Source organism: Muscardinus avellanarius, assembly GCF_963383645.1.
Source record: "Muscardinus avellanarius genome assembly, chromosome: 4".
NCBI classification, from domain to species: Eukaryota; Metazoa; Chordata; class Mammalia; order Rodentia; family Gliridae; genus Muscardinus; species Muscardinus avellanarius.
In genome coordinates this window covers 160,037,327-160,091,562 of record NC_137789.1, presented here as the reverse complement: position 1 = coordinate 160,091,562, position 54,236 = coordinate 160,037,327, and the positions used below count along the sequence as shown (strand labels likewise).

At 49.2% G+C, this 54,236-nt stretch overlaps 1 protein-coding gene across 1 annotated transcript; it reads right to left on the bottom strand.

Moving 5' to 3' along the window:
• Positions 1 to 15,398: 15,398 nt before the first annotated feature.
• On the bottom strand, positions 15,399 to 41,971 carry GLRX3 (glutaredoxin 3; the record flags this gene model as incomplete). The annotated part of the gene is made up of 11 exons (XM_080693627.1): positions 15,399 to 15,449; positions 16,838 to 16,930; positions 17,019 to 17,058; positions 18,508 to 18,560; positions 20,201 to 20,258; positions 22,810 to 22,871; positions 23,101 to 23,273; positions 28,092 to 28,293; positions 28,977 to 29,051; positions 34,631 to 34,739; positions 41,880 to 41,971. The coding sequence occupies 11 exons, from the start codon at positions 41,969 to 41,971 to the stop codon at positions 15,399 to 15,401; spliced, it is 1,008 nt and encodes a 335-aa protein (XP_080549753.1).
• Between the last annotated feature and the right edge of the window lie 12,265 nt (positions 41,972 to 54,236).

Below are 54,236 nucleotides of genomic sequence, written 5' to 3'. Positions count from 1 at the left end.
AGGCATTTCCACTAACTCACCCGGCGCCCCTGGTTTCCACCCGCGTCCATAATGCCGAGTACACTTAAAGGTAATGAAGCCAAATTGCTTTCTCAGTGTTCTGCAACTCTGACTTTTCGCTGAGAACCAGCCATATCATCTTCCTGAGCACCTTTTAGGAAGCCATCGCCACTGTAAATCGAGTGTGCCACAAAACCTCCAGACGGAACGTCCCTGCCCTGTGGCCAGCGCAGGATAAAGAGCGCACAGGTCTCGGGAAACCCGAGACCTGCTGGGGAAGAACACGCAGCCGTCTAGTGGCCACAAACCTGGCGGTTTTTCTACAACTCTAATTTGAGCTATACTTGAAATCAATTATCCACATTTTTTGCACAGGTAACTAAAGAGGCTCCCAGCATAATTCCTACTGAACAGCTTGCCTGACTTTTTGTGGGAGAAGGGACACGCCACCATACTTTGGTTTAAAGGACAGTAAGAGAGAAACCGGGCCCAGTAAGACGCTGGGTTCTGGGCAGGGGTCGCTCGCGGGGCACGCCAGCCGGGGCCCAGGTCGCGGGACTCTGGGCCCCGAGCCAAACTGCGAGTAGCACGCCAGACCCCTGGAGAAACCGGGCCCAGTAAGACGCTGGGTTCTGGGCGGGGGTCGCGCGCGGCGCACACCAGCCGGGGCCTGGGTCGCGGGACTCTGGGCCCCGGGCCAAACTGCGCGTAGCACGCCAGACCCCTAGAGAAACCGGGCCCAGTAAGACGCTGGGTTCTGGGCACGGGTCGCGCGCGGGGCACGCCAGATGGGGCCCGGGTCGCGGGACTCTGGGCCCCCGGCCGAACAGTGAGTAGCACGCCAGACCCCTGGAGAAACCGGGCCCAGTAAGACGCTGGGTTCTGGGCAGGGGTCGCTCGCGGGGCATGCCAGCCGGGGCCCAGGTCACGGGACTCTGGGCCCCGGGCCGAACTGCAAGTAGCATGCCAGACCCCTGGAGAAACCGGGCCCAGAACAGAAAAAGATAAAGAAAAATATCGGAGAGGAGGTAAGAAAGCCGTTATGGATGCCAGGACACTGGAGATGCAGACAAAACTTATCTAAATGCACTGGAACTTATGGAAAAATTCGCCGTGAAAGAGGACTGCTATTTCTCTATATTGTTAAGAATCTCAGACATCACCTGTAAGGAGAGAGTTTAGCGGAGACCAAGGAGAAATGCGGTGTTGAAAGAGTTCTCCGCGATGGTGGTGGAGACTTGTATTCAAGAGAAGCAGAAACCGGATCCTACCAACTTTATTTTTTTGGAGAAATTACACCAAATGTCGAATGCTACCATCACGCATGCTTAGGAACACTGGACAACATTCAGAGTGGAAAAAGAGCCTGGGAAGGATTTGAAACGGTGGAGGCAGTGGCAATGCCAGTGGCCAATACTCAGGGGAGGCAGAGATCTGATACATTACACCTGGAACCTTTGAAATAATAACCACAGAGACAGTGATTGGAACCTGCTGAGGGGTTAGGCGGGCGCCGGGGCCAGTGACCGACATCGGAGCTGCTGTGAGGCAAGGCCACTACTGAGGCCTCCGTGTCCGGGATTGAAACCTGCCGAGGGGTTTGACCAATGCTGGGGCCAGCGAGGCCGGCATTGGAGCCTGCCATGAGGCAAGGCTTGTGCTGGGGCCTCCGAGGTCGGGTCCGAAACCTGCTGAGGGGTTAGGCCGGTGTTGGGGCCAGCGAGGCCGGCATCGGAGCCTGCGGTGAGGCAAGGCCGGTGCTGGGGCCTCCGAGGATGGGACCGGAGCCTGCTGAGGGGTTAGGCCGGTGCTGGGACCAGCGAGGCCGGCATCAAAGCCTGCCATGAGGCAAGGCCGGTACTGGGGCCTCCGAGGTCAGGATAAGAGCCTGCTGAGGGGTTAGGCCGGTGCTGGGGCCAGTGAGGCTGGCATCGGAGCCTGCCATGAAGCAAGGCCGGTACTGGGGCTTCCGAGGCCGGGATAAGAGCCTGCCGAGGGTTAGGCCGGTGCTGGGGCCAGCAAAGCCGGCATTAAAGCCTGCCGTGAGGCAAGGCCGGTGATGGGGCCTCCGAGGCAAGGATAAGAGCCTGCCAAGGGGTTAGGCTGGTGCTGGGGCCAGCGAGGCCGGCATCGGAGCCTGCCGTAAGGCAAGGCCGGTGCTGGGGCCTCCGAGGCCAGGATAAGAGCCTGCCGAGGGGTTAGGTCGGTGCTGGGGCCAGCGAGGCCGGCATTGGAGCCTGCCATAAGGCAAGGCCGGTGCTGGGGCCTCCGAGGCCGGCATCGGAGCCTGCCTTGAGGCAAGGCCGGTACTGGGGCATCCGAGGCCGGGATAAGAGCCTGCCAAGGGGTTAGGCTGGTGCTGGGGTCAGCAAGGCCGGCACCGGAGCCTGCCGTGAGGCAAGAGCGGTACTGGGGCCTCCGAGGCCGGGATTGGAGCCTGCCGAGTTGTGAGGCCGATACTGGGGCCAGCGAGGCTGGCATTGGAGCCTGCCGTGAGGCAAGAGCGGTACTGGGGCCTCCGAGGCCAGGATTGGAGCCTGCCGAGTTGTGAGGCCGATGCTGGGGCCAGCGAGGCTGGCATTGGAGCCTGCCGTGAGGCAAGAGCGGTACTGGGGCCTCCGAGGCTGGGATTGGAGCCTGCCGAGTTGTGAGGCCGATGCTGGGGCCAGCGAGGCTGGCATTGGAGCCTGCCGTGAGGCAAGGCCGGTACTGGGGCCTCCAAGGCCAGGATAAGAGCCTGCCGAGGGGTTAGGCCGGTGCTGGGGCCAGCGAGGCCGGCACCAGAGCCTGCCATGAGGCAAGGCCGGTACTGGGGCCTCCGAGGCCGGGATTGGAGCCTGCCGAGGGGTGAGGCCGATGCTGGGGTCAGCGAGGCCGGCATTGGAGCCTGCCGTGAGGCAAGGCCGGTGCTGAGGCCTCCGAGGCCGGGATTGGAGCCTGCCTTGAGGCAAGGCCGGTACTGGGGCCTCCGAGGCCGGGATTGGAGCTTGCCGAGGTGTGAGGCCGATGCTGGGGCCAGTGAGGCCAGCATTAGAGCCTGCCGTGAGGCAAGGCCGGTGCTGAGACCTCCGAGGCCAGGATTGGAGCCTGCCTTGAGGCAAGGCCGGTGCTGAGACCTCCGAGGCCGGGACTGGAGCCTGCCTTGAGGCAAGGCCGGTACTGGGGCCTCCGAGGCCAGGATAAGAGCCTGCCGAGGGGTTAGGCTGGTGCTGGGGCCAGCGAGGCCGGCACCGGAGCCTGCCGTGAGGCAAGGCCGGTACTGGGGCCTCCGAGGCCGGGATTGGAGCCTGCCGAGGGGTGAGGCCAATGCTGGGGTCAGCGAGGCCAGCATTGGAGCCTGCCGTGAGGCAAGGCCGGTGCTAAGGCCTCCGAGGCCGGGATTGGAGCCTGCCTTGAGGCAAGGCCGGTACTGGGGCCTCCGAGGCCAGGATAAGAGCCTGCCGAGGGGTTAGGCCGGTGCTGGGGCTAGCGAGGCCGGCATCGGAGCCTGCCATGAGGCAAGGCCGGTACTGGGACCTCCGAGGCTGTGATAAGAGCCTGCCGAGGGGTTAGGCCGGTGCTGGGGCCAGCGAGGCTGGCATCGGAGCCTGCCGTGAGGCAAGGCCGGTACTGGGGCCTCCGAGGCCAGGATAACAACCTGCCGAAGGGTTAGATCGGTGCTGGGGCCAGCGAGGCCGGCATCGGAGCCTGCCGTGAGGCGAGGCCAGCATCGGTGCCTGCCGTGAGACATGGCCAGTGCTGGGGCCTCCTAACCCGGGAACGGAACCTGCCGAGGGGTTAGGCCGGTGCTGGGGCCAACGAGGCCGGCATTGGAGCCTGCCGTGAGGCTAGGCCGGTGCTGGGGCCTCCGAGGCCGGGATTGGAATCCTGCCAAGGGGTTAGACCGGTGCAGGGGCCAATGGCCAGCATCGGAGCCTGGCGTGAGGCAAGTTCACTCCTGCAGCCTCCAAGGCCGGGACCAAAGCCAGCTTAGGGGTTAGACTGGTGCAGGGCCCAGCGAGACCAGAACTGGGGCCTCCCATGAGGCAAGGCCACAGCTTGAGCCAGCGAGGTCTGGATCAGTCCACTGAGTAGCCAGGCCACTACTGGGACCATCAAGAGTGGGATTGGTACTTGCAACGCAGCATGCACAGAGAAATATCACAGAAAATATAAATCAGACGCTTCTCTTAATCAGCAATAACTAGGAGGAAAAGGGCAACAGGAAGAGGTTGAGCTATATAGAAAGGGCCCTATAGTGAAGCAACTAATGTGACCAATCAGAGGGTATGTATTACTGGAGGATGGAGCCTCTTTAAAACGCAGGAGGTACATAAACAAATGTATCAAAGTAAATCACCAAAGTAGCGTGGGATGGAGGGAGGGGGAGGGAATGGGATGGGGGCTGGAGGAGGGCTAATTGGATGATGTGTGCTTGTATATCCTCTCAAGTCTTGTACTCCAATGTGATTGATATATGACTACAATGCACCAATTTAAAAAATAAATTAATTAAAAAAAATTAAAAAAAAAATAAAGGACATTAAGAAGCCAGACGTGGTGGTGCACACCACAATGCACCAATTTAAAAAATAAATTAATAAAAAAATAAAAAAAATAAAGGAAAGTAAGAAGCCAGACGTGGTGATGTACACCTGTAATCCCAGTACTTGGGAGACTGAGACAGGAAGATCTCAGTTTTGAAGCCAGCCTCAGCAATGTAGCAAGGGTCTCCGCAACTTACTGACACCCTATTTCAAAGTAAAAAATAAATAAAATAGGGTTGAGAGTGTAGCTCAGAGGTAGAATGCTTTTTGGTTCAATCCCTGGTACTACAAAAAAAAAAAAAAAAAAAGACAGCAAGAGTGCCTAGCACCTTTCTCAGGTGATGGGTGTCCCCAGGTGACACTCCTCCACTGTCCCGCTGGGCTGTCCTGCTCCAGTCCTCCCTCCCTTCCCGTCTTCCCTCCTCCCTGTCTTTCTTTGTTGCGGTGCTGAGGATCAACCCCGGAGGCGGTGCTCTACCGCTGATCTCTCCTGCGGCCCCAGGTACGGTTTTCTAAGCTGATCCGCTTGGGGGGACTGTCTGAAGCGACTTCTCTTCACCATTTCTTAGAAGTCCATGGAGCCTACAACTGTCTCCGGAGTTCTTAGAGTCCCGCCAGCTGTCACAGGGATGACACGCAGACCAGCTGGAGTGGGCCCCCGGCCACTCCGCAGCAGGCTGGCCCCGGGAGGAGAGGGCACCGTGGGTGGCCTCCGGCCTGGCTGGCGGCCTGGGAGAGGGCACTGAGAAGTGGAAACGCAGAGGCAGCCGGGCTGCTGGGGGCTTTCAGCGGGGAGAATGGGAGAGGAGGAAGCCAGCCTCCGCCAGGGTGCCCAGGGCCGCGTCCAGGCTCCCAGCTGAATTTCCCCAAACACTGAGGCTTGTGTGGAAATTAACCAAACTTATAACTTTGACAGGCCATTTGAGTTTGGGAACAAGCACCGTTTGCCAAAATGACTCCTGCCTCTTTAATTACAATCCTGTGTTAACTGCCGAGCTAATACCTTCCCCCAAAACAGACAAGCTAATGAGCCCACACCCATCACCCCAGGCCTGCGGCCGTCCAAGAGGTTAGAGTGGGCTCAGGAAGGGCCCCACAGAAAGCCCTCACTGGTGCTGTGGGCACAGCCCCAAACACTGGGCACGTCAGAGCATCCCAGCCAGTGCGCTCCTGCCCGGGACTTGCAAACTCGGATTTTCCAGTGACAGGCTGGACCCTGCGCCCAGTGGGCCCCAGGCCACCTGGGAGGGGAGGGCACTGGTCCCAGTGGGTTGCCGATTTTCTCTCAGCCAGGTTAGCAAGGGCACAGGTAGACCTGGTCTGGGATCCCAACAGGAGCCACACCTGTGTCCCAGGAGGCTGAGGCCTGACCCTGGTCATTCGCACAAGGCGCTGGGGCAGGGAGAGGGGCAGACACAGCACTGCAGCCCAGTAGGCCGGCCGGCGCCACAGGCCAGCCTCTGGTGAGAGAGCTGCGCAGCCCGGCTCCGCCTCAGGGCTGGTCCCAAGCCCACCTTGTTTTCCGTCTCGTCTGAAATGTTCCAGACAGACAAGAACTGGGACACTCAGCATAAATGCCCAGTGTCGCCACCACCGGCCTCCCTACGACACCCTCATCCCTTCTGTGCAAAAGTTCACCCACGAGGGCACGCTGACACAAAGAGGACTGACGCACGGGGAAGCAGAATCCACGGATTCCTGATGGAGCTCGGGGAGGCGCCCCCTAACTTAGGAGGCGCCCCTCAATGCTGCCTCCTGCACACGCTGCGAGCGCTAACTTCCCTCCCCAGCGAGGTGGAAATGGGAGAGCCCACAGCACAGTGGAGATGCCGAGAACCTCTCCAGCCAAGTGACCCGGTCACACCATGAGCGACAAGTCCCACTGGCGGGGCTCCCCTTCACGGGAGCCCGCAATTGGCTTCTTTCCTCCTTCCAGAGACCACCACTCAGTCCCATCCTGAAGAAAACCAGGCATCTCAGCAGAGACATCCACAGGACGCCTGACCTCCGTTTGTCAAACGGCAAGGGTCATCTCCTGGGGTGCTGGCTCTCCAATGGAAGGAGACTTGAGGATAACAGGTCAAAAAATCCTATGTGTGATTTGGCGTGGTGGCGCATGCTTGTAATCCCCGCGCTTGGGAGGCTGAGACAAGAGGATTGCACAGGTTCAAAGACAGCCTCAGCTATTTAGTGAGGCTCTCAGCAACTTAGTGAGACCCTGTTTCCAAATAAAATAGAAAATAGGTCTGGGGGTATAGCCCAGAGGTAGAAAGCCTCTGGGTTCCACCACCAGTACCACACACACACAAAAAAAGTCCTATGTTCATATGTGAAATCAGGGTCACTGATTTTTTTTTTTTTTTGGTGGTACTGGGGTTCCTGGAAGCCCTTCTACCTCCGGGCTACACTCCCAGACCTATTTTTACATTTTATTTGGAAACAGGGTCTCCTAAGCCAGCGCACGCGGCTGGCTTCGAACCTGCGTGATCCTCCTGTCTCTGCCTCCCAAGCGCGGGAATTACAAGCGCGCGCCACCACGCCCAGCTGGGGTCACTGATTTTAACACTCTGTATGGAGAGGGGAGGGAGGGAGCAGGAAGCGCCTGGAGGGAAACACCGCTGGCTCTGTGTGAGTGCATGCTCCATCACTGAGCCCCGTGACGGTGCATAACCACCATGCCCTGATGAAAACAGACTGAGGGCCATCAAACGCAAGGAGAGAGTGGGCCGTGGGGGCGCGCGCCTGTTGTCCCAATACTAGGGAGCCTCACAAGTTCACGGCCAGCCTCAGCAACTTGAGAGGCCCTCTGCAGCTTAGTGAGACCCTGTTTCAAAATAAAAAAAATTAATAAAATAGGGCTGGAGGTGTAGCTTGGAGGTAGAATGCCCCTGGGTTTGAGCCCCAGTACTGCAAAAAATAAAAATAAAAAAAAATAAGGTTCAGAGCTAGAATTCCCTGGGTTTAATACCCAGTAACACACACACACACACACACACACACACACACACACACACACACACATACACACACACACACGCACGCTGAGAAACTGTGAAAGCCAAAGGAGCCTAAGGAGATATGACCACCAGATGCAAAATGGGACCAAAAAAAGGAACATTAGTAAAAACTAAGGCTATTGGTATAAAGTATGGACATGAGGACTTTTGTAACAAAGGTACCATACACATGCAAGGTGCTAAACAGGAGAGACCGGGGTGGGTGTATAAAAACTTTACCTACTAAATTTTGCTATAAATTTTAAACTGTTCTAAAAGAATTACCTACTACATTTTTCTTTAAATTTAAGACTTTAATTCTAAAAATTAAATCCTATTTAAAAACAATTTAAAAACCTAGGCCAAGCCAGGCATGGTGGCGCACGCTTGTGATCCCAGCATTTGGGAGGCTGAGACTGGAGGTTCGTGGTTCATGGACAGCCTCAGCTATTTTGTGAGGTCCTTTGCAACTCAGTGAGACCCGATTTCAAAATGAAGAATAAAAACTAGGGCTGGGGGTGCAGCTCGGAGGTAGAATGCCCCTGGGTTCCATCCCCAGTACTGCAAAAAGAAAAGAAAAACTTGGGCCAGGTGTGGTGAATAACACCTATAATCCCAGTGCTTGGGAGGCTGAGACAGGAGGATCGCGCAGGTTCGAAGCCAGCCTCAGCTACTTAGTGAGGCTCTCAGCAACTTAGTGAGACCCTGTTTCCAAATAAAATATAAAATAGATCTGAGAGTATAGCTCGGAGGTAGAAAAGCCTCTGGGCTCTGCCCCCAGTACCACCAAAAATAAATAAATAAAACAGGTGGGCTGGAATGTACCACGGAGGTAGAACTCCTCTGGGTCTAAGCTTCAATTCCATAACTAAATAAATAATCCACCTAAACCCCACTTGTGCCACTGTCCGCCCGAGTGTCCTGCCTCTAGTGCCCTGCTGTGGGAGGCGCTGTCCGCAGGCCTGGCGGGGGTCTGGCCAGCAGCCTGCTGTGGGCGGAGGGGGCAGGTGCCCCCCGCAGGCCTCAGCCCGGGCGGTGCGGGCGCAGCCCCTCGGCGCGGACCCAAGGGCTCCAACGGGGAGGCGTGGGGCGACCGGGCGGCCTCGCGCAGGTGTTCGGGTGCGGGCCGGGGAGGGACGGCCACTGGCGGGGGGCCCCGCCGCACCGCGGCTCCGGCCCTGCGCGGTCCTCGCGCGCCACCTGGCGGCCGGCGGCTGTCCCTGCAGGCGGCGCGGCCGGGCCGACGGCGGTGCGCAGCGCCCTCGCGTGGACACGCGCCGCCACCGCCCGGCGCGGAGGTCTGCGGCCCGGGCTGCAGGACTTGCCTAGGTGCTCCGAGGCCACCGGCCCCAGGGATGGAGCTGTCCCCCAGCCTGGGGCTGGAGGCAGCAGGGCGTTCCTGCAGGTCCCCAAGCCCAGAACACCCAGCAGTCAGAGCCGGCCGCGCCGACACCGGCACCCGGGTGCAGGGCCGGCTGCTGCGTGTCCCCTGCGGGGCGCCTCCGACCAGGCAGCAGGGCCTGTGCGCATCCCTGGGGGGCGCGCGGCCATCCACTGTGCCCGGCGCAGGCCGGATAAGTCCACCTTCCAGAAGGGCAAGGAGTGGGGGCCACCCTCCAGCGGGACTCCCAGAGCGCTCTGGGGCGCGGGACCTGCGGACCCAGCCCCAGGCTGTGGAGTGGAGTCCACCCCTGTGTGCCCAGGGCCCTTCAGGAGGGGAGCGGAAACGACAGGTGTGGTGAGCTTGGACCCAGAGATCTGCCCAGACCCAAAGCACCTCCCCCAAGACTCCAACCATTTTGAATTCGTGGTAGTCATCCAGGTCATCGGCAGGTATTTGTCAGGACAATTTATTGTTCTGTTCCCATTTGTACACCGGCTGAACGCGCACTACAGAGCACGGGCCTGCTCCCAGCTGCCCAGGGCACGTCCCACCCTTGGAGCTGGCCAGCACAGCACCTGCCCAGGACCCAGGAGCAGGTGCCAGCCCAGCAGCCTGGCTGACTCCTTAGGAGATGGCCTGCCTGGCAAACCTCTGTGCCTGTTTTCCATAGACAAAAGTAGCCCAGGACACTCCTACTTCCAGCAGGCCAAGCCTCCAGGGCCAGCTTCCCTGGTCAGCCCAGCCTCTCCCTCCCTGCCTACCATTAGGACCCCCCCACACACACACCCCTGTGTTCAGCGCACACACACACACACACAAACACACACGTGCTCGGCACACACAACACACATGCTCAGCCCTCCCCTGGGCACCTGGAGGAACAGGACTGCCCTACCCCCAAATCACAGGAGTGGATTCACTGATTCCTGTGGGGGCAGAGGCGCTGAGAGGTCTCAGCCAGGAAACCCGGGTCAAATCTCAGCTCTGGAGGTACATGTGACCGTGAGCGGTTTGCTCACTCGGTGCCTGTTACCCCAAGATGGTTGTGAGAACCAACTGGCTTCATGTTTAGTCGGTGCCCGACACAGAGCAAGCACAGCAAGCTGGCTGTTCTGGGTCAGCATCAAGTGGAAAGTGCATCCCAGCCGGTGCTTACAGAGCAGGGCTCCAGGCAGCCTACGGCTTCTCAGCACCTGCTTACAAAAAAAAAAAAAAGCCTCTTACAGAATGGCCAGGGAAGGCAAGGCTTGACCATTCCCATACTTCTCGCCACTCCACTGGCCGCCGGCCTGGGCAGCTGCGGGCTCTGCGCTCATCTTGCAAAGCGAGGGATAGGTCCCAGTGGCCCTCTTCCACTGAACACATCCCGGCCTTTTGACACAGGGCTGGCCTCAAATTTGCGATCCTCCTGCCTCAGCTTCCCAAGTACCTTGGATTATAGGCGTGTGCCACCGCACCCAGCACCAGTCCTCAAACTCACTGATTTGACCTCTGATCTTGCACTGACGGGCGGCAGCATGTGCGTGAGCAGGTCGGGCAGTTCTCTGCAGCCCTAGACACCTGGCACTCCATGCCCCAGGAGCACAGAACCCTAGGGCATGTGTTTACACCAATTGCAGTGTCAGCACAGCGCACGCGGACCAGGAAGGTAGCCGCCAGCCCTACCAAGCAAACCAGCTCAAGCTTCCAACACAGCCCAGAGCGTCCTAGGAGCAAGGAATCCCCACCCAACCTAGCCTCCTGCCAGCACCAGCCAGTCTCTCAGCGCCAGGGCCGCCCGCCTCTCCATGACCCCACAAGAGGCAGGCGGCCTGTGCGGTGGGCGGGTGGCTCCCTCCGGAAGGGCCTCCGCCCACAAGCATCCCCTCTCCAGTTCCACTCAAGTGAAATCCTCGTTTGCGGTTAAAATTGTCATTGTACACTGTAAAGAAAAACAAACGATTGTGCTGATTTAAAATTTTAATTTTTCTTTACTTAAATCAATAATATGTAACAAATCAAAACCACCAGGACAGAGTACGGGGAAAGCTCTATTTCTTAGTACTCTTTTTTTTTTTTTTTTCTTTTTTGTGGTACTGGGGTTCCTGGAAGCCCTTCTACCTCCGGGCTACACTCCCAGACCTATTTTATATTTTTATTTGGAAACAGGGTCTCTTAAGCCAGCGTGGCTGGCTTTGAACCTGAGCGATCCTCCTGTCTCCGCCTCCCAAGTGCGGGGATTACAAGCGTGCCCACCACGCCCGGCTCTTGGTACTCTTAAGGGCACTTTATTCCTGCTTTCTAAACAAAGGCCACACAATTTACACAGCTGGCCCATCAGGGCAAGGGATGCCCCCACCCGCAGTGGACAAGAGGCTTCTTCCTCTACTGGAGGGACAGGACCCACCCATCACCCCTTGGCCTGCCTGTGGGGTTTCCTCCTCTTCGACAGGAATGCGCTTCCTCACCAAAGTCTGTGAAACAACATCCACTCTGTTCCAGGCTTGTGGCAAGGATGGGCGGGACACGGGCGCTGAGGCTGGCCTCTGACCCCAGCGCATAACCACAGCCCCCGCCGCCCACCGGGCCAGGGCCTCCTGCTGTGGGCCCTGCTCCCTGCCACCAGGAGCTCATGCTCCTGACAAGACGGCAGGCACAGGGAGGTCTGGCGCTCTTGATTACCCCAAAACCTGATGCCTGTTCCCCACGGCAGCACCAAGGCCAGATACCTGGACCGTCCTCTCACAAAGGCAAGCGCAGGAGGAAGAGGAGAGGGAGGGACAGCGGCCTCTCTGGGGGCCCTCCTCTGCCCCCGCCTTATACCAGCTCTGAGGCACAAACTCAGGCAGCGGTACAGAAACCTTACTCCTGAGGGCCAGCTGCCCCTCTTCTCCCACCCTAGCCGCAGAGAACAATCCTGACCTGCTCAGGCGGGCTCCGCCCATGGGGGCATGAGGTCCAACTACTGAGTTCTGAGGACGGGTGCTGGGCGCGGTGCTCACCTGTAATCCAAGCGGCCTGGAAGCGGAGGCAGGAGGATCACAAATTTGAGGCCAGCCCGGGCAACTTAGTGAGAACCTGTGTCAAAAGCAGTAAAAACAAACCCGGCTGGACGTAGTTAAAGGAGAGAGCCAGTGGGACACGCCCTCCCTCTGAGTCTCAGGACGACGCAGCAGAGCAGTCCACGCGGTCCTGAGCGCAGGCCGCAGCTGCCCCGCCAGAGCGTGGCCCAGGGGTGCAGCGAGGGTCACAGCACAACGGCCTCAGTGGAGCACCAGGCTTCGGGTTTGGGAGCCATAATCCCCGACAGACACCCAACGCCAGCCTACAGATGTGCCAGAGAGCAAGTCGCTTTACCCTAGCTCCTCGCCTGCAGAGGACTCTCACCACCTAACCAGCCTCTTTTATTGCCTATTTTCCCCCACTTTTTATTACAAAGCATAATCAGTGTTTATAAAAAGATAAGAAAAAGGCGAGTGTGGTGGTGCCCCCTTGTAATCCTAGTACTTGGGAGGCTGAGACAGGACTGCAGGTTCGTGGCCAGCCTCAGCTACTTAGTGAGGCCCTCTGCGACTTAGTGAGACCCTGTTTTAAAAATAAAGAATAAAGCCAGACTTGGTGGCACACGCTTGTAATCCCTGCATTCGGAAGACTGAGATAGAGGATCGCGGTTTGCGGATAGCCTCAGCTGCTTAGTGTAGAGGCCCTCTGCAACTCAGTGAGACCGTTACAAAACAAAGAATAAAAAAATAGGGCAGGGGGTGTAGCTTAGAGGTAGAATGCCCCTGGATTCCATCCCCAGTACCGTAAAAAAAAAAAAGAAAAGAAAAAAGAAATAAAAGTTCATTCCTGCAGTACTGCCCTAGATCCTTCCCTTACGAGTAAATTAACAACATCCAGGCACAAGGCCATAGGCTAGAGGTTCACAGCCTCCTACCTAACAGCCACTTCTAGAAGGCGGTCCTGCCGAGAGGAGGCCTGGCTCCCCAGGAAGCAATAAAGCAAGCGGCCAACGTGTCCATGCAAAGCCCGACCCGGGCCAACCTGAGCACCGCACGGACTCAATTCCCTTGCCGCCTTCTCACACTGGAGTGTCCAGGCGCATCAAGCTAGGTCACAACTCCACAGAGCACCCACCTGAAGCTTCCCTCCTCACAAGCACCCCAAAAAGGATCGCGTGTGTGACAACAGCCCGCACTGTCCCCTTCCTTGTGAACCGAATGGATTCCTCAAATGAGAGAAACTATTTCTACAGGGGAGCCTCACCTATAAGCTCAGCCTCTCTTCTGCTAGAAACTTAGCAGAAGTTCAACTGAGCCCCAAAATTTTACTTCCTAAAATACATTTAATAAAATTAGACTAGGAGCAAGGTGTGGTGGCACACACCTGCAACCCAGTCCTAGAGAAGCTGAAACAAGTTCAAGGCCAACCCCAGCAACTTAGGAAGACACTGTTTCAAAATATAAAAATTAAGATAAAAAGGGCTCAGAGTATAGCTCAGAGGCAGAAAGCTCCTAGGTTCAATTCCCAGCACCAAAAATCAATCAATCAATCAATCAATCAATCAATGAGGCTAGGAATGGCCATCAGTTGGCACCAACAACTGTCTCCTGAACAACCCAATGTCTCCACAGCCAGAAACGCCAGAAACACGCCTACACCCCGACTTAACCTGGAGTCAACAGGGACAGTAACAGACCTGATGAGGAAAAAAGGACAAGCAAGAGCCGCCACCCAGAAACCCTCACATGCTGGCCCAGGCCAGGACGCCGGCGAGGACGGCGCCCTGCCGTGCCATCACCATCCCCGGCCGAGGAGAGGCGGCCTTCCTGACAGCACCACACAGCAGCCACTGCAGCCGGCCTCCGGCCACAGCTCGTCCCCAACTGGAGGCTGGCACTTTCTGCATTTGAGTGCGTGTCTGTGGGGGGTAAAAAGACAACTTACCAAAGCTGTGGTAACAGATTTCCTTGCTTAGGACAAGGTGAGGTCAGAAGCGGATTAGAAAGCAGATGACACTGGTAGAGAAGAGAACAATCATAAAAGCCACAAGCAAATTTTTGACAGAAGTATACAAAAAGAAGACAGACCAGAGCCACCACCCAGAGACCCTTCCTCCACGACTCACACATCTGGTGGCAGTCCTATTTCCATCTGCGTCTTAAAAGCGTCCCTCATTTGGTGACTTCAATGGGGCTAAAGGTTTTCCAAAGGGCCTTATCTACATGTGGTGGCCATCGAGGCACCCAACCCTAGAAAGCACGCCTCCCTGTGCAGCCTGGCCTCTGCGTGATGCACAGCCCCCGCCATCAAAGCAAGCACGGACACGGCCTGACCCTGGGCAGCGATGTGAGCACCCTGCTTGTGCCCCGTGTCATCCGCCTGCCAGACACCCAAGTTGTGACTTGGTGCCCCTTTCCTCCTGCCAGGCAGCACCACGCAGCCCTAACTGCCCTGTTCAATGATGACACGTGCCACGGGCACAAAACATCCCACCCAGAGGAGGACAGACTCCCTCTTAGGCCTGCACCATGAGGCAGCTCTTGTACAAATACATAGATTCAGAATCAAAGAGGCTGTGGGAATTCTCAGGAAATATCCTCGGCCTCTTGGGGAGCTGAGCCGGCATGCTCATTGCTGTGGTTAAAATGCGGTCTGGTAAGCCAGGCGTGGTGGCCCACGCTTGCAATCCCAGCATTTGGGAGGCTGAGACTGGAGGATCCTGGTTCACGGACAGCCTCAGCTAGAGAGACCCTCCGCAACTTAGTGAGACCCTGTTTCAAAAATAAAGAAAAATAGGGCAGGGGGTATAGCACAGAAATCAAATGCCTCTGGGTTCCATCCCCAGACCCGCCCAAAAAAAAAAAAAAAAAAATGGTGCTCTGGTGCCAAGCACACTGCCCACGTTTTCCTGCTCTCTCACCAACACCCGGTCTCTGCAGCCTCCACCTTGGGTCCTCAGCTACATTCCCCAATGTGCAGAGAGGATCCTGGCCAGAGGGGGGAGCCTCGAAATAGTATGCAGCCTGCTGCAGAGAGGCGTCTGGCCAGTGGGGGGAGCCCCAGGCTGCAGAGAAGCGTCTGGCCTGTGGGGGGGGCCTGGACTGGTATGCAGCCTGCTGCAGAGAGGCGGCTGGCCAGTGGGGGGAGCTCCGGGCTGGCATGCAGCCTGTTTCAAGGGACTCAAGGGCACTAAGACTCTTTCCTGATTCCTACAAGAGCAATTTATTTGTTGATAAATAAGATTTAAGGAGGACTAGTTACAGTAACTATATGACAAAGATAATACTTTTTTTCCACACATTTTAATTGAATTTAAACATGTTTATTGCATTCTATTTTTGGTGGAAAAAAAAACATGTAACATACATTTAGCACAATTTTGTGAAGTGCACAAAGCTTAACTGGGTAAGAAGCAGTTTTCTACTCCTAGTCCACTTCCGAGGACGGAATCATGAACTGCTCCACTGTATTAACACTTCATACAGCAGCTGGACACCAGGCTGATCATTATTAATTTTCTCCCTTCAGTATAGGCAGCAATTCACCATTTTCTTTCAGTTCCTAAAAATAAAAAATAATGTGTACACATAGATGAAAAACAAAAGCATCTAAACAAGCATATATTACACGTGTACGTCTTCCAACATTCTCAAACTAAACACTAACCTATTATAACCTGATGCAGCTGTCCCTTGGTACCCCTCCTGGGGAGTGGCCCAGATTCCTGAGGACGCCCAAGCCCCGTACAGACAGGCACCTCACTTGCACACAACCAATGCACATCCTCCTCTGTAATCTAAGTCATCTCTAGATTACTTGTAATACCTAATACAATGTGAACATTATGTAAATGGTAACTGTTCTAAGAAATAACAACCCAAAGTCTGTGCATGCTCAAAGTAGATTCTTTTCTTTTCAAATATTTTCGGTCCTCCACTGGCTGAATACGTGCCTGTGAAACTGCACCTGCAGGTGCAGAGGTGTGTGTGTAGCGTGCGAAACAAAGGGATGCTTCGGAGCTACTCAAAGCTACTGTTGGACATTTTTTTCCTCCAGGAATGAGACCATCACCAGGCCAAAGCAGCCTCTCCCTGGCCTCGGCAGGAACAAAGCTGGCACGCAAGGTGCGGCAGCAGGACCAAACTCTGCAGACAGAGCTCAGCCCACCTTGACAGAACATAACGGCCCAAAGTACTCGTGCCAGCCCAGTGCGGAGTGGGAGTTCCTTCACATCATCAAAGTGCGTGTTAGAGCGGAGCAGACGACTAGAAGTCCTCCTGCCTGCTGTGTGTCTTCTACGTTAAAAAGTCAGAAATCTGGCCTCAGAGAGACCTCTCTGATGCTCACAGTCCAACAGTCTACAGACTCCTAGCATCCGACTGAGGTCAGAGGCCTGCGGCCACTGCGGCACATGGACAGACAGGGCCAGCTCCAGCCTGCAGCCCTCCAGCCTCCTGCCCGAGCTTTCTGGCTTTCTTCCTCACCCCAGGCACCCATGGACAGGTGAGAGAGGAACTGACTATAACGTTAGATGAAAAGGACACACGAACTCAGGAGTGGGAGACACGAGATGCTCCTAGCTGGAAGGATCTGAGCATTTACAAGTCGGGTCTTGAAGGATAAAAGACAAACTTACTGGGTCTCTGCCAAGACATGCAGAGCCAAGGGGAAGGGAAAAGAAACGCTCAAAAAGGCAGGAAAACAGGGGGACGCTCTACAGGAGTCAGTGGTGCGATTTAAAAGCATGGGCGTCTGAAACAGGCCGGCAGCTGCAGAGCAGGGACTGAGGACAGACACTGTACAGAAACAGAAATGCTGGCCCAGGAGTGAGGCTAGAGAAAGGAGCTGGACAGCCCTGAAATTTCTATTCAACATGAAATTATAATTCTTAAACATGGCAAACTTTTCAGTTCTCTAGGCTTTAGGACAGCAGATGAACAGAGCTTTACCTTAACAATATCCAATCCTCCAACAAGCTCCCCTTTCACGTACAGCTGAGGGTATGTTGGCCAGTTTGAGAACGCTTTTAATCCTTGCCGAACCTGAAGAAACAAGCAAATCCCTGAAACCTTCCAACAAGACACCATGTTAAAGCTAAACAAAGGACGAAACAGAAAACCCTAAACTTACTTCTTCGTCTTCCAATATATCAAATGTTTCATATTCAACACTACGAAAGACAGAAAATATGTTGACATAAAATACAGTTGTAAACAAAAATTGTACAGCTTTTTTTATGTTAGGTAATCAAGAAGAGTCAACTATTAGTAACCAAATTTACTGTGGAACAATGGGAATTACTTTATTCTTTAATCTGTCGATACCATATAGAATAAGTCATCCCAAGATACAAATTTATCTGAATTTTTCTCTAGATCATAATGAGTTAAGACTAGGGGTTGGCAAACTTCTTTAAAATAATAAAGAAAGGAGGCCAAAGCCAAGAATAGTGACATATGCCTAGGATTCCAGTACTTGGGAGGATCACAGGTTCAAGACCAGCCTCAGCAAAACTAGTGAGAGCTGGGCGTGGTGGAGCACGCTTGTAATCCCAGCACTGGGGAGGCTGAGACAGGAGGATCGTGGTTCACGGACAGCCTCAGCTACTTAGTGAGGCCCTTTGCAACTCAGTGAGACCCCATTTCAAAAGAAAGAATAAAAAAATAGGGCTGGGGATGTAGCTCGGAGGTAGAATGCCCCTGGGTTCCAACCCAAGTACCTCAAAAAATAAAAAATTAGTGAGACTCAGCAACCTAGCAAGACCCTATTTCAAAACCAAAAACAAAAAGTGCTCAGACAGTGCTCAGAGGTAGAATGCCCCTAAAGTTCAACCTCACTACCAAAAAAAAAAAGACAAGAGTCAGCCTGCCCTCCGTGAACAGGAAAGGTTAAGGACACAGGTTTGAGACAATGATCATAATAAGCTGACTATATTCTCCTCTATAAAATGCCACAATCATTTAAAAATTAATCTTCTTTTTATCTCTAAAGTTGCATTCAGTTTGTGAATGCTCAACTATTTTCAATCATGATCAAGAGTGCTGAAATATTTTTAAGATTACCTTTCCCATAAATTCATAGGGCAAGCTAATGTGATTGTTTAAAGCTATGAATAGAATATAAATTATAATTTCAGAAAGAAGCAATCACAAAATAAGGAATGGAAATAAGAAGAGGCATTTGACAAACATGTATTAAGTATCTCCAAAAAAGTAGTACTGTTTTAACCACAAAAGCCAGTCTCAGCGTGCTCCCCGGGCAGCCCCATCTCTGAGCACACGGAAGGAAGGCAGAGTGCTGAGGCGCAGGTCCACCTCGCAGACCCGGCTAGAGCCCCTCTGCGCGCCTCACGCCCTCCTGCACAGCTTCTTAAAAAGACAAATGTAAAGTGACCTATATTATTCTCCTTTCAACATATGCAAAGTAAGAACTCTAGCCAGAAAATTCTGCTTTGGTCTAAGCTAAAGCACTCACAAAACATTACAGCAAAAATAGATTTAAAATGCATGAATACACTAACCACTACATGAATGTACTAGACATTAAAACTGAAAATTATCAGTGGTAGAACTGAAAATTAAAACTTTAAATCTACCATTTTAAAGTAAGATTTACATACCCAGTACTATTCAGTATTTCCAGAATTTGTTTGCTAAATCCACATTTTGCTTCCTAATTAAAAACAAGAAGAAAAGAAAGTCACGTGTGCTCCACGGCTCACTGTCCGGCTGCAGCTGGCCACCAGCTCCCTCCCTCAACACAACCCACCTGGACCTCCCCCACACACCACCCACGCAAACTCTGACTTGCAACCTCCTAGGACGTGTTCTAACAGCTTCTAGTCTTTGTGGCCAAACCTAGATTTTCTACAGAGACTGAGTTAATTTCATTTGTTTTTTAATTTATACGAAATGACTTTAACTTTAACCTTTTGCAGTAATTACAATAATCATTTTTATGTTCCCAACTGGACCTCTGCCCCTATTTTCAAAGTTTATCTTTACATCGTAGGGCACTGAGCATCTTTTAGGGTACCGGTATCTTATGGGGTTTTTTTATGCCACGTGACCCCAAATCCCAACATTCTTATAAATAATAAAAAAAATTGACAACACATAAACATTTTTAAAGTTCCAACAATTCTGTTTCCAAAATGTATGAATTCTTTCTGGTCTTCCAGGAAATAATGTTGAGAATAAATATGTGCTTTAAAGAGTCACAAAAAAGGAGGGAAAGAATCTCACTACCATTACTGGGAATCATCAGCTTCCTCCACCTATATGTAACAAATATACTGAACCAGTCGAAGTATCTAGATGCTAACATACTGATTTCTACACGCTAAACTGTGTATTACTATCTTCCTTGCTATTATTACTTCCATTACATTAACGAAAGTGTAAACTAATGAGTTTCATTACACAGTAGTATCAGGTCGCCCCTCAGGCAACCTGATCCTCAAACGGCCCTGAGGTATGATGTTTAAGGAGAAGGACTCTCTGGGGTTGGCACCTGCCAAGGCGTTTGGCCTAACTGGGCCCTAGGGGGTTAGGGGGATCCCTCATTCCATCAACCTTGCCTTTCAGACCCTTAGTTTCCTTAACAGAAAGTAAGCCAAGCCCTGCCCCAGCTTTGCTGCCTGAATGAAGTAAACTTAAGATTCAACTGCTATGAAAACTCCGAGTACAATATAAACGTAGGGTTACTTATGGAAATTATCATCCGGATCCCGATCTGAAGGATAATCCAATCTGACCAAACCATCAGTGGGAATGATCTAGCAAACCTGATACTCAAAATAATGCAAAAATCAGTAGGTACTTTCATCAAAAAAGCCACCAGAACCATTCCCATAACAGAACTGTTGATGATTTTACTCATTAATCTAACACATACATAGCGCACACAGCGTGGCCAGCAGTTTATTTCTCAGTGGGACACGTCCACAGGATGACCTAGGGCAAGAACCAACGCACCCACCCTCGGGAAGTACCCCAAGGCGGTCCACACACTACAGCAAAGGGTAACAAAACAGCAACTGCAGAACCTGCAAAGTGTTAAAGTGCTGACCATGTTAGCGACAAAGTTTGGCAGCAGAAAGAAATGCACCCTGCTGAGACGCTGATGATAAAGTCAAGCAAAATGTAGATTACTTTGTTTGATCTCCATAAGCACCAATTAAGGCCTGGATAACTTCCTGATACCACTACAGCTTCATTAGCCAAAGCCAGGAAAAAAGATTTAACTGTCCCCTTGTTGCAGATGTTAACATCAAAAGAAATTACAAATAAAACCATTTCTGAGTTCTTTACCTGTTTGTTTCCTTTCATAAAGAGCATCACGGAAGCTTTATTTGTCAGCACTTTGAGTCTGAAGAGAGAAAATTGATATAAAACGGCTCAGCTCAATTATTAAACACCACTTTTGCTCCGCTTCATGAGTAACATGCATATTTGAGGGATAGCAGGATGATAGTTCACAGCTTTGAGTGGTATTAAACAAGCAAATGCATTGACATTTTCCTTTATTTCATTCTCTCCCTAAGCCACTGTAAAACACAATATGGCTTTTAAGGCAACGAATGTTCCTTCAAGTTGCAATTTAATCCCATCAACTTGCGGTACTAAAAAGAATAATAATAATAACCAATTCAGTGAGGAATTGCTCGATAGGGGACCTACATATACATGGAGCCCATCCAGAATTTCCAAAACTAGATCTGCGGGCTCCGTCCCCACTGCGAAGCTGCGCGCTGTGCCACACTGGGAAGGCTCACGGGGCAGACTGGAGGGGGAGTGCAGCGCCTCTCAGGACGCCCACTAGTGCCGGCTGCCCAAGACAGGCTTTCTGACCTCACATTTCATATCCTATGCCATCTTTCAAACATGTATATATATATGTACATATATAGGTACTAGGGATTGAACCCAGGGGCATTCTACCTGAGCTCCACCCCCAACCCTATTTTTTAATTCTTTTTTTTTGAAACAGGGTCTCACCTTTAAGTTGCAGAGGGCCTCACTAGGTAGCTGAGGCTGGCTGAGAACCCGCGATCCTCCAGTCTCAGCCTCCCAAGTTCTAGGATCACAAGCATGTGCCACCACACCTGGCTATTCTATACCATCTTTCAATCAACATAACCTAACTTCTGACAGGAAGTTTAATCGCCTGTATTTAAAACTAAGTTTAATCACGAATCTCAGGAAAAGTCAATGCGAGCCAATGCGTCACACCACTGCGTCCTAAGGGATGATTGCTGGCTCCAAATCTCCTCACAGAGTGGTCACAAAGGCAATCACGCATGATCATGCATGTGGCTACGACTCTTATCTTCCAAGGGGACAATTAGCCATCTCAGAAAGCCATCAGAGATACCAATGACCAGCACCCAGCTACCTGGAACTAGGGACCACAGGCCACTCTGCACTGCAAAGTCCAAAACCTCTACTCCTTAGATGCCCTTTAAATTACTATTCGAAATATACTGAATTTACTTCCTGTGTAACTCTAGCAAGTTGTTTTTGGTGTTTGAAAGCACAGGAGATTCAGAAGCATCACATCAGGAAAACACAAGTTCTGAGAAAGACATACAAAGCGATGAGAACATACTGGAGAGGAGGAAGACACACGGAATGCAAGTCTAGGCACGTAAAAACACAGCCGTCTCTGGAGGTCACAAGGGCTGTCGCCAGGCTACAGGAAAGAACGGCGGAGGGTGTGGGTGGGACCAACACAAGGCGCATCACTTTCCCACTGAAAGGCACCCATGGGAGGAAGCGTAGCCTTAAACCAGCCTGAGAGCCGGGCGTGGTGGGCACGCTTGTAATCCCAGTGCTTGGGAGGCTGAGATAGAAGGATCGCACAGCGTCGAAGCCAGCCTCAGCTACTTAGTGAGGCTCTCAGCAACTTAGTGAGACCCTGTTTCCAAATAAAACACAAAATATTTCTGGGATTATAGCCCGGTGGTAGAAAGCCCCTGGGTTTCACTCCCAGTCAGTCAGTGTCTGTGTGTCTGTGTGTCTGTGTGTCTGTGTGTCTGTCTGTCTGTCTGTCTGTCTGTCTCTCTCTCTCTCTCTCTCTCTCTCTCTCTCTCTCTCACACACACACACACACACACACACACACACACAAAATGTCAGCCTGACATACATGAAATACTACTTCTGAGAATTACATTAATTAAAAACAGATAAAAAGGATTTTTAGAAATTCTCCAAAAGTTAAAATGGCCAGAAAAATACAAGCAGGGGGTTTAATCTCACTACAAATGGTTGATGTGTTGACATACTTCAAAACAAATTCTTTCTTAACCCTCTACACGAATGTGCGTTACAATAAAAGTCCCTTGAATTCCCCTACATCCCAAAGTCCAAAATTTCTATAACGTCTCCAAAAATCCTCCAAACACTGAGATTCCATTATGACAGAAACAGGGACAGACTGTACAGTCCAGCCCCTACGCGGATTACTTGCTCGTGGTTTAGAAAGGCAGCAGGAAGCACTGGCAGCCTGCTGGAGGGTGTACCCGGGAGCAGCACAGCTGGCCACCGGACGCTGGCCACACCTGGACCTTGCTCACACAAGCGGACCACGTTTAGGCCAGCAAGCCGGGACCAGAACAGGACCCTGGCTGCCAAACGCTGAGGGGAGCAGAGCCTGGTGAGCTACTGAAGAGCACGCATCCCTACACAGGCAAAGAACGGGCTCCACACAATCACCAACTGGCGCTACCACTGCTCCAGTTCACACCAGAGCGTCCCAAGTTTGCTTGACTAGTTTGATTGCAAACAACATAATTATCAATCCCAGAAACCAGAGTCAAATCCGTGACTGCTACATACAGAGAGCAATGCAAAAACTGAGCACTAAAAGGCACTTTTTAAATAATAAATGGTAGACTGTTCAAAACTTATAGATTTACCTTTCCTCTAATTTGGGCGCTTTGGGGCAAATTGTATCGAGTTCTTCAGATGCCTCCAGCTCCTGCAATCACACATGAACAAGATGCCTTTACTGTAACATGATGGCATGGTCCTCATCATGCCGTAGTGCAGAATCTGATCAATCACCTCATCAGAAATACCGCATTTGTATTCAAGTTCATATTGCTAAGTGTAGAGATTCATAATAAACATGTATTTTAGACTTTAAGGCATTAAAAATCCAGTCTAAATGGGATTTCTTTGCCATGCCCAGACTTCTCAATTCGAACCTTAATTATGTCGAGGCCTCCGATGAGCTCTCCAGAAACATAGAGCTGAGGATAGGTGGGCCAGTTGGAGTAGGTTTTGAGCCCCTGCCGCACTTCTTCGTCTGAGAAGATATCAAAGCTGCTAAACTGAATATTATGTTTGTGAAGAATTTCCACCATCTGCTTGCTGAACCCTGAATAGAGAACAAGAAAAAACAAAACTCAGCATCTTTCTCTCATAGATGTACACAATTAAAAATAAATTTGGAGTACACACTATCTAGTGGACAGATGCCTGCCTTTATTTTGCTAGTGATTTCATTAGTAGAGCTGAATAATATGTGAACTGAAAATAAACTCCAAAAGCCCTCATTTGATCTTGAACAACACATGTTCAGATGACTTTTTAACGTAACTGTGAGTTTAAAAAAGAAAAAAGCAAGGTATGTGTGTGCTTATTAAATTACTCTTCAATTTTAGGGATTTTTTGTGTGTGGAAGAAGAAACCATCCTGGCCAGACAGCAAGGCCCTGAAGCCCTGGCACCCGCTTGGGCCATTCCACCAGGGGCCAGGGGCCAGGAGCCAGGGCCCAGGGCCCTGGATGGCCACCTCCCTGTGCCCTTCCCCTCCTTCCAGGGGAGCCGGGAGGACGCCCAGCTCCTCCCCCAGCTTTCCTGGCTGTGAACCCAGAGCAAGCCCCCTCTGAGTGGAGAGAGGAGAGCTGTTCTTAACCACTGGGAGGCCACTCTGACCCAGCTGGGGCCTGTTCCACCGCCGCTGCCTGCTGCCCGCTTGCCCGAGCACTTCAGACTGGGTCCTTCCCCGCCTTTATGGTGTCTATGTGGGACAGACAAGCACCATGGAGCAGCGTGCCCTCCTCTGAAGTGAGCAGAGCACCTAAATTTTAAAGCTGTCTTCTCTGCTGTTAGATATGATCGGTCAAGAGACTGACGATATTCTCCCTCATCTCATGCCATCGCTTGACAGCATCTTTTCTAAAACTATTTACATTCCCTAAAGTATATAATGTGATTTTGTCACTGTAGTGACAATTTTATGTTCTGTGATTTTATTACTTTTATGACACATTTTTGCTCCACACTTTCTTGACATCACCTTACTATGACATTAGTATTGAGAACAAGAGTGTGGATCAGTCTTTCATAAACAAATTAGTCCAGTCTAAAAAGGACATTTTTCTTTCCATTAGCTCATTCTTAACAATTTCCCCCAACAATTTGAACCACCCTACCTTTCATACTACATCATTCTTTTCAACTATTGTCATAATTCACTGGAAAATAACCTATTCTTCAGATTCAAAGTTCCTCTCAGCCCTTACAGCACCTGCAACTATGTGTAAACAAAATCCAATCATAAAATTCAGCATAAGATTAGCTGCAAGAGTAGACTTTACCTGCTGTCATTCAAAGCAACTATCAAAACACAGAACTTGGCTCCAAACGGTTTCCAGATCTGCTCTGTGTTGAGATGAAGCGCAACATTTATTTGTACGGCATGAGTTGCTTTTCCTACAAGAAGTGTTAAGTTCATGTACAGCCTGCAGTAAAACACTGATTCTGAAATTTTTCCATTCATCTGGGAGTTCATTAGCAAACAGCTAACGGCTGATTGCTGATGGTTATTCTGCTGCCAATATATTAACTCATTTCTACTGTAACTGGCTGAGAAAGAGCTTTATTTTAGCTTTGGGCAATTACATGCAGACTAGAAAGATTGATTGGTAGTGTTTCATTTTTAAGGGTTAAAGTAGCAGGCTGGAAATGTTATGCTTAAGGATAAAGTAGTAAGAAAGCTTTATTCTAACAACAAAACACTTACACCCTTGTGAAGAAAAATACACACATGCAATAAAAATATTTAAAAAGTAGAAAAATCACATTTAACTGACACAGCATCACCATGCCTACCCATGGTTGTTTCGACTCATGACATGAGTAATAAGCCTGACACACTTAATAACTATCAAACAATAAACCCCTTAAGAATATTTCTGCACTTGATGTGTTTTTGTGTCTGAATTCAGGTAGATGACTCTCACTGGAGAAATTTCTCCAGTCAAATGCCTTCTGCTTTACTATAAGCCTCAAATGCAAGCGTTATAAGAATTACTGATAACTTAATTAACCTGCTTGAGGCCTTAACATCCTGTTCAAAGGACACACATCTCAGAGCTCTAGAAACTCTTCTCAAATACAAGCGCCCTCTCTCTATCCTCAAGAGCAGCCAAAAGCAGGAACGACTCAAGCCGTTGACATCTGGGCCCCCCTCAGCATGTCATCTTAGAATACACCACACGCTGCTGTAGGCAGAACCCAAAACCAGAGAAGATGGGAGAGCTGAGCCCTGTGCACCTCACCTCCAAGGACGGGTTCTGGAAACAGCTTTCTCGGTTTCCTGGATACAAAATGTAAATATATTCATTCGTGTTTTCCTAATAAACAGAAAGAGGGATGGGGGCCAGCAATTCAGAAATCAGGCACAGCCATACTCCATCAGGATACCCAGAGAAGGCAAAGCAGCGTGACCGGGACAGTGCTTTCAAAGTGCACTCTGCAAATGAGGAGAGCTGCCGCTTGGTCACAGGTGAGCCGCCCTTGGCTCCACAGAGGGCCTGCCTACAGCCCTTCTCTGGAGCACTGGCAGAGAAGCAAAAACCACCGCGCAGGCTCAGGAAGGAAGAGCCACGGGCGACAGTCACTAAGTGCCCAGAAGAAAGCAGCGTGGAGAGGAAGAGAGCTCAGGCAGAGGCACGCGCGGGAGGCAGCACCGGGCCACGATGGGAGAAGTGGCCGGCAGCTGCAAGGGAGTGTTTCCTACCCACGTCTAAGCAGAAACTTCATTCAAAAGCTCAACGCCCTAAAGTTATCTATTTACTCTATATAACAGGAAGAAAGACATGCTATAACAGAAACCAAAGTATCCGAAAACAGAGAAGTCTATTAAAAATGGAGTTACAAAAGTTATAGACTCAGTTATAGTACCTGAACAGAAGAAACTATACTGTCAAAGCCTATGTATCTAAACATCGTTTTAAATGCCCTAATTACTTCTTTTATTATCTAAATGTCTGTAATGGCATGTTTTTCAAATTGCTCTAAAATGTGTTAAAGCTTTTCTTACTTGTATAGCCTTCTAAATGTCACTCAGTGAATATGAAAATGGCTAGAAACAAATCAAAAATTGAGTTTAATAAAGTAAAAAAAAAAGACTACTTCTAAGTTTACCTCTAATTTGCATGAAAAAATCATACCGTATCTGCATTGATGAAAAGGCCACCTTCATGGCTCCACCCAACCCCAGGAAGAACGAAGGCCAGACGGAAGCCGGCCTCACTTCCCAGCACATGCTCCTCCCTCCTCTGCTGCCTGAATTTTGCCACTTGCCAATTTCACTAGGTTATCATTTAGAAAAGATTTTAAAAATGCTACTTTAGATCCCAAAGAAGAGGTCACAGCACAGGATCTGCTCTGGGTTTGCTATCTGTCACCCAGGACCTCCTACTGCCCTTCAGACTGGCATGAAGGTGCGGAATGAAACCCATTAGACTGATGTGGTAAACTCTCATACAGGCCATCACATGAAGTACCAAAAACGATTTCGTGCATAATGGAAGATAAATGTGAATTCGTTGCAACTCCCATTAAAGCAAAATAACAACCAATACAACACTGGCACTGCCCTGCTGCCCTAGGTAACTCAGTACAGGCTAAGCCGGCTAAACCATCCCTAAGAGGCAGGCATTGCCTGAATCAAAAGATGCTGGCCAGGAAGTTACTCACGCAGAACCAAGTATAAAGGAATCATTCCTTCACCTTTCTAGGATACAATTATCATGAAACTTTACAATTAAAAGTAGACTTTTTAGCCGGGCGTGGTGGCGCACGCTTGTAATCCCTGCGCTTGGGAGGCAGAGACAGGAGGATCACGCTGGTTCAGAGTCAGCCTCGCTGGCTTAAGAGACCCTGTTTCCAAATAAAAAACTATAAAAAATAGGTCTGGGAGTGTAGCCTGGAGGTGGAAGGGCTTCCAGGAACCCCAGTACCAACCCCCCCCCAAAAAGTAGACTTTTTCATAATTTAATACACCATTCTGATAATCAGGGAAGAATTTTAAACTGAATTAATACTGGAAGCATGGCTACTTGTATATAGTCACACTGGACATGAAGTAATCTTTATCAATAGCTCACTTAATTTTATTGCCACCTATCTTAATAAATTCCCTCCCATGTAGTTGAAACAAATAGTCCTAAGAGTCTCCACAGCATCATCAAAAGGCATTAAATGCTCAATTATGCAGGATAGTAACATTGCACCAGGCACAGTAAAAAGAAAACAACATAAACCCAATACCAGAGGGGTCAAATAACTCTAAAACTTACTTAAGGACAAAATTACAGCATCTACGTACAGAGAAAATAAGGATAACTACAAGCCAAGAACTAGGAATTTTTAAGTTACTAGCAGCTATAAATTGGAAATGACAGCAATGGGCGAATAACGCACTCATTAGACTGGCGCCAGGGAAAGAGAAAGTACAGAGGAGGCACAGGAACACTATGAAGTGCCGCCTATTTTTAATTACTCAATCTGACGAGGTGAAGGAAAGAAAAGACCGCCGTTAAGAGCAAAACCACTCTGGCCAAAGGCCCGTCCAAGAATCAGCACGGCACTGTGGCAGCTGGAGCCCGAGGCCAGCGCGGCTCCAGGCGACCGTGGGGGAGTCGCCTCCCACCGCGGGCCTGAGTGCTCACGTACGGCACTGGTCCCGAAGGACAGCACCTCTAAGGACTCCTTGGTCGCACCTTCTGAGTCTGTAGTACAAACTCTTATCACGCCCTTGTACGATGCTACCCTACACTAGAACCTGTCCACTTTGTAAAGGCCTGTGGACACAGCCTGGGAAGGGCACGCCCACCCCACCACACCCTAGCCTGGCAGGGCACTCGTGCCCGCCGCTGATCCTATCCAGAGCAGCAGCTTCTTACCACAGCGCGGCTCCTGGGGAGTTCCTTTCATGAACAGCATGCAGGGGGCAGCGCGCGTTAATTTCTTCAGGCGAAGGTTAAGATCTTCTTTAAGATTCTCATTGGCACTGGGGGGGAAGGAGCCACTAGATGCATGTCGCTGAACTTTCTTGGTCAATTCTGGGGCATGCGCACCATCTAATCGGTCGATTTTCTGAGAATTCTGAAGTTTAAAATGTCATTTAGGACACGCAGCATTCCTTCCTCGTCTTTATATTTTAGACTCTAAAATTATAAGTACATAGTTCTAGCCGATTTCTAAAAGAATCAACTGGAGAAGTAAAAAAAACTAACAGCACTGCACATCACTTTAGAAATACATATTTTGTCTTTTTTTTTCTCTTGAAAACATTGTACTTTCAAAGTGCAATCAGGTGAGAATTCAACCTGAAACAAAAAGAACCCCCCCCCCACTAGCTAGGACGGATCAGTTACTGAGTATAAATGAGGTATTTGGCGACCATGGTAACACTCATGGCTGCCCTGAAGCTTAGATTTGTGCCTGCTTCCTAAAAGAATCATTAATCAAACCAGAACCAGCCACGTTTCAAAACGTCCAGGCACAGACTAAACAACCAACTTGTGATTTAACTCAGGGAACACTGGGGTCTACGTGGCCATGGGTCTGGATTTTGGTCAAGAACCTCGGTTTGGCTGCTGCCCTTCCACTGTCCTAGGCAAGCAACGGACATAGCCTTCCTTGTCAGCACCCAAGGAAAAAGTGAGAAGACCGTGGTCAGGTACAAGGAGGACAACATGCCTCGTGCTGAGGCGCAGAGAGGGGGCCCAGGAGCAGCCCCGCAGCTCACCGGAGGCAGACGGCCTCTTGTACACCTGCATCCTTACCTTGAAAAGCAGAAAGGTGGGAACAGAACTAATTTCATACTTTTCAGATACTTCTGGAACAGCTTCAGCTTCCAACTTTAAAATAAAAGAATTCAAACTTGATTATTACGAGGTCCTTTGCAAAACTTTGATATGTAAATCAGCTTCATATTATCCCTTCAAGTAGCTGGGATCTTTAAAGAGGACCCTACAAAAGTTCACGACACATTTACATTTAAATGAGACGCACTGGGCTGGCATGTCATCCAGAGTCTGCAGTGTCAAAACAGGTTCAGAGGTTTTTATTTTGTTGCACATTTCAAAAGATGCCTGGAGGCTGTGAATAAAATTTTTGGTGCACTAGTGACCTAGTAAATTTTCAATCATATGCAGCTACTACTATATTGAAATCCATAAATCACTGACCCCAGTTATGTCATGATTACAGTGCTTATTTTCTGCCCACAGCAATTCTTGCTGTTTGCTCTATTGACTAATTCCAAGAGGCAGTACATCATGACTGACAGCTGCAGCCTTCTGCAAATTATGAAGCAAAAAGGAGTATTTCTTCAATAAACTATTGATGTCTGATAAATTATACTTTTAACTCCTGCAAGGCTGCGGGACACTCCGCAGCTCTCTTACGAGGCTGCCATGCCCAGGTCTATCTGTATATGCAGAGTCTCTGTAAGTGAAGACAGCCGCACAGTCTAATGATTTCCTTAAGGCCCCTCAATGAGGTCTGACGTGTCATCTGACGGGGAATTTTACAAGGCGCTTAGAAACACAATTTCTAAATAATCAGGACACAATTACTGTGAGCCACTTATGTAAGCCTTCTAAACTATACTTTGAAAAAAACCAAGATATATTATGTTCTTCTCTCACAGCACTGTCAATTTAATATAAACTTTGAAACCAATAAAAATCTGTATTCACATTATACCTGCAGGAAATAAAGTTTATTGATAAATTATATTGTTAAAAGTGTTTAAACATATACACTGAATTTCTTCAAGAGCAAAAGATTTCCACTGGGTCTGAAATACTATTTTTATCTACAGCTTTACCCCATCAGGTTGGATCTGTCAGAATGAAACTTGAGGATACAGTGAAAGCAGGCATTTGTCTCTCGTTTATACATCTTCGACCACACACATGTATGTTTTACTGTGTTATTTTTTTTCTTTAAAGCACCCTTTTCAATTATGTTTTTAATTATTTCCATTCAAAATATATCGCTGTAAAAATCCTACAAATCTTAAATTAACATCTTTGTCCAATTATCTGAAAAAATGGGGGAGAAAAACAAAGCCTTCTGGAAAGAACAGCTTTTTTTCTGAAGTTCTGAAATGTGTGTGCATTTTCTTTCACATACAAAAGTCTACACTCAGGCAAAGATAACCACCAAAGCTGGTAACAAGGGCATGCCCAGTGTCGGCCTGCAGCTCTGACTCCCAACCAACATCTGAGTGCCCACTACATGCCGGGCACCGCACTAGGCTCAGCAAGATTCCTACCTTTAGCATGACTGGATCCTAGAGAGAAGTCACACAAATACAAAACACAAGCAACATTAAATCAAAAAGGTGACATGGTCTTAAATGAGAACAAAGCAGGTGGCATCCTGACTCAAACAGATCCTTGTATGCTCTTAAAATCTGATCTCTTCTCAGATTCTTGCTGGTTTCAAATCAGGTCTCTCCTTACCGACAGCTCCTCTCAGAAGCAAATGACTTGCGACCCTGCGGAAGCCAGAGATCACAAGTGCTTCCCTTCAAATCAGCTCCCAGAACACAAGACCTTTCTAAGACAAAAGGCAGCGGTGTTGGTCAGGTCCTGCAGAGCAGGGACGGGAGCACACCAAGGACACAACAGCCCTCAGAGCATCAAGGGCACCTGAAGTCTTAGACCTCTGTGGACTGGGACGCAGCTCAGAGACAGTGCACGCACAAGGCCCTGGGGCTCAATCCCTAGCATGGCAAAAAAAAAAAAAAAAAAAAAACTTGTGGCACTACCACTCTTAAAAATATCGGATCTAGTAACAAAACCATTTTAGCAACAATAGAAAATATATATACTTTAAAATGATCCGCATTCAGAAGAACTCAAGAATTATCCGTATCTGTCTTTCGTGGACCGACCATTGACTGAACCACGATGAGGCCTTCGTAAAACTGTCCACCCTCCTGTCATCTCAGCTGCACGCAGGGAAAGGCAGGAGGGGTACAGTGCACCGCAATTAACTCTGGATGTAATCTGGCAGTTAAGGGATGCCCAGATAACTCAGAAAGCATTATTTCTGGACATGTCAACGTGGAGTTTCGAGAAGAGATTTAGAATCAAACATTTAGCATCTAAATTGGGTGAAATGTATTAAGACAGGTGCTTATTTCATAAAAAAAGATAACTCAAACTATAAAGATTCCTATTCTTTAAGAAGCATAAACTCAAGTTTGTAACTCCCTCGTACGCTTCCACCTTACACTGCAATGGGCTTAGTTAGGGCAGTGCGGCAGCTACTGCTCAAACAGGATTGCTCTAAATGAAGCCAACAGCAGAAAACCTCGCCAAACAGGGGCTGACCAATGCGACTTGGAGTTCTGTGCTAGAGCGCACTGCATGGAAATGAGAGCACAGGAATGAAAGGGCAGGCTTCATACAGAATGGACTGGATCTCGTCTTCAGACACACCCAGCAGCTCCAATGTCTCATCACCGACAACGCCCTGTGCTGTTCTCCTCCCGCCTCCCCTGACTGATACTGTATTCTCAAAGAGTCTATCCAATAACTAAATGATAAATGTATATTCCCATTTAGGTGAAGTACTAGCAAAGGGACTATATAACATTTTAATTAGCTGTTTAATTTTATCATGAATAAACATAAGACTTCTATAGGATGAGATTGGGCGCATGCAAGGTGGTATGGCTATAGACATCTGCAAGTCTTAGAGACAGAAGTAACTCATCTGTTGGGCCCAAGCCGTAGGATCCAACCAGATATGGCAGCAACTCGGGCAGCTGGAAATACCAGCCATCACACTCACAGAGAGCCTGGGTGCACTGGACAGCCATGACCCCAGGACCAGAAAGAAGGACGTGCAGTAAAGGTGAAACAAAGCCATGCCTTTTAGCATTCAATGAAACCAAGAGTGGAAATGCAGAGCTTTCTGAGGGGGCATTTTACCACCTCCTACAAAATAAGAGCTGCGGGTGGTCGTAAGACCTTGCGATCTGTTTAAAGATGCTGCTTAAGATCACTTATTTATGTGCCTTTGTACATCTGAGTCAACAAAAACAGACCAATCTAGCTAGGTGTAGTAGCACACACCCATGTGATCCCAGTACTTAAAGGGTTAAGACAGGAGGATCACAGGTTCAAGAGCAGCCTCAGCAACACAGCAAGACCCTCAGGAACCTAGGGAGACGGCTCAAAACAAGAAATGAGAAGGGCTGAGAGTGTGGCCTCGAGGTGCAATGCCCTTGGGTTCAATCCCTAATACCATTTAATAAAAAAGGCCAGTGATCCCTCAAGCACTGGACTTCTCATGTGTTTCCTGTAGCTTGACAAGTGCTTTTTAATTGACTCCCTTACAACTCCATAAAGTTATCTTTGCCCTCGATGACGTCTGGCGAAATGCCACAGGGAATTTCTGAAATGTGGTAACTCCAGGAAGAACAAGGACCTAGCACTGCTCCCACGATGAGCAGCAGGTGTGCGGCTCAGGCACCCAGCCGGCGTGGAGTTTCCGACCCTTGGCTCACAGGGCCACTTTAAGCACTTGAACAACCTAAAATCTGATGCCAAACCTGTTACCAATGTGAGCAGTAACTGTATCACTCTGAATTAGTCATTCAGATGGCAACTAAGAAGGGTGTGCTGCCTACACCAGTAACGTTATACACATAAAGCCGACTTCAACAATTACCGTCATCTAGATTAATCGTATGACTGAAATGTTTAATCATTCATTTCCCATGTAATCCTTATCTTTTATCACTGACCAAACATGCAGTTTTAATGTCCTTTTCTATTATTTATACTGGACATTTTAGGGTTACGTCCTAAGGTTACATTACACATTTCACTAGAATTTTAAATAAGTACTTAAATTTTAAAAAGCTAAATATTACATTCACATTTGCTCTATCTGCATAAAGAAACACTCAAGGAATTCATTCAAAATTAATACAAGCAATTACGCATGGGGTGGGACAACAGGGCTGAGGGAAGAGCAGGGTGAGCCTTCTCAACACACACCTTTCTACACTGTGGACCTCTGAGCCATCAAGGCACATCTAGTCAAAGCAAGCATCACCACCTACTTACTATACAGAAGAATTAGCCTGTCAAAATGCTGCCTTCCATTTACATATAGAGAGGCACAAAACAGTCCACGTCATCTTTAACCCGACATGGGGGTATTTTTGTCAACGTATACCCTGAACTCACAAATTCTGGGTTTGCAAAGCAAGGCTTTGTTTTTGTTTTAAACCCTAAAGATCCAAGTGTGGTGGCACAGGTATGTAACCCCAGCACCTGGGAGGCTGACAGAAGGATCACAGGAGCACAGCCAGTCTCAGCAACTGAACAAGGCCCTCAGCAACTCAGTGAGACCCTAGTTCAAAATAAAAAATAAAACAGGACTGGGAGTATAGCTCAGAGGTAGAATGCCACCAGAGTTCAATCCCTAGTGCGCACACACACACACACACACACACACACACACACACACACACACGGCGCAGACTGAATCTTGTGCCTCCCTCCCTTCCTTCTTCTCAACTCCTCCTTAACGCAGCTAACCTACAACCCTACTGTCACTTTCCAAGTACTTGTCTGCTTGAGAGTGAACAAAAATGTAGGATGCCAGGCGTGGTGGCGCATGCTTGTAATCCCAGTACTTGGGAGGCTGAGACAGGAGCATCTCAGGTTCACCAACAGCTTCAGCTACTGAGTGAGGCTCTCTGCAACTTAGGAGACCTTGTTTCAAAATAAAGAATAAAAAATAGGGCTGGGGATATAGCTCAGAGGTAGAATGGTCCTGGGTTCCACTGCAGTACCACAAAAATAAATTAATTTAATTAAAATAATATAGGAGCACACAAAACCAGAATAAACACCACGGTGGGGGCTGGAGATGCAGCTCAGTGGCAGCCGCGCAGGTGCTCAGCAGGCCTGAGGCCCTGGGTTCAACAGCGCCAGGAGGCGAGGAGACCGCTGGCTCCAGGAGAGGAGCGTTTCAGTCTCCCGGGGGTTTGCATCTACCCAATTCAGGACATCACTTGCTGTTCCCTGGTCCCTAGCAGTCTGCACATATCCTTTCTAGAATCATCCCCACAACCTGCCAGTCTGTAAATGAAGTTAGTGTTAACATTTTAACTATCCCCAAGCCACATTGTCCACAGTGAATTACCTAGTCTGCCCTAACTCTCAAACACTTCTCCCCTTTGTCTGTCCTGGTATTTCCCAGCCAACCATCTGTTAGAAGTACGATGACTTTTATACTACTTGACATGTACAAAATTAGATTTCTAAGAATAATCTACTCCAAAATAATAGATTCCTACACCAAATATACATATTCAGAACTCCCCATCATTCCTTAATAAAATCTAGTCTACCCCATAAATGAGACATCCACAAAACACGTAGCACTGAAAGCAGAGTACCTTCACAAAGGAGACCTGCGGGTGCTCCTTGGCTAACTCTGCCATCACGTCGTTCATCTGTGCGCACTGCGGAGCCCATGGTGCCCAGAAATGCACCACGAGAAGAGACCTGTAATTCAACAGGATAAATTCTTTAAAGACTGAATTGGCTTTGGAAACAGGCAATGCTGGTATAGATCAAATTCTGCCACCAACAAAACCTTTAAAAGAACTGTCTGAACTGTTTTGTGCTGCTAGAATTTTGCTGTTGAGCACAGACTGAAATATAAGAACACCCTGCAAGGTCTTGAGACTCTTCCGGATGGATTTTCAGGGTAATGATATTTTCTGAATCAAGAATTAACCCATGCTTGTAAAGTGGTTCTGAATATCCATCCATCTCGACTAACAGACACATAATCAACTATATTTTCAACCCTCGAGGAAAGTGAAAACTAAATTTCCATATTAGAGGCACAATGACTAAAAACAGTTGTAGACACATTACTATTAATGTATTTACTTTTCAGCATGGTATTGTGATGAAGGGGCATTATTGTGATCACAGGAATAGCAATAAAATGTTGAAAGTAAAAGCATGTCAGCAGGTAATAAGTGGAAAAAATGAACTGCTTTTTATAAACACACCTTTTTTGGCATGGTACTGGGGATGAGACCCAGGAGCATTCTACCTCCAAGTTATACCTCCAGCCCTATTTAATTCTTTTATTTTAAAACAGGGTCTCACTAAGTTGCAGAGGGCCTAAGTTGCTGAGGCTGACCTCAAACCTGAGATCCTCCTGTCTTAGCCTCCCAAGTACTGGGATTATAAGCGTGCCCCACCAAGACAGGCTCAAACAATCTTTTTATAGTGTTTTATACTGCACTACAAATGATTTTCTAAAATGGTGATAGTATGAACAAGAAGAACAGTGGACTAATAAATTACTGACTAAATTCTTAGGAACTGCAATGTCTAACTTAGTTAACATAAAGTTATCTTGGCAAAGATGAATATCTTGACCTTAAGTCTTTCCTCCTATCCAACTGAAACCCATTCACTTTTGTAGAAATCTAAATTTGAACATCCCCTCCAAAAAAATCTGGAAAATATTAGGGAAAAAAGTCATATGGAGAAAAGACTCCAAGACAGCTAACTTGTGGTAAGGTAAGAATAAGGGTAGAAGCCGGCGCAATCTCGCAGGTGAGAGGAGGGAGCCCACAGTGAGCTGTGGGGAAGTGAGCGGAGGGGCCCTGGAGAGCTGAGCTATGTGAAGGCCCTGCACGCTCTGCCTCGGCTACAGGCCCTGGCACTGGCCTGCCATCCGAGCACAGCAGCTGTCCAGCAGAAAGCAGACGGAGTCCAGCGGCAAGGACGGTTTGAGCTCAGTGAAGACACTTGTGCTAGGTCTGCAGCTCTGGGAATGAAGACACCCAGGCCCAGGGCTGGGATGCAGCTCGGAAGAGCACTCGCCTGGCATGCACCGGCTCCGGGATTCCATTCCTAGCACTGTGAAATTTTAATTCAATTTGTAAAAGTAGTCAGAAATGGTGGCACACATCCATGATCCCAGTGCTGAGAGGCTGAGACTAGAGGACCCCAGGTCTGAGGCCAGCCTCAGGAATTTAGTGAGACCCTGTTTCAAAAATAAAATAGTACTCAGAGGTAGAATGCCCCTGGGTTCAAACCCCAGTACCAAAAAAAGCTACACATGATTATAATGTGGGTAGTAAGGCCTAACCAGCCCCACCTGAAGTTCACAAGCCAGGCGTGTGGCGCACACCTGCGATCCCAGTACTTGGGAGGCTGAGACAGGAGGATACGGGTTCGCGGCCAGCCTCAGCTACTCAGTGAGGCCGCACAGAGGGTGGGGGAGCTCAGACAGACACCACAGATTTGCTTGGGCACAAAGCAAGGCCATGGACGGGAGCAGAGGGAATGGAGAGTGGGGTCACAGGCGCAACTGAAGAGCACGAGAGCTAGGAGCACTCAGAAAGCAGGCAGGAGGCTCCAAAGGAAGGCCGCCTGGGCTGCAGAGGACACGGGGACTCAGCAGGTGAGTCTGCACCCAGCAGACCTCGGCGCCCGCCCGGGTGAGGAGGTGGTGCTGCGCACGTTGCCTTTCCTCCCAGGCATCCTGCTGGACTCCACTGCTCAGCCCTGCCTGCAGTTGTTTGGAGCCCTGGAACCACTGCGAGCCGTGTCCGCAATCTCCCTCAGCAGCCTGCTGGCTCCAGCCCCACACTACAGAAATGCAGGGCATCCCGGGAAGGCCTCAAGACCTAAGGGTCCCAAGAAGGTAAGCACAGGCCCAGAACGGCCTTGTCCAAGAATGCCCACAGCAGCCGCCTCACAGCACAAAGCCCACAAACAGGAGAAAGTCCCTCACACCTCACGCTCTGGAGCGGCGTGCTGAGAAGCAGGTCCCGGGGTGTGACCCCGGAGACTCCATCCCACATCCCCTTCCCTCGCCCTCTAGGCTTCCTGCCCCTTGCCCTTTGCAACTAAAAACTAAAGCCCAAGCTCCAGGTGAGTTATACAGAGACTCAGCTCTTACAACTGTAAGCAAATAAGCTTTCTTCCCCTGAATACTGAGTGTCTGGTGCTCGCATCACAGCATGAGAACACTGACTGAAACATTTTGTACACTCATACAACCCACTACAGATTCACCCAACATGGACAAATCTTGACTGAGCTAAAGAGGCCAGAGGAAACAAAAGGAACTAGACCAGGGCAAAAATGCATCCCCTTTCGCCGTCCAGAGCTCATCGTCCAGTCTGAAACACAAGGTGTTAGATATCCAAGACTGTGTAAAGTAACGGGAGTACTAACAAAGTTAAAGGTTAGTGGCATGACTGAACGCTGATGATTAAAAGCCCAGGACAGAGCCGGGCGTGGTGGCACACACTTGTAATCCCAGCGTTCGGAAGGGTAAGACCGGAGGATCACAGTTTGCAGACAGCCTCGGCGACTTAGTGAGGCCCTCTGCAACTCAGTGAGACCCGGTTTCAAAATAAAGAATAAAAGCTAGGACTGGGGGTATAGCTCAGAGGTAGAATGTCCCTGGGTTCCATCCCCAGTACCGGAAAAAAAAAAAAAGAAAGAAAGAAAAAGGCTAGGGCATGGACATATCTCCTGGCTATATTAATTTAGTACAACTCTCATGTTGACATGATACATTAAGATGGCCTTCTTGTTAAAGGGGGGGGGTTATCTTGAGAATATGTCTAAAGTAGAAGGTATTGAAATATCTTCCCAAAGAGACATGCTATGATTACGATAGTCTAGGAACAAACATATTTTCATCCATGCTTCAAGAGGGTGTCAGACATTGAGAACCAGGCAAATCCATCTACTCTGGCGTGTGTGTACATGCACACATGCGTATAAGACAGGGGCATTCTACATTCCAAGCTACACCCCCAGTTGTCTTTGTGATTTTCAAAGAGTCTCACTAAAGTAGCTGAGGCTGGCCTCAAACCTCTGGTCATCCTGTCTCTGCCTCCCAAGTACTGATATTGCGGATGGCCACCACCATACCTGGCTCCATCTACTCTTAAAATATAAGAATTGTGACAAAAATATGGAGATAAATTATGACGTGAGCTTTAGCATGGGCTCTTAAAGTTGGCAATCCTGCCCCTATGAGTGGCACTGAAAGTAAACATAGATACATAAACTTACCATGGGATCTTTCTGTTTACTGGCTTAAGGAAGCTAGATGTGGGGCTCAGTAATTCTTTTTCTCTTTTCTTTCTTTTTTTTTTCTGAAAAGAGGGCAGTAAGCCAAAAATAAACTGAGAATCTATGCTTCAGAGGAACTACTGTGACCTTGCTGGGCAGTGGAGGAGTTGCAGTGTGAACTTCCTTAAATAAAAATACACTGATGAGCCAGGCATGGTGGCGTGCACTTGTAACCCTAGTACTTAGGAAGCTGAGACAGGAGGATCTCAAGTTTGCTGTCAGCCTCAGCTACTTAGTTCTTCCGCAACTGAGTGAGGCCCTGTTTCAAAATAAAGAATAAATAAATAAAAGGGCTGGGGTCAGAGCTCAGAGTAGAATGCCCCTGGGTTCAATCTCTAGTACTACAAAATCGATAAACATATACGTGTGTATATACATACATAGACTGATAAGGGAAGGAGGGCAAAAACTGTATGATCCTAATTATATAAAGTCCAAGAACATGGAAAACTAGAGGCAGAAGGCGGATGGGGCAGCTCCTGGGGTTCTACTTTCCTGTTTTGCATGGTGGTGAGCATACAACTGTCAAAACTGGGTTCTACTGTTGTGACACCTCACTTTTTAAAAGCTGTGATACCTCTTTTCACCAAACTAACAAAGGACTTTTAAAAACAAAATACTCAGTGATTTAAAAGGATCGTGAAGCCGGGTGTGGTGGGCACGCTCGTCATCCCAGCATCGGGAGGCGGAGACCGGAGGATCGCGGATGGCGGACAGCCTCAGCTACTCAGTGAGGCCCTCCACAACTTAGTGAGACCCTGTTTCAAAATAAAGAATAAAAAATAGAACAGGGGGTGTAGCTCAGAGGTCGAATGCCCCTGGGTTCCATCCCCAGACCCGCAAAAAATAAATAAATAAATAAATAAAAATAAAAAGAATGGTGAGAGGGGAGCTTTTCGTATCCTGCTGGTAAAAATTAAACTGAAACCTTTCAGGAATTTCGTACTCATATGCAGATATCTTTCCCAAGGAAGTAATTAAAAAAGACGATTTATGAATATGGATATTCACCACAGTCTACACAGCAAGTAACAGGAAAAATCCAATGTTCAGCAATATAGTTTTTAATGGTCATAACAAAATATTGTGAAGCCATTAAAAATCAAATTTGAAAGAAATTTTAATGCCATGGGTAAATGCTCACAATATGATTGTATTTAAAATTAAAGTAGGTAACAGTCTAAACCCAACTACATAAAAAAGGAAAGGACATGCAAAAAGCCTGAATTCAAATTTCAGCTCCATTATCACTAACATGGCTTTGAGAAATAAATGAACTTCCCTGAACTGCCACAGATATAGAGTGCTACCTAACACCTTGGGATGGATGGTGGGAAAGCAAACAAAAATATAAAAATACTCTGGTAATAACAAAATGCAATTCACTGTTCCTTGAAATTAGCCATGATATTCACATACTTACATGCTTAACTTCCACTTTTCAATTTCAATATTATAAGGACATATACCTGAAACAAATGATACCACCCTGTTCTGGATTATGTGTACCAGTATTCGTGGATACTAAATATTCCTAGTATGCTGAGGAAAATATTCAGGCAACAATCAGGGTGGAATCCTCACTGATGTGATTTTAGACCACATAATGAACCTGGGTTCTTCACCAGTAAAACAACTGATGTTCAGTAAAGTTTCCCTCTTCTCACCCTGCTCTCTGCTCTAGTTTTCCATATGCAGGGAACACTGCCATCTGCTGAACGCTGTCATCTACTAGACTCAAGAGATGTACAAAGGGCAAGACCTCTTCATTTCTCTGCAAATGGCCATTAATATCACCATTGTAAAGACCAACTGAGGTTTCCAGTAACTTATATATATACACATCTGATTAGATGATTCAAGCAAAGAAAAAATTTCAATTCATCTAGAATTTTAAGCTTGAGAAGCAATTGCCTGGGAAGCAGATCACAAGTACTGTTTATTACTAAATGCCTGTTTTCACAAAAAGCAGAAATTTGCTCGTTCCCCAGCTGCCACACATCATTTCCCATGTGGCCATTCGGCCTCATCACTGTGAAGGGCATCTTGTCTCCTGGATCATCTCAAGTGCAGTCATCTGGTATTTACATTTGAACTTTTACCCACTAAAGACTGCAGAAGACATGAATTGTACTAACAAGTACGTGAGACCCAACTTCTAAGGTGATGGTAAGTTCAAAACATTTATTAAGGGCAGGGCAGGCCCACACAGGCCCTGACTTCATGAAGCCACCTCTGCTGTCCTCCAGTAATTGTGCTGCTTGAAGATGTGAGGGTTGGTGTTGGATGAATCAGAACCCATCTCCCATCAACTAGTAAACATCATCCCACCACCACCCCTGGGAGGTACTAAGGTTTGGACCCAGGGATAGTCTACCTCCGAGATACCACTCAGCCCTTTTTATTTTTTACTTTGAAACAGGGTCTCCTTAAATTTCTGCCTGCTGGCCTGGAACCTGCCATCCTTCAGAGTCAGCCTTCCAAGTACTGGAAAGCGAAGCGCCCGACTCCTCCCCCTTCAAAAAAAATAATTTCCTAGGGAAATCTGAAATGCCAAAATAACTACGTTTTGTTTTGGGTGCTGAGGGCTGAACCCAGGCCTCGTGTAAGCTAACTAGTGTTTCTACCACTGAGCTACCCCCAGAACCCGGCAAGGAACTGTTAGAACGCTTCGGCTTCACTGCCCCCACACCACTGGGCGGTCGGTCTCTCCCGTGCCCGCCCTGCTCCTTACTAAAAACACTAAGGACCAGCACGTGCCGAGTGCTTCTTGCAGGCCAGACACCGCAGCACTCGTCACGCTGCGCTTCACCGCACCCTCATCAAACCCGAAAGGTCCTACACCATCCACCAGGAGGAAGCTGCGGCGCGTAGCGACCTGCCCAGGGCTTTCACGCTCGCACGCAGCAGAGCTGAGGCCTGCATCTCGGGCAACCTTGGCAGCAAGGCGGCGAGAGCGGCGCCTCCGGGACCTGCACCCCGGCAGGCGGTGGCAGGGCGCGCCCACGTGCCTACCTGCGCGCACTTAACGCACGAACCCGGCCGAGACCTGCTTCCCTCCGCACCCCAAGCGCCGTCCACGCACCCCAGCAGCTCCTTTTGTGGTCTTCTCCAGGACGGGAGGCGCCCGTGCCCGGGCGGCGGCGCAGACCCTCCCGGGGCAGCTCGTCCAGCAGGAAGCCCGGCCCCGCGACAGGCTGGGCGGCACGCAGGCTCCCCCCGCCTGCGGCCCGGCCCACAGCTCGGCTCCGGGCGGGCAGGGCGCGCGGAGGCCTGGTGCACCGCGCGGCGGGCCGGGGTCCCCGCAGCCCCGCGCCCGGAGCTGATCACCGCCCGCCAGGCCGGCCGCGGGGCCTCCGGGCTCCGCGCGGCCCACACGGCGCCGTCCCGACGCGGCGGCTCTCGGGCCCAGCGCCGGGCCGGCGGGCGGCAGCGGCGGGCTCCAGGCCCAGGGCGCCGAGGCCCGGGCCCCGCAGCCCTCGCGCTCCTCCTCCGCCCGGCCCCTGCCCGCGCCCCGCTCACCTGGCTCGGAGACGCAGCAGCTCCTCAAACTGCCCGGCCGAGCCGACCTCCACCACCGCCGCCGCCGCCGCCTCGGCTGCCCCCGCCGCCATGCCGCCGCCGCCGCCAGCCAGGAGCAGTCGAGCGCCGGCGGCTCGATGGGGCGGGGCCGGCGTCAGGGCGGCTGCGCGCTGGGGCCACGCCCTCGGACACGCCCCTTGTGGCCACGCCCCCGCGCCTGCGGCCGAGCCGACCCGGAAGCCCGGAGGCCAGGGGCTTCGCTGGGTGGCGGGGCTCCTGGGGCCTTCCCGCAGCTCCAGAGCCTTCCCGGGAAAGCCCGCCGTCTAGGAACGGAGGGAGACCGCTTAAATGAAGGGATGGCGGGGAAGTTTGGGAGCAGGGGAGGCGGTCTCTGAGCCTCCACGCTGACGGTGCCTGAAGCTTGGTCCTACAGGACCAGGACCCAGTGCCCTCCGTGCGACCCGCCTGGTGTGCGCGGCCTCGGAGCAGGACGCCGCAAGTTTCCAGGACTCTGCAGGGGGAGGCCTCCCACTCAGATCTCCTGGCTGCCGATACTCCCCCAGCTCTCTCTAATCCTCCTCCCACGTCGGTGGCTCTACTGAGGAGTCCTCTGCACCCCCTTCTTGCTTCACACATACTCTCAAGCCTGGAAGATTTCTTCCTTTCCCCTGGTTTCTTCCACCTCCAAAGAAATAGCGAGCCAGAACCCCTCCCTGCTCCCCGGAGCCCAGCATCCATCTGCCTCGGGAAGGAGGTTGTCTCTTGCATATATCCCCAAACCTCAGGCTTTCTCTCCCAAGCCCTTCTCTGCGGTTCCCACCCCACCGAACACTGGCTCCCCTCCAGACATTGGAGCTCCTCCTGACGGGTCCTCCTCTGGCCGGAGTCAGATTCCATCAATCCTTGCCTAAGCATGGCAGGCTTCCCTGTGCTTGCCTCTACCTTGGGTATATCGGTGCCCTGCGGCCATGTTCGGGGGGGGGGTGGGGCAGGAGCTGTAGCTCCCTCCCAGGGCCTGCTTTGAGGCCAGCTGCGGGACTGACTGCGGACGGGCTGTGCTCCCTGCAGCAGATGGAGAATCCGGGCTCACTGGACTTCAAAGACTTTGTTAAAGGGGGTGGGGGAGGAGTGACATTAATAGTTTTTATATTGATTACATGTTGAAATGACGATATTTGGGATATATTGCATTTTGTGAAACGCGTTATTAAAATGAACTTTGCCCCGTCTTACCTTTGGTTACTAGGACATTTTAAATTATGTATAACTCTCACTTGGGGCTCACTTTGTATCTCCATTGGAGCACTGTTCTAGTGACTGAAAGGATATTTAGGGGCCCCGCTGCATATGTGCCTCACCTTGAGAAATAGATGCTCTGAACATGTATATTGCATTACTCAAAATGCAACGGGACACAATAAGGAACTTTGTTTTTTGGCTGTGGTGCTAAGTACACAGCTACATATGAGATGAGATCACATAAAAATAAATGCACACAAGTAAAGTAAAACTGGCAATCTGGAAAAGACGCGTGGATAGTGTGCCAATATTAACACCGCGATTGTGATATCACACTGCAGTTTTATAAGATGTTAATATTGGAGAAAGGCATACACAAGATCGCCTTATATTCTTTCTTTTTTTATGGTACTGAGGATGGAACCCAGGGGCATTCTACCTCTAAGCTACGCCCCCAGCCCTATTTTTTTTTTTATTCTTTATTTTGAAACAGGGTCTCATTGAGTTGCAGAGGGTCTCACTAAGTAGCTGAGGCTGTCCGCAAACCCTGATTCTCCTGTCTCAGCCTCCCGAATGCTGGAATTACAAGTGTGTGACACCACGCCCGGATTTCATATATTTTTTTAACATCTGCTTGTGAATGTACTATTACTTTAAAAAGTTTAGTTGAACCAAGCATGGTGACACATACTTGTAATCCCAATACTTGGAAGAGGAGGGGAAATGGGAGGATTGCAGATTCAAAGCCAATCTCAGCAACTTAGTGAGGCTCTCAGCAATTTAGGGAGGCCCTGTTTCAAAATAAAAAGTAAAATAGGTCTGGGGATGTAGCCTGGAGCCAAAGGCCCTGGGTTCCATCCCCAATACCAAACACACACACACACACACACACACACACACACACACACCTGACAGAAAAGAAAAATGTAAATAAAGATTACTATAGGGGAAAGTATAGTAGAAAAGTGAAAAATTATATAAACATGGATGTGTATTCTACCATTTTTAAGCAGAGAATTATGTGTAAATTAAAATATATAAGTAAACAGCTGAACGTGGCATTAAAAATTATCTCCAGAAAGAGAGCTACCTGCCTTTGTAATTTAAGCAAATGACATTTTAATGCCAGAGGAAATGGGTTATAGTGAGTATTTTTCAAAAGGAAGGATTAAGCAGACTGTGGTGTCACATGCCCGTAATCCCAGGACTTGAGAGGTCAAGACGGGGACCACAGGACAGGTTCAACGCCAGCCTCAGCAACTCAGCGAGGCTCTCAGCGACTCAATGAAACTGCGCCAAAGTTAAAAATAAAAAGGGCTACGGGTATAGCATAGAGGTAGAACGTCCCTGGGTTCAATCCCTAGTACCAAGAAAGAAAGAAAGGGGCAACCTCCCCTCTAGCATGCCTATTTATGAATCGTTATTTCACCCCTCCATTTAAATGGAATTTGCTGAAAGTACTGCACAACAGCTACAGAACAGGCTCACTTATATTTTTTTTCTTATATTTTGTGGTACTGGGGATGAAACCCAAGGGCCTTCTACCTCTGGACTATACTCCTAGACTTATTTTATATTTTTATTTGGAAACAGGGTCTCACTAAGGTGCTGAGAGCTGAGAGCCTCACTAAGTAGCTGAGGCTGGCTTCGAACCAATGCGATTCACCTGCCTCAGCCTCCCAAGTGCTGGGATTATAAGTGTGCTTGTAAGCCACCGGGCCTGGCTGGCTCACTTCTTAAAGAGAACTTCCATGAGAAGCCGGGATGACCGAGCTTCCTGAGGTTATCACGTTGCTTCTAACTGGCCTGGGGCCGCACACAACCTCTAGGCTCTAGAATGCTCTGCCTTCAGCAGCAAAGACCGGAAGCTGCATTGGGGAACTGGCTCCCTGAGTTACGGGAGGTGGCAGGCAGACACTGATGGGCAGCCCACGACCTGCCCAATATTAGGAGCCGCATCTCCCACTCGGGGTCCCCTACGCTGCTGGCTGAGGTGTTCAGGCTCCAGTCAAGGCTCCCGGCCCTGCCCAGACCCACAGCTTGGGAGGGCGGCGCCAGGACTCGCCCTGTCCTGCCCGCCACTGCTCCCTATGGACCTATGGGCATGTTAGGACCAGGGGAAAAAACCGGCATTTTCCATACTCAGTAGTTTGGGCCCATTTGAGATCATCCTGGATCGGCTTCCACCTTATGCCTTGTTAGTGCCCAAAGCCCAAAGCATAGGAGAACAAGAGAGGGTGCCGATTTGGGCCCTGTCCCTGTGGGGTCATCCTGGCCCCATGGATAAGCACTAGTCCCTCTTGGGGTGGCGGGAGAGCCCAGTGACCCTTGGGCCTTAAGTGTCCTCTAGACAGAGGCCCCTCAGCCCTGCTTGGTGAGGGATGGTTCTCCTAGCACAGCCTCATGCACCAAAGGTCTGCAGATGGATGATCAGTTTGCCCGAGGTGCCCCGCCACTTCCACTTGAGGGCCCTGACGTGAGGACCAGGACCTGAGGCTGGGGCCCGAAGCTCTGTCCTGGGAGAGCCGCTCCACCTCATGTCAGCCAACCAATTGTTTTAAAGTTGAGGGACAGTATAATAATTTTTCTGGGTATGACAGCTAATATCTACTGCCCCTAAAGGGTAATATTTTTGTTTATTTGCTTGTCTGTTGTTTATCTGTAGTGCCGGCGAAGGAATCCTGGGGCATCCTACCTCTGAGCTACCCCCCCCCCAGCCCTATTTTGTTTTTTATTTTGAAACAGGATCTCATTAGATTGCAGAGGCCTTCACTAAATTGCTGGCCTTAAACCTGCAATCCTTCTGTCTGAGCCAAGTAGTATTTTAGTCATGAACTCTGTGTGTGTGTGTGTGTGTGTGTGTGTGTGTGTGTGTGTTGCAAACTACTATTTTAACCATGAAGTATGTATAGGGGGGGGTGGGTACAGGGGCATTCTACCTCCAAGCTACACCTCTGGCCCTTTTAATTTTTTGTTTTGAAACAAGCTCTCACTAGGTTGCTGAGAGTTTCAATAAATTGTTGAGTCTGGTCTGGAACTTGAATCCTTCTGTGACTGTGATTACAGTCACATGCTACCCTGCCCAGCTAGTCATGAAGAGTGTGTGTGTATGTGTGTGTGTGTGTGTGTGTGTGTGTGTGTGTTGCTAGAGATTGAACCCAGGGGCATTCTACCTCCGAGCTACACTCCCAGCCCTATTTTTAAATTTTTATTTTAAAACAGGGTCTCCCTGAATTGCAAAGGGCCTCACTAAGTAGCTGAGGCTGGCTACAAACCACAATCCTCCTGCCTCAGCCTCCCGAATGCTGGGATTACAAGGGTGCCCACCACGCCCGACTTCAACTACGAACTTTTAGTGACGCATCATTCATTCCTGAGGGTCGGTACCACTGAGCAGGCACTGGGCCCTGTGCCGTAGGGCCACAAACAACGTGTCCTGGGGAGGAAAACCGGGACAGCTTCCATGAAGACTGAGAGTCCAGCTCCCACCTGGTGAGGGGTCTGCCCACCCTGCAGAGAAAGGCCCAGACACACGAAGAGGTGTTGGAAGGAAAGAAAGAGAGCGCCACATTAAAAAGTGTTATTCCAGTCAAATGGCCAGGGCTTCCATTCTTTTAAGAGAGACTCTTAAATTCCAATTACTCCTCCCCCAAAGACCAGTTGAGAATAACCCCAACTGCAGGGAATTAATTTCCTCAGGAATTTCACTGGCACAAGATTAATGGAGCCCCCTGCAGAGAAAGGGTAAAGCTGTAAGTACAGCAGATTTGCACCTGAAGGATACATATTTTAATTCCGTTCTCAAGCTGTGATAACATCTTCTGAGCTACTATAAAAGCACAAATGAGCCCTAGCAGGGCTGCTGCTAACACGGAGTTCCCCAGGAGGAGCCCTCCTCAGCCCGCCTAGCCCCATGGGGTGCCAGCCCCATGCTGCCCATTTGGGTTTGGACCACACAGTGGCCAAGGGCACAGTGCCCATGGCGTGGGTGCAGAGCAGAGAAAGGGGGACATGGATACGTCTCACCAGGAGCCCCTGGCCTCCTTGGACAGGGCTGGAGCAGAATCCCTTAGTGGGATCTCCTAGGGTGGTCCTCGGTCCAGCCCCCTCCCTGTGGGACAGCACCCTGGACTGTCAAGGGAGGCCCAAAGGGAGAAGTCCTTCCACCTGCCCCTTGAAATCCTGCTGGGAATTCAGACCTCTGTCCATCAGCTTCTCTGGACCCAAAGATGGGCCTTGGGACGTGTGTCTTGCTAAACCATGCTGAGATATACTGGACACCAGCCCCTCTCTCTCCTTGGCCCAGGGCCACCTTGGCAATTGGGATCCTCCTCTGTCCTCCTGATAACCCAGGGCTGGTCTGGGATATGGAGGTAGGAGTGAGCTTGGGGCTTCCTCTCCCAACCCTTAGGAGCAGGAACTGGGTCTGGGGACAGTCTCCAGTTTCCTCTGTCCTCTTCCTTACAGAAACTGCTTTTATTGGAAGAACTCAATGCATATGCCTGCTATAAAGGTTGTTTATTCTGTCATAGCTAGATTTTTATTGGTTGTATTTTTGCTGCACTTGCTTGAAAAATAATTATTTTCAAAGAAAAGAAGAATTACATACCCAGTAAACTAAATAAGACTCGCTGTTTATTAGGGACCTCTGACAGCTCCTCAAAGGCAAAAAAAAGATTTCCAAGCAGCGAATGGACAATTTATGTGCAAGTTTATTTGTAAAACAGATTTCAAGACATACTTCATCTTGGCTGTGCCAATAAAAATACATTCCATTTCTTTTTAGAAGTATGTGATATCTGATGGCTTCACAGTAATCTGGTTTCTCTAAGAAGATAAGACTAGCTGGACAAGCAGGTGTCCACTAACCTAATCTACCTCCAGCTTCGAGTTGGACGTTGTGGGGCTGCCATACAGAAAAAAAAAAAAATCATGTCTCATAACACTTTCTAGAAGAAACGCATTCGTAAGAGACGTCATTCGTAAATCTTAACCCAGTCACTGAGGTCTCCAAAAGATTCTTTAGTCATTTGAAACATGTTCTTAATTGCTTACAATATCTGGTGGTTGGGGGCTCATCTTGGGAGTTGACCGCCCATTTTCTTTCTTTTTCTTTTCTTTTTTTTTTTTCCTGTACTGGGGATGGAACCCTGGGGCATTTTACCTTCGAGTTATATCCCCAGCCCTATTTTTTATTCTTTATTTTGAAACAGGGTCTTACTGAGTTGCAAAGGGCCTCACTAAGTAGCTGAGGCTGTCTTCAAACCATGATCCTTGTGTCTCAGCCTCCCAAAGGCTGAAATTACAAATGTGCACCACCACGCCTGGCTGACCACCCGTTTGTCTGTCTTTCTTTCTTTCTTTCTTTCTTTCTTTCTTTCTTCTTCTTCTTTTTTTTAAATGTGGTACTGGGGTTCTTGGAAGCCCTTCTACCTCCGGGCTACCCTCCCAGACCTATTTTATACTTTTTTTATTTGGAAACAGGGTCTCTTAAGCCAGCTCTGGCTTCGAACATGTGCGATCCTCCCAAGCGCAGGGATTACAATCGTGCACCACCACACCCGCTGACCACCCGTTTTCTATGCCAGGAGTAAATTCCCGTCTCCTCTCTCCCAGCAAGACCCGACCTGGACCTGGAGCTGGGCAGTGTTGTAAAGTCAGTCTCTGGGCTGCAGATGGCATCAGCCGCCTCTCCAGGCTGGGGAAGGAGCTGCTTTTGTTGAGTGGTTTCTTTATTCAACCTGGAGAGACCATGATTGAGGATTAACACAGCTGGCACAGCCTCTGCAGAGGCTCTGCTGACCCACTCAAAACTCCTCCTTCTTTCTCTCCAATCTGCAAACTTTTAACAGCCTCCCCGCCTTTCTCATTCAAATCCACTCTGCATTCGAGAGCCTGCAAATGTCTCTGGTCTGGACCAGGCACAGGAAAGCCTGCGAGCACAGAAAGGCGTGGGAGGAGGGGAGGAAGAGCTCTGTGCGCAGGGTCACGCCCATTTCTAAGTGCGCGCTGCTCACCGGCGCCCAGTCCCGGAGCCGCTGTCCCAGACGCCCAGTGCGTGGCACTCGGTGCAGGGCATCCAGAATCACCACGGGTTCAATGGAGGCTGGGTGTTTTCTCCTTTTCAACCAAAATCTTTTGCCAGTGTTGTGTGTATTTATTCTCCAAGTCCATTGGGAGGTATGTTCTGCTCTGATTTATCACCCCTGTTTTGTATCTAAAAAACTAAGAACACAGATAAACTTGCACTGTGACAAAAAGGTGGGGAAGGAAACCACATATAAAATCAGAAGTAGCTGGGTGTGGTGGCACACTTTGCAATCCCAGTACTTGGGAGGCTGAGACAGGAGGATCACAGGTTTGAGGACAGCCTCAGCAGCTTCCAGAACCTAGTGAGACTATTGCAAAATGAAAAATAAAACAGGGCTGGGCTGGGGGTGCAGCTCAGAGGCAGGGCACCCCTGGGTTCAATCCCCAGCACCACGAACAAACAAACAAACAAACAAACAAACAAACATTAACAGAAGTGATTTTTAGAGCTCGGAGACGTTCCAGCCAATCAAACCCGGGCTATGTGTCTCCAAGCCACACAGATCCTTCCAGACAAAGGTCCCACCAGGCTGTCTCCTGTGAGCACAAGGGCCTCTGTCCTGCTCACCTGGACACTCTTTTACAGGTTACACGGAGTGCCACCTCCTGGAGCAGACCTCTGGAGTGGCCAGCGGGCACCAGGCCTTGTCTTGTCTTGTCTTGTCTTGCCCCTCCTGCCTGCAGACGGGCCTGGGGTCTAGGGTGCAGGTCTGGGCAACATCTCGGCTCCTGTGCAGCCCGATGACAGGACAGGTCTCTGTTCTCTGACTCATGTTCTTTTCTCAGTTCACCACAGTGGAGAGAGTACGGGAGACAGTCACTTTCCTAGGACAGGAGCTAGATGGCTGGGGCCCAACGGGGTGGAGAGAGAGCTCTCTAAGGAGAGAGCTGCTTGGCCACGCCTGCCTGGCTGAGCTCAGACAGCACTGCCCAACTCTGCCTGCCCCCAAGTGCTCCAGAAGTCTGGCTGCCTGCAAGTGGCCCTGCCCCAGGGGCTGCTGGCCGGAGGCCCTGGGCTGCAGCAGCTGCAGGGCTCTGTGGGGCCCCTCGCCCACCCTGCCCTCCCCATTGACCACTGCTATGTTTAACCTACTGTGGGAAGACAGATGAGTAAACATCGAAATACTCTTTGGAAAGAATCTGTGATGACTCTAGAGAAGAGAAAACGTTTGTCCCTAACATTAAAAAATTCTGTGTATACTCAAGAAGCTATCAACACCGATTTCAATATTATCAACAGGGAGATAGAGAGTGGGATGGGATCTGGGAGGACAGGCACCAGGTGCTGTGTGCGTGTGTTTCCATCACATTAAATCTCAACAGGATGTATAATTACAACACTCCAATAACAGGTATTAAAAAGATCTTTCCAAAGCTGGGCGTGGTGGTGCACGCTTGTAATCCCCGCGCTTGGGAGGCGGAGACAGGAGGATCGCACAGGTTCGAAGCCAGCCGCGCTGGCTTAAGAGACCCTGTTTCCAAATAAAAAATATAAAAATAGGTCTGGGAGTGTAACCCCGAAGTAGAGGGTTCCATCCCCAGTACCACCAATAATAATAATAATAATAATAATAATAATAATAATAATAATATGTTGTTGTTGTTGTTGTTGTTGTTGTTGAAGTAGTGGGGGGTAAAGCTGAAAACTAAATTGTGATTCGGTTGCAATAGATTTTTTAATTTTGTATTAATTTATTATTTTTTATTTTATTTATTTATGTGTGTGTGGTGCAGGGGATGGAATCCAGGGGCCTTCTACCTCCGGGCTACACTCCCAGACCTATATTATATTTTATTTGGAAACAGGGTCTCACTAAGTTGCTGAGAGCCTCACTCAGTAGCTGAGGCTGGCTTCGAACCTGCGCGATCCTCCTGTCTCAGTCTCCCCAGTGCGGGGATTACAAGCGTGTGCTACCACACCCGGCTATTTTTTTTTTTTTTTTAATGTCTTATTGGTGAATTGCAGTCATCCATCTTAGTGGAGTACAAGATGGTGTAGGCATACATGCACATTTCTTTGACCCTGTCTTCTAAACCACTGTTTCACTCCTAATCCTCCCAATTCTCCAGCCTTCCGCCCAGACCTGTGGGCACCCAGAGAGGCACTGGCGCTGATTTGGTGGCAACGTTGACTTTCGAGTTCCCGTCACTGTGTCTCAGCAGCACCCGAGGTGACCAGAAGCCTCCTGGGGGAGGGGGCAGGGGAGTTCACAGATGTACCCCAGCCGCCGAGTTTTCTCTCGTCTTGAATCAGGTTATTATATCACTTCTTACCCAGAGCTGAGTTATTATTGGCCATAACTATATTTACCCCACAGAAATATGTCCTTTTATGATGGGGTATAAATATTAAATAACAATGTTCTGAAATACCTGGTCACTAACACAGTCCAGTGAGGTGGAATTCCAAATGAATTCCAAGGCCTCATCTTTAAATAATGTTCTGTTTTAAAAGACGGCTATAAACTTCTTTAGCGCTATTTAGCAAGCCCTTTGCAGGGGCTCCTCTCTTCTTTGCCAGAGGATGCACTATGTGAGTTTGCATGTCTTTGCTTTTGCTTTATAATTTCAAATAGTCAGGAAATATTGCATTCGCTGGCAATCAATTTATTTTGATTGATAATAAGGGGTTAATAAAAAACTCCCTTAGAAATAAAAAGAAGGTGAGTAGTAATATATCTTTCATGGTGCGTTCTTCCAGCTGTGCATAAAGAGAGCAAGCTTTTTTACTTCTCCCCAATAAGTCTTCTCCTCTTATTTTCTCTACCTAGTGAGCCATTTATAATCCTTATTATTTCCAACCTACACACTAATGTGGCATCAGTCATATTTCTACATGCTTGGTTCTTTTCCCTCCTTACTATGTTATGAGAGCTGAAAAGCAAAACACCCTCTAATTTATATGAAAAGCCACGCCAAAAAATGGGTTCTCAAACAGAAACCTATGTGACTCCATACACCTGAAAATAAAAAAATTAGGATGAGATGTAAAACATCAGGCTAAAGTTTCAACCTACTGTTAAAATAAAGTGCAACACAGAAAGCACGCAGTTGTGTGGCGTTTGACAAGCATCGCCAGGCTATTAGAAGCAGAGATCGATTAAAATGAGCCACATTGATGAGTGCCACTCAAACAAGAAGTTATCAATTGGGGAAGGCCCAGTTTTGGAGTATTAATCTTTTATTTATCTACATCATCTGTGAAGAAAATGCAACACGGCAGACCATAAAACCCTTGCCTTTGAATGGAGCAGTTGTTTACAGTTGCTCCAGGGAGGATGCGGGCACATTCATTATCCTATAAGTCTAATTTGCATGGTTCTTAACACCTTTCCATATCAAATGCTTAACTGTTTGGTGTCATCCCTACCAAGTGCGTTCACAACTTTAGAAAATCTTTCAGGGAACTGCCTTCCACCACAAAGGTCAGCATGAAAGTTGAAAAGCAGTGGGTTATTTCATTTTCCCCTCGTTGAAGTCTTTCTGGATGATCATAAAGATTCCAGGCAGAGCAATCTTGTTTGAGCCTCACCATAAAAGAAAACACAGCGCCAGCCAAAAATGACATGGGGAGGAAACTTCGTCCTTCATTAACAAGGTATCAGCTGAGCAGAGAAGAGGAGCATCCTCAGACCCCATCATCTTGGGACAGAGAAACCAGCCTGCACACAGCAAGAGGGCGGAGGTGCAGACCAGGCTCAGGGTGAGCACAGCAGAGTGTGGGCCCCGAGGCCATTCTAACCAGCTGCCCTTTAGATTTGCAGATATAAAGTGCGGTTCTTTTTTGCAGTACTGAGGATTGAACCCAGGGTCATTCTACCTCTCAGCCACACCCCTGTATTATTCTTTTATTTTTAAAACAGGGGCTTTCTAAGTTGTGGAGGGCCCCAATAAGTATCTGAGGCTGGCTGCAAACCTGGGATCTTCCTGTCTCAGCCTCCCAAGTACTGGGATTACAAGTGTGCACCACCATGCCCAGCTTATAAAATAAGACAAGAAGTGGGCCGTGTGTGGCGTGTGCATTCTTACAGTACTGTGTCCCCTTTAGCATTCATCTGTGTTTTGTGTTCCTGCACCAGCGTCTCAGAGCTTCCTCAGCCCGCAGTAGCCTCCGAGGGTCAGGAGGGCAGAGGCACCCTCTCTTTATTTTACTTTGTTTTATTTTTTATCGGTGCTCTATAGTCTCACATCATGATGTGCATCACGATGAGATCGGCATATATTCACACAGTACTTGGTGCCTTCTCCCCACTCCTCCTCCAATACTGTCAGGCGGACCATGCTACATTCATTCTTTTACACATATTTGAATGTAGCTCCTCCATTAATCAACCTCAGCCTTCTTCCTCCCCTCCCCTTCTTTCCAGCTTTGCTGAGGTTTCCCCTCCATTATCTCGAGTCCCTCTGGTATCCCTAATACTCCCTAGCTTGGGGATATTAGAGGAGACATGTCCCTTCTCCTGTGCTCGGCTGATCTCACTTTACATAATGTTCTCCAGGTCTTTCCATCTGTTTTGCGAATGACATGGTTTTGTTCTTCTTTATTGCTGAGTAGCATTCCATTGTGTGTATTTCCCATGATTTTGCAATCCATTCATGTGTTGATGGAGACCTAGGTTGGTTCCATATTTTGGCTATTGCTAATTGTGCTGCTATGAACATGGGTATGCATATGTTACTGTAGTTCTCTGATTTCAACCCCTTGGACTAATACCCAGGAGTGGTATAGTTGGATCATAGGGTGGATCCATTCCCAGTTTTCTTTTTCTTCTTCTTCTTCTTCTTTTTTTTTTTTTTTTTTTTTTGCGGGTCTGGGAATGGAACCCAGGGGCATTTGACCTCCAAGCTACACCCCTGCCCTATTTTTTATTCTTTATTTTGAAACAGGGTCTCACTAAGTTGCAGAGGGTCTCACCAAGTAGCTGAGGCTGTCCGCGAACTGCGATCCTCCAGTCTCAGCCTCCTGAATGCTGGGATTACAAGCGTGCACCACCACCCCTGGCTCCATTCCCAGTTTTCTAATCAATC